This window comes from Arachis hypogaea, chromosome 20 (genome assembly GCF_003086295.3).
Source record: "Arachis hypogaea cultivar Tifrunner chromosome 20, arahy.Tifrunner.gnm2.J5K5, whole genome shotgun sequence".
NCBI lineage: Eukaryota > Viridiplantae > Streptophyta > Magnoliopsida > Fabales > Fabaceae > Arachis > Arachis hypogaea.
The window spans coordinates 52071602-52143690 of record NC_092055.1 but is presented as its reverse complement, the minus strand read 5'-3'; the positions used below and the strand labels follow the sequence as shown (position 1 = coordinate 52143690).

General features: G+C 37.2%; 1 non-coding gene across 1 annotated transcript; it reads right to left on the bottom strand.

Annotated features, from left to right (window-relative positions):
- Window positions 1-30108: 30108 nt before the first annotated feature.
- On the bottom strand, window positions 30109-30216 carry LOC112788236 (small nucleolar RNA R71). Its single transcript, XR_003195609.1, has one exon. It is a non-coding gene; the product is annotated as a small nucleolar RNA R71 (small nucleolar RNA).
- Window positions 30217-72089: the final 41873 nt, after the last annotated feature.

The following is a 72089-nucleotide window of genomic DNA, read 5'->3' as shown; positions in this document are numbered from 1 at the left end:
AGATGAAAATGAACTTGATCCGGAGAATGCAACATCTCCTGAGCCCAATGAACTCCCATTTCTGATCTTACCCATTCTCTTTAATTTCTGCCATTTACTTTTATGAGCAATTACCCCATTTCCGTTTAAGATTCTGCAATTTACTTTCTGCCATTTACATTTAGCTCTTTATTTCTAGCATTTACCATTTCTGCTATTTACTTTCCCGCCATTTAATTTTCTGCAAATCTCAAATCAAATTCTGGTTCGCTCAACTAGAACATCCCTCTAATTAAAGTTGCTTGATCAATCAATCTCTGTGGGATTCGACCTCACTTTATTGTGAGTTTTTACTTGACGACAAATTCGGTACACTTGCCGAAGAAAATTTGTTGAGAGACAAGTTTTGTGCGTATCAGCGGCTAAATCCAGCCATGAAGGAAGTGGTGCAGAAAGAGGTCACCAAATTACTGGAGGCTGGGATTATTTATCCTATTTATGATAGCCCCTGGGTGAGCCCTGTTCAAATTGTTCCCAAGAAGGGAGGCATGACAGTGGTTCATAATGAAAAAAATGAACTGGTTCCTACAAGAACAGTTACAGGGTGGCGCATGTGTATTGACTACAGAAGGCTCAATACAGCCACCAGAAAGGATCATTTTCCTTTACCAGATGCTAGAGAGACTAGCAGGTCATGAATATTACTGCTTTTTGGATGGCTATTCAGGTTACAACCAAATTATAGTAGATCCTTAGGACCAAGAGAAAATAGCATTCACATGTCCTTCTGGAGTATTTGCTTACAGAAGAATGCCTTTTGGTCTGTGTAATGCACCTGCAACCTTTCAGAGGTGCATGCTCTCTATCTTCTCTGATATGGTAGAGAAGTTTATGGAAGTCTTCATGGATGACTTTTCAGTATTTGGAGACTCATTCAGCTCCTGTCTTGGCCATTTAACACTTGTTCTGAAAAGATGCCAAGAGACCAACCTAGTTTTAAACTGGGAAAAATGTCACTTTATGGTGACTGAAGGAATTGTCCTTGGGCATAAAATTTCAAACAAGGGAATAGAGGTGGATCAAGCTAAAGTGGAAGTAATTGAAAAATTACCACCACCTGCTAATGTTAAGGCAATCAAAAGCTTTCTGGGGCATGCAGGATGCTACAGGAGGTTTATAAAGGATTTTTCAAAAATTGCAAAACTCCTGAGCAATCTGCTAGCTGTTGACACGTCATTCGTGTTTGACACAGAGTGTCTACAGGTGTTTGAGACTCTGAAAGCTAAGCTGGTCACAGCACCAGTTATTTCTGCACTAGATTGGACTTTACCATTTGAACTCATGTGTGATGCCAGTGACCATGCCATTGGTGCAGTATTGGGGAAGAGGAATGACAAGCTTCTACATGTCATTTATTATGCTAGCCGTGTTTTAAATGATGCCCAAAAAAATTACACAACCACAGAAAAAGAATTGCTTGCAGTGGTTTATGCCATTGACAAGTTTAGATCATACTTAGTAGGATCAAAAGTGATCGTGTACACTGACCATGCTGCTCTTAAATATCTACTCACAAAGCAGGATTCAAAACCCAGGCTCATAAGATGGGTGTTGCTTCTGCAAGAGTTTGATATAGAAATAAGAGACAGAAAAGGGACGGAGAACCAAGTAGCTGATCATCTGTCCCGGATAGAACCAGCAGAAGGGGAGTTTCCCCCCTCTATTGAGATCTCTGAAACCTTTCCAGATGAGCATTTGTTTGCCATTCAGGAAACACCATGGTTTGCAGACATTGCAAACCATAAAGCTGCAAGGTTCATACCCAAGGAGTACAGCAGGCAACAAAAGAAAAAATTAATTAATGATGCAAAGTACTACTTGTGGGATGAACCCTATCTCTTTAAGAGATGTGCAGACGGAATAATCCGTAGGTGTGTGCCTAGAGAAGAAGCACAGAGGATCTTATAGCATTGCCATGGATCACAATATGGAGGCCATTTCGGAGGTGAGCGAACAGCCACCAAGGTCCTCCAATGTGGCTTCTACTGGCCTACACTCTATAGGGATTCCCGAGAGTTTGTACGTAACTGTGACAGTTGCCAAAGAGCTGGTAATCTGCCTCATGGTTACGCCATGCCTCAACAAGGAATCTTGGAGATTGAGTTGTTTGATGTATGGGGAATTGACTTCATGGGACCTTTCCCACCATCATACTCAAACACTTATATTCTGGTGGCAGTCGACTATGTATCAAAATGGGTAGAGGCTGTTGCCACACCCACCAATGATACTAAAACAGTGCTGAAGTTCCTCCAAAAACATATCTTCAGCAGGTTTGGTGTCCCTAGAGTACTAATCAGTGATGGGGGCACTCACTTCTGCAACAAAAAACTTTACTCTACGATGGTCCGGTATGGGATTCGCCACAAGGTGGCGACTCCATATCATCCACAGACAAATGGGCAAGCTGAAGTTTCAAACAGAGAACTAAAACGAATCCTGGAACGGACTGTGAGTACCTGTAGAAAGGATTGGGCAAGAAACTTGGATGATGCTCTGTGGGCTTATAGAACAGCATTCAAGACTCCTATAGGGACCTCTCCATACAAGCTTGTGTATGGTAAGGCCTGTCATCTGCCTGTGGAACTGGAACATAAGGCCTACTGGGCAACCAGATTCCTAAACTTTGATGCCAAATTAGCAGGAGAAAAAAGACTGCTCAAGCTGAATGAGCTAGAGGAATTCAGATTCACTGCTTTTGAAAATGCCAAGCTTTATAAAGAGAAATAAAAAAGGTGGCATGACAGAAAGCTGTCATCTAGAGTCTTTGAACCAGGACAAAAGGTTCTGTTGTTTAACTATAGGCTCACGCTATTCCCCGGGAAACTGAAATCCCAGTAGAGGGGACCATATGTGATTACAAATGTATCACCATATGGTTATGTGGAGCTTCAAGACATTGATTCTAATAAGAAGTTCATTGTTAATAGACAGAGAATCAAGCACTATCTTGAAGGCAATGTTGAGCAAGAGTGCTCAAGGCTGAGGCTAGATTAAAAGCTCAGCAAGGTCCAGCTAAAGACAATAAAGAAGCGCTTGCTGGGAGGCAACCCAGCCATTAGCAAAACTTTTTCTGTTATTTTATTATATTTTATTCTTCATATTATTTATTTTTAAAATATATGAGCTTAATATTAACAAGGTAAAGAATCAATTGCATAAGTCCACAGGGTTACAGAAGAATTTAGAGCACAAAATAGGAAAAAGGAGCTCACTAGCAAGAAAACGCCAGTAAGAGGCACAATTGGGCGTTAAACGCCCAAAAGGAGCATCTACTGGGCGTTTAACACTAGTAAAGATAGCCATCTGGGCGTTAAACGCCAGAAAGAAGCAGCTTTTGGGTGTTTAACGCCAGATTTACAGCATCCTGGGCGTTCAGAAACACGCCCAGTGACAAAGGGGTTTCTGGCGTTTAACGCCAGCTAGAAGCAACAGCTGGGCGTTAAATGCCCTAAACAAGCACCAACTGGGCGTTAAACGCCCAAAACATGCAGCAGTTGGGCGTTTAACGCCAGGATTGTGGGGAGTAGGCAATTTCGTTTTCAATTCAAATTTTTTTCCATTTTTTATGTTTCAATTCATGATTTCTTGTACAAACATGTTACAAATCCTAATTTTTCAAATCCTTTTTCAAAAGATATCAAATGTATCTTAATTCATAAACCCTTTTTCTTAATCCTCTTCAAATTATTTTCAAATCCTTTTCAAAACAAATAGTATCTCTTTTCCTTCTAAACTCTTTTCAACTCATCAATATCTTTTCAAAACTTCACATCATCTTTTTCAAAATCCAGATTTATCTTTTTCAAATATCTTTCATATCTTTTCAATTTTAAATCACATCTTTTGCTATCATACTTATCTTTTCCAAATCACTTTTTCTATCATATCTTTTTCAAATAATTTTCGAAACCCACCCCCCTTCCCTTTAAATATTGGTTCGGCCTCTCCCCCTCTCCTCCACAAGTTGCGCTTGGCTCTCCCTCTTTCCCTTTCCTTTCCTTTCTTTTGCTTGAGGACAAGCAAACCTCTAAGTTTGGTGTGTTTATCCGTGATCACTAAACCAATACCCACTGAGATCATGGCTCCTAAGGGAAAACAAACCGACTCCAGAGGCAAGAAAGAGAATATTCCAAAACCACTTTGGAATCAAGGGAAGTTCATAACCAAAGAACATTCAGACCATTTATACAAAATAATGAGTCTAAGGTCAGTGATCCTGGAAGTTAAATTCGATCTGAAAGAAGATGAATATCCGGAGATCCAAGAGCAAATCCGATACAGGAGCTGGGAAGTCCTAGCTAATCCTGAAACAAAGGTGGGAAGAAACATGGTTCAGGAATTCTACGCTAATCTATGGCAGATGGACAGGCAGAGAATAGCTAGAACCGCATTCTATGACTATAGAACTCTGGTCAGAGGGAAGATTGTTCACACTTACCCTGACAAAATAAGGGAGATCTTCAAGCTACCTCAACTGCAAGATGACCCAGATTCCTTCAATAGGAGAATGCTGAGATCAAACCTGAGCTTGGACAAAATCCTAGAGGACATATGCCTCCCTGGAGCTAAATGGACAACCAACACAAAGGGTGCCCCAAACTAACTCAAAAGAGGAGATCTCAAACCAGTTGCCAGAGGCTAGCTGGACTTCATTGGGCACTTTATACTGCCCACTAGAAACCGCTCTGAAGTCACCATCAGAAGAGCAGTGATGATTCATTACATTATGCTGGAAAAAGAAGTGAAAGTTCATCAGTTGATTGCTTGTGAGCTTTACAAAATTGCAAACAAGAACTCCAAAGATGCCAAATTGGCCTATCCAAGCTTAGTTTCTCTGTTATGTAAAGATGTTGGGATAAAGATGGGAGTAGATAAGTATATCTCAGTTGAGCAACCAATCACCAAAAAGTCTATGGAAGGACAACAAGTGCAGGACGACCCCATCAAGAGAAAAGTAGAAGAGTTCCTCCCGGAAATCTCTCAAATTGAATATTGGGAGCGCCTAGAAGCATTTGTCACCAAGTTGCAAGAAGCTGTGGATCAACTGAAGGAAGAACAGCAAAATCAAAACAGCATGCTCTGCAAATTGCTTAGAGAACAAGAAGAGCAAGGGCGTGAACTGAAGGAATTAAAGCGTCAGAAACTATCTCTTGAATGGCCAAGCACTCCACAGACTAAAGAGGCATCCACCTCCCAAATTCAAGGTTGTTGAGTTCTAATCTTAGTCTTAACTCTGTGATAATTGTTCTATTTTGAGTTTTACCTTAGAAGTTATATATGAGTAGTAGTAATTAGTATCTATATTTTGATTTTATCTCCAATTAAGCTATAATTTATTTTTCTCATCATCATTAAACATGAATAAAATAGCAGATTTTCTTTAGAATAAGGAGGCAATATTTTTCGAGTTTTTAATAAGAAAAATTCTAATTATTTACATGTGGTGGCAATGCTTTTTGTCTTCTGAATGAATGCTTGAACAGTGCATATGTCTTCTGAATTTGATGTTTATGAATGTTAAATATGTTGGCTCTTGAAAGAATGATGAAAAAGGAGAAATGTTATTTGATAATCTGAAAAATCATAAAAAAATGATTCTTGAAGCAAGAAAAAGCAGTGAATACAAAAGCTTGTAGAAAAAAAAAAAGAAGTGGCAAAAATAAAAGAAAAAGAAAAAGAAAAAGCAAGTAGAAAAAGCCAATAGCCCTTAAAACCAAAAGGCAAGGGTAATAAAAAGGATCCAAGGCTTTGAGCATCAGTGGATAGGAGGGCCTAAAGGAATCAAATCCTGGCCTAAGCGGCTAAACCAAGCTGTCCCTAACCATGTGCTTGTGGCGTGAAGGTGTCAAATGAAAACTTGAGACTGAGCAGTTAAAGTCAAGGTCCAAAGCAAAAAGAAGAGTGTGCTTGGACACCTCTAACTGGGGACTTTAGCAAAGCTGAGTCACAATCTGAAAAGGTTCACCCAATTATGTGTCTGTGGCATTTATGTATCCGGTGGTAATACTGGAAAACAAAGTGCTTAGGGCCACGACCAAGACTCATAAAGTAGCTGTGTTCAAGAATCAACATACTGAACTAGGAGAATCAATAACACTATCTGAATTCTAAGTTCCTATGGATGCCAATCATTCTGAGCTTCAATGGATAAAGTGAGATGCCAAAACTGTTCGGAAGCAAAAAGCTACTAGTCCCGCTCATCTAATTAGAATCTGAGCTTCACTCAAAAAACTCTGAGATATTATTGCTTCTTGACTTATTTGTATTCTATTTGATTTTTCTAGTTACTTGGGGACAAGGAACAGTTTAAGTTTGGTGTTGTGATGAGCGGATATTTTATACGCTTTTTGGGGTTAATTTCATGTAGTTTTTAGTATATTTTAGTTAGTTTTTGGTATATTTTCATTAGTTTCTAGGCAAAATTCATATTTCTGGACTTTACTATGAGTTTGTGTGTTTTTCTATAATTTCAGGTATTTTCTGGCTGAAATTGAGGGAGCTGAGCAAAAATCTGATTCAGGCTGAAAAAGGACTGCTGATGCTGTTGGATTCTGACCTCTCTGTACTCGGAATGGATTTTCTGGAGCTACAGAAGTCCAATTGGCGCGCTCCTAATTGCGTTGGAAAGTAGACATCCAGGGCTTTCCAGCAATATATAATAGTCTATACTTTGCTCAAGGATAGATGACGTAAACTGGCGTTCAACGCCAGTTCCATGTTGCAGTCTGGCGTTAAACGCCAGAAACAGGTTACAAGTTGGAGTTAAACGCCCAAAACAGGTTAAAACCTGGCGTTTAACTCCAGAAATAGCCTAAGCACGTGTAAAGCTTAAGTCTCAGCCCCAGCACACACCAAGTGGGCCCCAGAAGTGGATTTCTGCACTATCTATCATAGTTTACTCATTCTCTGCAAACCTAGATTACTAGCTTACTAATTAAACAACTTTTAGAGGATTATTTTGTACCTCATGACATTTTTTAGATCTGAACTTTGTACTCTTTGACGGAATGAGTCTCTAAACTCCATTGTTGGGGGTGAGGAGCTCTGCTGTGTCTCGATGAATTAATGCAATTATTTCTATTTTCTATTCAAACACGCTTATTTCTATCTAAGATGTTCATTCGCACTTCAATATGATGAATGTGATGATCCATGACACTCATCACCATTCTCAATCTATGAACGCGTGCCTGACAACCACTCCCGTTCTACCTTCGATTGAATGAATATCTCTTGGATTCCTTAATCAGAATCTTCGTGGTATAAGCTAGAATCCATTGGCAGCATTCTTGAGAATCCAGAAAGTCTAAACTTTGTCTGTGGTATTCCGAGTAGGATTCAGGGATTGAATGACTGTGACGAGCTTCAAACTCACAAGGGTTGGGCGTAGTGACAGACACAAAAGGATCAATGGATCCTATTCCAGCAGGAGCGAGAACCGACAGATGATTAGTCGTGCGGTGACAGTGCACCTGGACCATTTTCACTGAGAGGACGGATGGTAGCCATTGACAACGGTGATCCACCAACACACAGCTTGCCATAGGAGGAACCTTGCGTGCGTGAAGAAGAAGATAGGGGGAAAGCAGAGATTCAGAAGACAAAGCATCTCTAAAACTCCAACATATTCTCCATTACTGCATAACAAGTATTTATTTCATGCTCTTTTATTTTTCGCAATTCAAACTGATAATCATAATTGATTTCCTGACTAAGATTTACAAGATAACCATAGATTGCTTCAAGCCAACAATCTCCGTGGGATCGACCCTTACTCACATACGGTATTACTTGGACGACCCAGTGCACTTGCTGGTTAGTTGTGAAAAGTGTGAATCACAATTTCGTGCACCAAAAACCAAGAAGAGATGTATGGGAAATTAGGTTGGTTAGGATTGAAAAAGAGGTTAGAGTAAGTGGCATGATGAACAGTTTCTAAGTAACAAGAATTCACAATTATAAGCAACAGTCAACTCATATGCAAACAAGGAAATCAAGTTGATGATGCTTCATATAGATAAAGAAATAGCAAAACTGGAATTGAATCATCAAAAATGCAATTAATTAACCAGGAAATCGAAAAGAATAAGAAAGCCTACCCTTGGATTCATGAATTGGTTTGGTAAAAGCTGAGTAAAGCAGAATGCAAATTGCCAAAACCAAAATATGAAGGAAAATCAGAACAGTTTACAGAAATTTGGGCAGCACTCCGGCTAAAATTGGAAGTTTCTGGGAAATAAACCGCAAGCAGAACAGTTCATATGAATTAAAATAGAGCTTCAAATACAGATACGGAATATGAACATGAAAAAGCAGTGTAAAAAGCAGTATGCAACAGTAAAGAACAGCATATGAACAGTAACAACATAAGAATTGCGAAATTAAGAAAACAAGAAGCATGAACAGTGCAATTTATCAGGCCTAAATCCACTGACCACATCCTAGTCTACCTAACAACCTAGAATCCACTACAAGCATGCATATCTAACTAGCCTAATGTTGAACGTAAACGGAAAAAATAAATATGCAATTAACTACGAATTTAAAGAGCGGCATTTGGCGGAACCTGGTAGGCGTATGAATGAAAGTAGGGCAGAGAGATGGCAGGGGGTGGTGGTGGTGACTGACGCGGCGGTGCAGGCGGTTGGCATGGCGGTGGTGGCTGTCCAGTGGTAGGGGGTTCGGATAGGGGTAATGGGAGGGGTAGGGGTTAAGGGGGAAGGATGGGAGGGGGTGTAGGTGGTGGTGGAAGGCGCGGCTGTGATGGAGCGGTGGCGGTGGTTGTGCGGCGGAGGGAGCAGCGGTGGTGGAGGGAAGAAGAGAAGAGAAGAAGAAGAAAGAGAGGGAAGGAAGAAGGGGGTGGCGTCGCGGCTGGGTGGTCGACGGTGGTGCGGCCGGTGGTGGCTGTTGTGGGTGGCGAGCGGTGGAGAGGGGGGTTGCAGAGAAGATAGAGAAGAAAGGGGTTGAGGGGCGCGACAGGGTAGGGTTTTGCGTGACTGGGGTGGTTAATGAATTTGAATCCACGCGGTCGCGTGCGGCACGGGGTCGCGTGGCTGGGGTGGAATGGGGGTTGACGCGATCGCGTGGGTGGTGCGATCGCATGGAATGGGTAAAAGGATGAATGACGCGATCGCGTGAGGCATGCGATCGCGTCGCTGTAAATTGTGCTAAACGCACAATTCCAGCGTCGTTTCAGTGCAACTCTCTGTCTCCACTGGGGTGTCATGATATCCGCGCGACGCGAACACGTCGCTCACGCTATCGCGTGGGATGGGTGTTGTGCAAGTGACGCGATCGCGTCAGGGACGCGACCGCGTGGGTCGTTTTGTGCGAAACGCACAACAGCCGCACGATTCCAGCCCAACTTTTTGGGCATTGGATCTTTACGCCGATCGCATGAGTAATGCGGTCGCGTCACACGCCCTCTTTTTTTTTTATATGCAATTATGCAATTATGCAGTATGCAATGCTAATGAATAATATTCAGGTTCAATTGAAAAAGAATAAATAACACGAAATAAAACTGAAAAAGAAACGACCATACCATGGTGGGTTGTCTCCCACCTAGCACTTTTATTTAAAGTCCTTAAGTTGGATATTGGATGAGCTTCCTGTTATGGTGGCTTATGCTTAAATTCATCCAGAAATTTCCACCAATGTTTGGAATGCCAACAGCCTCCGGGGTCCCAAACTAGGCATGTAAAGCTTCTGAGCAGCTTCAAACAGATTCTCAGGCTCCCGGGGTGACAAATGTCAGAATAGATTCCAGGATCCCAAACTTTGCTTTTAAATTCGCCTGCGTCTTGATCTATATTTTTCCATCTGGGCGGTTTAGAGATTAGATTCTCACCAAGATAACCAAACATTTTTCGAGATCCATTCAATTGAACATGATGCCAATCCGTGCACTTCGAGTTGGAGCGTGGAACCTTATTAAACCTTGTGCACCAGCTCTGAGTGCGAGCTATTTCCCTCTTACTCTTAAAGCCGCAGAGAGCTCTAAGCTGGCCATCTATTTCAAGCAAACCATATTCAAGTGGAAAAGTAAAGATAAAGGTTAAGGATTGTACCCACTTGAAGCTTGTATTAGGTGGTAATGGCCTTGGGGTAGGTGTTTCCAGTGGTTCTGTAAGCTCTACTCCCTTGTGATCTTCTGTGAATTCCTCCACTTCTTTGCAAACTTCTTCGCATGCATCTGTGTCCTGATCAAAGTCTTCAAAGTCTTCCACATCACTCAAGTCATAAGCTGGAGGTTGAGAGAAATCTACCTCCGCATCTTCTTCGTATTCACTTGGATAAGGTTCTTCAATCTCAGAGAATTCACTTGCGGATGCAAGTTCATTACTAGGAGAACTTGACTTGTGACTATCATCATCAAGGAAACTTGCTTCTTGGATTATTCCGTCTAGTTCTTCATAAAAGACTTGCCTTGGGGGTTGTGCACTATCCTCCTTAGCATCAATTGTAACATCCTTGACAGAATTCTCCACAATTCTGGATTCCCATGGAAGTTCAGCGTCTCCTAAGTCTTCAACCAACTCTTCTTCTTCTATAATGACTGCTTCCTCTACTTGTTCCAGTATGAAGTCATGCTCTGTTCTGTCCACTGGAGTTTCTAGTATCTCCTTCATGCTACGCTCTTCATTAGATTGTCCACATGGGGTTGTGAAAGGTTTTTGAATGTTCGAACGTCTAGAAGATAATTGACTTATTGCTTGCTCCAGTTGATGAAGGGTTATTTGAAGTTGATCTACTGTTTTCTTGAGGCGAACTTGTGATTCTGGAGGTGATGGATTTGGACATGGTACATAGGGAAGTGGTGGTGTTTGGGAGTAATCAGATTGGGATTGGGGTAAATAAGGATCATATGGTAGTGAATGGTGAAAAGGCGCTTGTGAGTGTGGCGGTTCAAAGCTACGTTGAGAGGGTGGTCTATAGGCAAAGGGTGGGGCTTGTTGGTAGTTACAAGGTTATCCACCATATCTATCAGCTTGGTATGCATTGTAGAATGGTCTTTGTCCATGATATCTTGGAGGGTGTTGTTGCCTAAAGGGTTGATCAAATCCTCTTGGCTCCATCCATCTTTGATCTCTCTGACCTTGATGCATATTCCTGTTATAACTTTCACTCCTTTCAACAATATTAAAACCAAACTCAAAGCGAGAGGGGTGAGAATGCATAGTATCTAATAAAAATTAAAAAGCAAAAATAAAAATAGATAAACAGGCAAAATAAAATATTTACAATAACCAATAATAAGGCACACGTTTGCAGCTCCCCGGCAATGGTGCCATTTTGAAGAACTGAAGATTGATGGTTTAGAAGTTATAGTAAACACTCGTTGCAAGTATAGTTACTAAACCAAGCAATCAACCTTTCTTACAAACGTTTTGGTTGTCACAAGTAACAAACCCCTAAATAAATTGATAACCGAAGTATTTAAACATCGGGTCGTCTTCTCAAGGAACTGCAGGGAAGTATGTTCTTATTATTGGTTATGAAGATTGTAAATTGGGGTTTTGAAAGTAGGGAGCAAGTAATTTAAATTGCAATTAAAATAAGTAAATGACTGTAAAATAAACTCTTGGCAAGGTATGAGAAATTGGAAGTCCTATCCTAGTTATCCTTATCAATGGAGATGAGAATTGAATCTTAACCCCACTTAGTTAGCCTTTACTAAAGCAAAGGAAGATCAAGTGGATTAATTAGTCTGATCTTCAGGTCCTAGTCAATTCCTAAGAAAGGACTGGAATTATTGATGTTCAATTCAATTAGCAAAGATAACAATTATCAATCACGTTGAGTTTGATAACTCCTGAGTTTCTGATTTCTTAACCAAGACCAAAAGGGGAAAAGTAAATCTACTGGAATAAAAATGTCTTCAGATTTGGAAGCAACAGTAACATAAATAAAAGAGAGCAATAATAAACTGAAATATTTCAAATAACATTAATTAAGAGAATTATCTGTAACATAGGAAAGTTCATAAATTAAATTGAGAAAACAAATAATTAAAAGGAATGTTGAACCTGATGACAAGGGACAATCATGAAAGCAAGAAAAATCCTAAATCCTAATCCTAAGAGAGAGAGGAGAGAACCTCTCTCTAAAAACTACATCTAAATCATGAAAAGTGAATAATTGGAGACTCCCCCTTGAATGGATGCATTCCCCCACTTCATAACCTCTGATCTGTGCCTTCTGGACTTGGATTTGGGCCAAAAAGGGCTTCAGAAATCGCTGAGAGCGTTTTCTGTAATTTCCGGTGTGTGGCCTCTATCACGCGGTCGTGTCATCTGGAGTTTTCCTTATCACGCGTCCGCTTCGGTCATGCGTCCGCATCATCTGCGTTTTGCTCGTGGCGCGCGATCGCGTTAGTCACGCGTTCGCGTCGCTGTCTTTTTGCGCTAGGCATGCGGCCGCGTCGCCCACGCGTTCGCGTCGCTACCAGTTTCTTCAAAAACTCCATTTTGTGCTTTCCTTCCATTTTTGTATGTTTCCTTTCCATCCTTTAAGTCATTCCTGCCTTAGAAGATCTGAAACTACTCAACACATAAATCACGGTATCGAATGGTAATAAAGGGTAATTAAAATAATTAATCTTAAAGCATAGGAAACATGTTTTTCACATATATCACATAATAAGGAAGGGAAAATAAAACCATGCAATTAACATGAATAAGTGAGTGAAGGATTGAATAAATCACTTAAATTAGGCACAAAATATATCATAAAATATGGGTTTATCAGCAGGCTCTGCTAGAAAGCATTAGGAGTAGGGTAGAAGGCTCTGGTAGAGAGCTTAGCTTCCTTTTCCTTTTCTGCAATTTTACATTTCTGTTATAATTGAATTCAATTTGGCTTATGCAAATTTTCAATTTCTGCAATTCTCTGCTACACTTTTCTTTCCTGCAAATTTACTTTCTACAACTTTACATTTGAAATTGTTGAGATCCAAATTTACTTTTCTTGCAAATCTGCAATTCTGTTCTTCTGCAATTTCACTTTTCCATTCACACTGAGCTTGATTTACTTTTCCTTCAAGTTTAAATTTTCTGCAATTGCTCTAAGTCATGATTTACTGCTTTCTTTACTTTCTAGCACCCAGCCCCCTTTACGTTTGCTGCAATCTACATTTCTTATTCTTTAAGATTCTGTCAATTTATTTCTTGCAAGTTAGATCTGCTGCGATTTACTTCCCTTGTCATTTAAGCTTCACTGCCATTTACATTCTGCACTTTCTATTTTCTGCAATTTACATTCTGTTGCTTCAATTTCATCCAATTCACCAATGTTAGCTTGACTAAACTAATCACTCACTAAAGTTGCTTGATCCATCAATCTTGTGGGATCGACCTCACTCTTGTGAGTTATTACTACTTGATGTGACCCGGTACACTTGCCGGTGAGTTTGTGTGGAAATCTAATTTTCACCCATCAGTTACCTAGGGTTGCATGTGCCTTAAGTTTTGCTTAATGTTTACTTGCAACCTTGGCTACTTAATTGAGGAACACATGCTATATTTTGTGCTTATGTGGTTTCTATTTTTACCCGGCCAATGTGTTATGTTCTAAACCGTGCACACTTAGAATATGCACATTGTCTTTTATCATACCACATGGCTATGACTTTCTCCTCAATTCTTGTTTATTGGTTTTCTACAGCAACCTGAGCTCCGGTGCCTACCAGCTGAAGGTGGAGCCTCATATTTCTTCATCCCCCGGATTGTGTGCATGCACAGAGGACCGTGCAATGTTTAAGTGTGGGGGAGGATCCGCAATTTTTGGGGCGTAACTTTCTCTTTCTCAACACTTTGCATTATTCTTTAGTTTTTAGTTGTTATGCTTTCTTGTGAATATTTGTTGATATTTCATTATATTGCATTTTGCTTAGTTTGCTTGTATATATCTTAGCTTGCATATATATATATATATATATATATATATATATATATGGATCATATTGCACTAATCCCTTGTTTTAGCCCTAAGTTTTTACTTTGGATTGATTGAGATTCTATTGTTTGTTTTTGCCAAACGCCGTAGGAACCATATTATAGATATAGGTAGTTGGCATTTAGCATAGTTCCATGCATATAAGTAGTTGCATTTGAATAAATTGCTTACCCTTTGATCATTCTCCTTTGATTGTGATTAGCATGAGGACATGTGTTGAACGAATTTTTGCTAGTAAAGAATTCACAATAGATTCTCATTGCTAGTATAGTTTTTAAACCAACAAGAATCCTTTCATACAAAAATTTGGTTGTCACTGAAGCAAACCCAATAAAAATAACCGTAGTACTTAAACCTCCGGTCGTCTCTCAAGGAATTGCAGGGAGGTGTGTTACTTATAATTGGTTATGAGATTGTATCTTTTTGGGATTTTGAAAGGTTGAACAAGGAATATAAATGATAAGAAAATAAACTAATAATTAAGAAAGCTCTTGGCAAGGTATGAGAATTAGAAGTCCTATCATAGCTATCCTTATCAATTATGACATCAATTGTCCATTGCTCCCACTTAGTTAACCTCTAACTATGAAGCAAAGTCAAGTGGATGAATCAATTTGATTCCTCAAATCCTAGTCAACTCCTAAGGAAAGACTAGCATTAGAGGGATTCAAATCAACTAGCAACATTCAATTATTAATCAACAAAGGAGTTTGATAACTCAAGAGACTCCAATTACTCAACCAAAGCCAAGAATATAAAAATATAACTTAAAACTCTCCCAAGCATTTTATCAAACACTTGGAAGGCACAACATAAAAGCATAGGAAAGCAACAAGAGATAATAAAATCCAAACAACCAATTGAAAGCATCAATAACATAAATTGAAGAAAGCAATCATAAATATAAAATACCTCAAATTGCATTAAATAGAAAATCAAATTTAACATGGAGTTCATAAACTAAATTGGGAAAATAAACAAATCAACAAGAGAAATAAGTAAACTAAAGTGCTAGACTAAATAAGAGTAGAAGAAAAACTAAATTAAAGTAAAGTAGAAATCTAAAATTGAAAATAGCTAAACCTAAGAATCCTAAAACCTAGAGAGAGGAGAGAGCCTCTCTCTCTCTAGAAATCTACATCTAAAAACTAAAATTATGTGAATGAATGTTGTATGAATCCATGAATGAATGATTCTCCCACTCTCGGGCTTGGAATTGGGCCAAAAAGGAGCCCAGAAATCGCTCCCAGCGCTTTCTGCAATTTCTGCATGTGGCGCATGTCACGCGTACGCGTCGCTTGGCAAAATTCCTTGTCATGCGTGCACGTCAGTCATGCATACGCGTCGCTTGTCTTCTGCGCTAGTATGCGTATGCGTCGCCCGCGCGTACGCATCGCTGCTAGCTTCTCAAAACTTTATTTTCTTGTGTTCTTTCCACTTTTGCATGTGTCCTTTCCACCCTCTAAGCCATTCCTGCCCTGTAAAGCCTGAAAACACTTAACACACAGATCACGACATCGAATGGTACTAAAGGGTAGTTAAAATTGACAGTTTAAAGGCTTAGGAAACATGTTTTCAACTATATCACAGAATTAGGAAGGATCTGTAAAATCATGCAAATTATATGAATAAGTGAGCAAAGAATTGATAAAAACCACCCAATTTAGCACAAGATAAACCATAAAATAGTGGTTTATCAACATGCCATTGTTTAAGTGTGGAGAAATTAATGAATCCATATTTGATGATAAATTTTGGATTGATTTGAGTAGATTTCATCATATAAACCCACATTTATTAATCAAAATAGCATACTTTTGTGTTCTCTCCCTAAATTCAGCATAATTGTGAAAACATGCTATTTGGTGCTTAATGTAATCACTTTTATCCCACTTTTATCCCATTCGATGTCTTGATGGTTTTGATGAGTGATTTCAGGTGTAATAGGTTGGAATGGCTTGATCAGAGTGGAAGAAAAGCATGGAATTTGGAGAAAACATGAAGAAATCAAAGGAGAAAAGCATTTCAGCCTGTGCCTATATACAAGTTCTGTGCCCACGCACAAGGGTCAAAATCAGCACTTGTGCCCATGCACAGGTCTGTACCCACGCACAGGAGGAAAATTAGCATGTGTGCGTATGCACACATCTGTGCATACGCACAAGTCTCAGCGCGTGACTCATTTATTGCAAATCGCTAGGGGCGATTTCTAGGCCTCCAGAGCCTAGTTTTGGACTTTCTGAAGCTGATTAAGTGCTATATCAAAGAGGGCCTCTTTCCATGTGAAAGGGGGGAGCAATTAGGGTTAGTTTAGCATCATGTAGGTCATTTTCTAGAGAGAGAAGCTCCCCCTTCTCTCTAGAGATAGGGTTCCTTAGTTTAATTTCATTGCAATTTCTCTTTTTAATTCTTGTTTTCATCTAGTTTCTTCTACCTTTCCTTGTTCTATTGTCTTAATTTTCTTAGTTTATCTTGTCATTTTCTCAATTTTGCTACTTTTATGTATTTGTACTCTTTGTTAATTTTAATTTCAATTAATGCCAATTTATGTTTTATGTTCCTTTAGTGTTTAATTGAGTTGTTATTCTTACTTTCCTTGTTTGGTAGTTATAGGATTATTATTTCTTGTTATTTTACCATTCTTTATTTTCATGCCCACCAAGTGTTTGATAAAATACTTGGTTGGGTTTTTGCCTAGTTTTTCATACACTTGGTTGGGAAATTGGATGTTTGGGTGAACTTGAGTGGTGGATGTTCATTCCACATTGTATGAGAATTGTTAATTAATTTGGTTCCCACTAACTCTAAGCCTTCCATTAATAGAGTTGGCTAGGACTTGTGGATTGGAACCAATTATGCCCTTTTGACTAATTCTCGATGTTAGAATTGACTAATTGGGATTAATTCTACACAATTACCATGTTTGTAGTTGGTGCACAAAATTACAGTCACACTTTTGCAACTCCGCGCAACTAACCAGCAAGTGCACTGGGTCGTCCAAGTAATACCTTACGTGAGTAAGGGTCGATCCCACGGAGATTGTCGGCTTGAAGCAAGCTATGGTTATCTTGTAACTCTTAGTCAGGATATCAATAATTCTCAGATTTAATTGTAAAAAGTAAAAGAACATGAAATAAATACGTGTTATGCAGTAATGAAGAACATGTTGAGGCTTTGGAGATGCTTTGTCTTCTGAATCTCTACTTTCCTACTATCTTCTTCTTCATGCACGCAAGGCTCCTTCCATGGCAAGCTTTATGTTGGGCATCACCGTTGTCAATGGCTACTTCCCGTCATCTCAGTGAAAACGTTCCAAATGCGCTGTCACCGCACGGCTAATCATCTGTCGGTTCTCGATCATGTCGGAATAGGATCCATTGATCCTTTTGCGTCTGTCACTACGCCCAACACTCGCGAGTTTGAAGCTCGTCACAGTCATCCCTTCCCAGATCCTACTCAGAATACCACAGACAAGGTTTAGACGTTCCGGATCTCAGGAATGGCCGCCAATAATTTTAGCTTATACCACAAAGACTCTGATCTGAATCATGAGGCTAAGAGATATGCATTCAATCTAAGATAGAACGGAGGTGGTTGTCAGGCACACGTTCATATGTGAGAATGATGATGAGTGTCACGGATCATCACATTCATCAGGTTGAAGTGCGAATGAATATCTTAGAATAGAAGCAAGCGTGATAGAATGGAAAATAGTAGTAATTGCATTAATTCATGAAGAACAGCAGAGCTCCTCACCCCCCAACAATGGGGTTTAGAGACTCATGCCGTAGAGAATACAATATGAAACGTGTAAAGTGTCATGAGGTACCAGATGAATCACTAAAAGTAGTTTTTATAGTAAACTAGTGACCTAGGGTTACAGAAAATGAGTAAGCTAGGGTGTTTAGTGTAAAAATCCACTTCCGGGACCCACTTGGTGTGTGCTTGGGCTGAGCATTGAAGCTTTCATGTGTAGAGACTTTTCTTGGAGTTAAACGCCAGCTTTTGTGCTAGTTTGGGCGTTTAACTCCAGTTTTTATGCCACTTCTGGCGTTAAACGCTAGAATTCTTGAGCTGACTTGGAATGCCTATTTGGGCCATCAAATCTCCGGAAAAGTATGGACTATTATATATTGCTAAAAAGCCCAGGATGTCTACTTTCCAACGCAATTAAGAGCGCGCCAATTAGGCTTCTGTAGCTCCAGAAAATCCACTTTGAGTGCAGGAAGGTCAGAATCCAACAGCATCTGCAGTCCTATTTCAGCCTCTGAATCAGATTTTTGCTCAGGTCCCTCAATTTCAGCCAGAAAATACCTGAAATCATAGAAAAATACAAAAACTCATAGTAAAGTCCAGAAAAGTGAATTTTAAATAAAAACTATTAAAAATATAATAAAAACTAATTAAAATATACTAAAAACATACTAAAAACAGTGCCAAAAAGCGTATAAATTATCCGCTCATCACAACACCAAAATTAAATTGTTGCTTGTCCCCAAGCAACTGAAAATCAAATAGGATAAAAAGAAGAGAATATACAATGAATTCCAAAAACATCTATGAAGATTAGTATTAATTAGATGAGCGGGGCTTTTGGCTTTTTGCTTTTGAACAGTTTTTGCATCTCACTTTATCCTTTGAAGTTCAGAATGATTGGCTTCTATAGGAACTCAGAATCCAGATAGTGTTATTGATTCTCCTAGTTAAGTATGTTGATTCTTGAACACAGCTACTTTATGAGTCTTGGCCGTGACCCTAAGCATTTTGTTTTCCAGTATTACCACTGGATACATAAATGCCACAGACACATAACTGGGTGAACCTTTTCAGATTGTGACTCAGCTTTGCTAGAGTCCCCAATTAGAAGTGTCCAGAGCTCTTAAGCACACTCTTTTTGCTTTGGACCACGACTTTAACCGCTCAGTCTCAAGTTTTCACTTGACACCTTCATGCCACAAGCACATGGTTAGGGACAGCTTGGTTTAGCCGCTTAGGCCAGGATTTTATTCCTGTGGGCCCTCCTATCCACTGATGCTCAAAGCCTTGGATCTTTTTTATCACCCTTGCCTTTTGGTTTAAAGGGGTATTGGCTTTTTCTGCTTGCTTTTATTTTTCTTTCTCTTTCTTTTATTATTATTATTTTTTTTCGCTTCTTTTTTTTTCTTCTTTTTTTTTCTGCAAGCTTTTTGCTACTTTTTCTTGCTTCAAGAATCAATTTTATGATTTTTTAGATTATCAAATAACATTTCTCCTTTTTCTATCATTCTTTCAAGAGCCAACAATTTTAACATTCATAAACAATCAAATTCAAAAATATGCACTGTTCAAGCATTCATTCAGAAAACAAGAGTATTGCCACCACATCAAAATAATTAAACTGTTTTAAAATTCGAAATTCATGTATTTCTTTTTCTTTTTCAATTAAAAACATTTTTCATTTAAGAAAGGTGATGGATTCATTTTCATTGCTTTAAGGATCATGTAATAAAGACACAAACATAAATAAACATAAAGCATAAAAATTCGAAAAACAGAAAATAAAGAACAAGGAAATTAAGGAACGGGTCCACCTTAGTGATGGCGGCTTGTTCTCCCTCTTGAAGATCTTATGGAGTGTTTGAGCTCCTCAGTGTCTCTTCCTTGCCTTTGTTGCTCCTCTCTCATGACTCTGAGTTGGAGTCCACTGCCTTCTCTTTCCTCTTCCTAGAGGTTTCTCCGGCCTTAGGTGCCATAAATGGTTATGGAAGAACAAAAAGCAATGCTTTTACCACATCAAACTTAGAAGATTTGCTCGTCCTCGAGCAAAAGAAGAGAGAAAAGAGTAGAAGAAGAAGAAATGGAGGAGATGGAGGTGGGTTGGTGTTTCGGCCAAGGAGGAGAAGTAGCATGGATGAAGTATGAAAATGAGGGGGTGAAGAAGGGTTTATGGTTTGGTAATTATGGGTGGGTTTTGGGAGGGAAAAGTGGTTCGAATTCGAATGGTGAGGTAGGTGGGGTTTTATGAAGGATGGATGTGAGTGGTGAAGAGAATGGTGGGATTTGATAGGTGCGGGGTTTTTGGAGAAGAGGTATTGAGGTGATTGGTGAATGGGTGAAGAAGAGAGAGAGAGGTGGGGTAGGTGGGGATCCTGTGGGGTCCACAGATCCTGAGGTGTCAAGGATTTCTCATTCCTGCACCAAGTGGCGTGCAAAACGCCCTTTTCTGCCAATCCTGGCGTTAAACGCCAGGCTGCTGCCCATTTCTGGCGTTTAACGCCAACTTCTTGCCCTTTTCTGGCATTAAACGCCAGTCTGGTACCCATTTCTAGCGTTAAACGCCCAGAATGGTGCCAGACTGGGCGTTTAATGCCCATTCTGCTACCCTCACTGGCGTTTAAACGCCAGCAAGTTTCTCCTCCAGGGTGTGCTATTTTTCATTCTGTTTTTGCTTTTTCTATTGTTTTTGTGACTTCACATGATCATCAACCTACAGAAAACATAAATTAACAATGGAAGATAGAAATTAGCATAGATAAGTAAAATTGGGTTGCCTCCCAACTAGCGCTTCTTTAATGTCGGTAGCTTGACAGTGGGCTCTCATAGAGCCTCACAAATACTCAGAGCATGATGATGGCCTCTTAACACCAAACTTAGAGTTTGAATGTGGGGGTCTTATTTGACTCTGTATTGAGAGAATCCTTCCATGCTTCTTCCCTTTCCTGTCTGCAACCCATGGTGCTTCCTGAATGGCGAAGAGTTGCTCATCTGGAAAGGTTTCAGAGATCTCAGTAGGAAGGTGGGACGCCCCTGCTACTAGTTCTATCCGGGACAGGTGATCAGCTACCTGGTTCTCTGTCCCTTTTCTGTCTCTTATTTCTATATCAAACTCTTACAGAAGCAACATCCATTTTATGAGCCTGGGTTTTGAATCCTGCTTTGTGAGTAGGTATTTAAGAGCAGCATGGTCAGTATACACAATCACTTTTGAACCTACTAAATAGGATCTAAACTTGTCAATGGCATAAACCACTGCAGTTAACTCTTTTTCTGTGGTTGTGTAATTCTTCTGTGCATCATTTAAAACACGGCTAGCATAGTAAATGACGTGCAGAAGCTTGTTATGCCTCTGTCCTAACACTGCACCAATGGCATGGTCACTGGCATCACACATTAGTTCAAATGGTAATGTCCAGTCTGGTGCAGAGATGACTGGTGCTGTGACCAGCTTAGCTTTCAGGGTTTCAAATGCTTGCAGACACTCTGTGTCAAATACAAATGCCGTGTTAGCAGCTAGCAGATTGCTCAGAGAATTTGCAATTTTTGAAAAATCCTTTATAAACCTCCTGTAGAATCCTGCATGTCCCAGAAAAGCTTCTGATTGCCTTTACATTGGCAGGTGGTGGTAATTTTTCAATTACTTCCACTTTAGCTTGATCCACCTCTATTCCCTTGTTTGAAATTTTATGCCCAAGGACAATTCCTTCAGTCACCATGAAGTGACATTTTTTCCAGTTTAAAACTAGGTTGGTCTCTTGGCATCTTTTCAGAACAAGTGCTAAATGGTCAAGACAGGAGCTGAATGAGTCTCCAAATACTGAAAAGTCATCCATGAAGACTTCCAGAAACTTTTCCACCATATCAGAGAAAATAGAGAACATGCATCTCTGAAAGTTTGCAGGTGCATTGCACAGACCAAAAGGCATCCTTCTGTAGGCAAATACTCTAGAAGGACATGTGAATGCTGTTTTCTCTTGGTCTTGAGGATCCACTGCAATTTGGTTGTAACCTGAATAGCCATCCAAAAAGCAGTAATATTCATGACCTGCTAGTCTCTCTAGCATCTGGTCTATGAATGGTAAAGGAAAGTGATCCTTTCGGGTGGCTGTATTGAGCCTTCTATAGTCAATACACATACGCCACCCTGTAACTGTTCTTGTAGGAACCAGTTCATTCTTTTCATTATGAACCACTGTCATGCCTCCCTTCTTGGGGACAACGTGGACAGGGCTCACCCAGGGGCTATCAGAAATAGGATAAATAATCCCAGCCTCTAGTAACTTAGTGACCTCTTTCTGCACCACTTCCTTCATGGCTGGATTTAGCCGCCTCTATGGTTGAACCACTGGCTTAGCATCATCCTCCAATAGGATCTTGTGCATGCATCTTGCTGGGCTAATGCCCTTAAGGTCACTTATGGACCACCCAAGAGCTGTCTTGTGTGTCCTTAGCACTTGAATTAGTGCTTTCTCTTCCTGTGGATTTAAAGCAGAGCTTATGATCACTAGAAAAGTATCACCCTCTCCCAGAAATGCATATTTCAGGGATGGTGGTAGTGGTTTGAGCTCGGGTTTATGAGGTTTCTCCTCTTCCTGAGGGATTTTCAGAGGTTCTTTTATTTCCTCTGATTCCTCCAGATCAGGCTGAAAATCTTTAAAGATGTCCTCTAGCTCTGATTCAAGATTTTCAGTCATATTAACCTCTTCTACCAGGGAGTCAATAATATCAATGCTCATGCAGTCATTTGACGTGTCTGGATGCTGCATAGCTTTGACAACATTTAACTTGAACTCATCCTCATTGACTCTCAGGGTCACTTCCCCTTTTTGGACATCAATGAGAGTTCGTCCAGTTGCTAGGAAAGGTCTTCCTAGAATCAGAGTTGTACTCTTGTGCTCCTCCATTTCCAGCACTACAAAGTCAGTGGGAAAGGCAAATGGCCCAACCTTGATAATCATGTCCTCAATTATGCCTGATGGGTATTTAATGGAGCCATCAGCAAGTTGAAGACATATCCGGGTTGGTTTGACCTCTTCAGTCAAGCCAAGCTTTCTGATGGTGGATGCAGGTATTAGGTTGATACTTGCTCCAAGGTCACATAGAACTGTCTTGGTGCAAGCACCCTCTAGTGTACATGGTATCATAAAGCTTCCTGGATCTTGAAGATTTTCTGGTAAGCTTTTTAGAATGACTGCACTGTATTCTTCAGTGAGAAACACTCTTTCAGTTTCTCTCCAATCCTTCTTATGACTTAAGATCTCTTTCATGAACTTAGCATAAGAGGGTATTTGCTTAAGTGCCTCTGCAAACGGGATCTTTATTTCAAGAGTCCTGAGATAGTCTGCAAAGCAGGCAAATTGTTTATCCTATTCCGCTTGGCGGAGCTTCTGAGGATAAGGCATCTTGGCTTTATATTCTTCAACCTTAGTTGCTGCAGGTTTATTCCCTACAGAAGTGGTTGGAGAAGCCTTCTTAGAGGGGTTACTATCAGCACTTGCAGGTGTCTGATTCCTCATTGGCGTTTGAACGCCAGGATTGGGTGCTGGATGGGCGTTTAACGCCAGCTTCCCACCCTTTTCTGGCATTTGAACGCCGGAATTATTCCTCTCTGGGCTCTTACTGTCCTCAGAGGGATTTTGGGCAGTGGTTTGGTCATCCTCTGTCAATTGTTCCTTTCTTGGCTTTCTGCTACTTTGAGCTGATTTATTCAATGTCTTCCTGCTCCTTAATTGGACAGCTTGGCATTCTTCTGTTATCTGTTTAGATAGCTGCTGTCTTGTCTGATTCAATTGTGCTTCCATATTCTTGTTAGCATTTTTAGTGTCCTGGAGTATCTCTTTAAATTCTGCTAATTGTTTTGTCACAAGGAGTAATTGCTGATTAAGTTCAACAATTTGTTCTTGAGGATTAGGATCAGTAGTTACTGTCCTAGCCTCTTCTTTTATGGAGGACTCATTGCTTGAGTATAGATGTTGATTTCTAGCAACCGTATCTATGAGTTCTTGAGCCTCTTCAATCCTCTTCCTCATGTGTATAGATCCACCAGCTGAGTTGTCTAGAGACATCTGAACTTTTTCTGTAAGCCCATAGTAGAAGATGTCTAACTGTACCCACTCTGAAAATATTTCAGAGGGGCATTTCCTTAGCATCCCTTTGTACCTCTCCCAGGCATTATAAAGGGATTCATGATCCTCTTGTTTAAAGCCTTGGATGTCCAGCCTTAGCTGTGTCATCCTTTTTGGAGGGTAGAATTGATTCAGAAATTTGTCTGTTAACTGTCACCATGTTTTCATGCTTGCTGTGGGTTGGTTATTTAACCACCTCTTAGCTTGATCTTTTACAGCAAATAGAAACAGTAATAATCTGTAGACATCCTGATCCACTTCTTTATCACGTACTGTGTCAGCAATTTGTAAGAACTGTGCTAGAAACTCAGTAGGTTCTTCCTGTGGAAGACCGGAATACTGGCAATTTTGCTACACCATGATAATGAGCTGAGAATTTAGCTCAAAACTGTTTGCTTTGATGGGAGGTATACAGATGCTACTCCCATATGCAGCTGTAATGGGATTAGCATATGACCCCAGAGTCCTTCTGGACTGTTCATTTACACTTATGTCCATGATGGAGAAAAGGGAATTGATATGAATTGCAAATAAATTATATTTTTAATTTTTTATTTATTTAATTAAAAGTGGCCGAAATTAAAATAGAATAAAATAAAATAAATAGAAAATAAAATAAAATAAAATTTTGAAAAAAAGAAAATAAAAGCAAATTGGAGACTAAATTAATTAATTAATTAAAAAGATTTTGAAATTAGCAATAAAAAAGATATGATTGAAAATTATTTTGAAAAAGATTTGATTGAGAAGATATGATTGCAATTTATTAAAAAAAATATGATTGAAAATAATCTTGAAAAAGATATGATTGAGAAGATATGATTGTAGAAATTAAAAAAATTTGATTTTTGAAAAAGATTTGAAAAGATCAATTTTTGAAATTAGAATTTTGACTTGACTAAAAAGAAAAGATATGATTTTGAAAATATTTGACTACTTTAATGCCAAATTTCAAAAATTATGAGTAAAATAAAAAAAAGATATTTTTTTGATTTTTGAATTTTAATTAGGAAAGAGAAAAACAACAAAATGACACTAAACTTTGAATTTTAGATCAAAACACAGAGAACAAACAAGAAAACTTTGAATGTCAAGATGAACACCAAGAACACTTTGAAGATCAAGATGAACACCAAGAACAAATTTTTGAAAAATTTTTAAGTAAATAAAAGCACAAAAACACCAAACATAAAATTTTTAGAGAATCAAACATAAATTTTCGAAAATTTAAAGGAAAACACAAAGAAGACACCAAACTTAGAATTTTTAAAAATCAAGAAAGAACCAAGGACATGCAATTTCGAAAAAAATTAAAAGAAAATAAAAGCATGCAATTGACACAAAACTTAAAATATGAAACTAAACTCAAATAAAAGACTCTAAACCAACAAAATAAAATATTCCTAATCTAAGCAACAAGATAAACCGTCAGTTGTCCAAACTCAAACAATCCCCGGCAACAGCGCCAAAAACTTGGTGCACAAAATTACAATCACACTTTTGCAACTCCGCACAACTAACCAGCAAGTGCACTGGGTCGTCCAAATAATACCTTACGTGAGTAAGGGTCGATCCCACAGAGATTGTCGGCTTGAAGAAAGCTATGGTTATCTTGTAACTCTTAGTCAGGATATCAATAATTCTCAGATTTAATTGTAAAAAGTAAAAGAACATGAAATAAATACTTGTTAAGCAGTAATGAAGAACATGTTGAGGCGTTGGAGATGCTTTGTCTTCTGAATCTCTGCTTTTCTACTATCTTCTTCTTCATGCACGCAAGGCTCCTTCCATGGCAAGCTTTATGTTGGGTATCACCGTTGTCAATGGATACTTCCCGTTCTCTCAGTGAAAATGTTCCAAATGCGCTGTCACCGCACGGCTAATCATCTGTCGGTTCTCGATCATGTCGGAATAGGATCCATTGATCCTTTTGCTTCTATCACTATGCCCAACACTCGCGAGTTTGAAGCTCGTTGATGAGCGGATAATTTATACGCTTTTTGGCATTGTTTTTAGTATGTTTTTAGTAGGATCTAGTCACTTTTAGGGATGTTTTCATTAGTTTTTATGTTAAATTCACATTTCTGGACTTTACTATGAGTTTGTGTGTTTTTCTGTGATTTCAGGTATATTCTGGCTGAAATTGAGGGACTTGAGCAGAAATCAGATTCAGAGGTTGAAAAAGGACTGCTGATGCTGTTGGATTCTGACCTCCCTGCACTCAAAGTGGATTTCCTGGAGCTACAGAACTCGAAATGGCGCGCTTCCAATTGCTTTGGAAAGTAGACATCCAGGGCTTTCCAGAAATATATAATAGTCCATACTTTGGCCAAGAATTGACGACGTAAACTGGCGTTCAACGCAAGCCTTCTGCCCAAATCTGGCGTCCAGCGCCAGAAAAGGATCCAAAACCAGAGTTGAACGCCCAAACTGGCACAGAAACTGGCGTTCAACTCCACAAATGGCCTCTGCACGTGTAACACTCAAGTCCAAGCCCAAGCACACACCAAGTGGGCCCCGGAAGTGGATTTGTACATCAATTACTTACTCATGTGAACCCTAGTGACTAGTTTATTATAAATAGGACCTTTTACTATTGTATTTGGCATCTTTGGATTACCTTATGATCCTTTGATCACGCTTTAGGGGGCTGGCCATCTCGGCCATGCCTGGACCTTTCACTTATGTATTTTCAACGGTAGAGTTTCTACACTCCATAGATTAAGGTGTGGAGCTCTGCTGTTCCTCAAAGATTAATGCAAAGTACTACTGTTTTCTATTCAATTCTTCTTATTTCATTCTAAGATATCCATTCGCACCCAAGAACGCGATGAAGGTGATGATTATGTGTGACGCTCATCACCATCTCCCCTATGAACACGTGCCTGACAAACACTCCCGTTCTACATGAAATAAATTAGAATGAATATCTCTTAGATCTCCTAACAGGAATCTTCGTGGCGTAAGCTAGAATGATGGCGGCATTCAAGAGAATCCGGAAGGTCTAAACCTTGTCTGTGGTATTCTGAGTAGGATTCAATGATTGAGTGACTGTGACGAGCTTCAAACTCGCGAGTGCTGGGCGTTAGTGACAGACGCAAAAGGAGGGTGAATCCTATTCCAGCATGATCGAGAACCGACAGATGAATAGCCGTGCCGTGACAGGGTGCGTGAGCATATGATTCACTGAGAGGAGGGGATGTAGCCACTGACAACGGTGATGCCCTTGCATACAGCCAGCCATGGAAAGGAGTAAGACTGATTGGATGAAGATAGCAGGAAAGCAGAGGTTCAGAGGAACGAAGAGCATCTCCATTCGCTTATCTGAAATCCCTGCCAATGAATCTACATAAGTATCTCTATCCCTTTTATTGTTTATTTTAATCTAATAAAGTATCATGTTTAAATCCGCCTGACTGAGATTTGCAAGGTGACCATAGCTTGCTTCATACCAACAATCTCCGTGGGATTCGACCCTTACTCACGTAAGGTATTACTTGGACGACCCAGTGCACTTGCTGGTTAGTTGTATCGAAGTTGTGTCAACTATAAATTAAGATCAAAGCACCAAGCTTTGGAGCCATTACCAGGGATTGTTCGAGCCTGGACAACACAATTTCGTGCACCAAGTTTTTGGCGCCGTTGCCGGGGATTGTTTGTGTATGAACAACTGACGGTTCATCTTGTTGCTCAGATTAGGTAATTTTCTTTTTATTTTCTTTTCAAAAATTTTTCAAAAATATTTTCAAAATTTTGAAATCTATTTTCGAAAAAATAAATAAATAAATAAAAATGTTTTCAAAAATAAATTATTCTATGGCTTCAAAAATTTTTAAGAATGAATTCTAGTGTTTCATGAAATATGTTGAATCATATCTGGCTGTAAAGCCATACCCAAACTGCTTTGGGATTGGTATTCAACTAATCACATCAGCCCATGTAATTATATGTTGCAGCCTGGCTGGCTGTAAAGCCATGTCTAAATTTATTTGGACTGAGGCTTGCAATTGGTTATCAAGAGCAAGCTAGTTGGAGCTAATCCACCTGCTACTGTTCCTGATCTACCCGCTGTTGATCCACGATCACCTGCTGAAGCTTGGCTGGCCATTGGCCATGTCTAGTGTTTTGGACTGAAGCTTTCATTGAAAGCTTGGCTGGCTAGTGAGCCATGTCTAATTCCTGGACTGAAGCTTTAGACTAACATGGCAAGATTCCTGGAATTCATATTAAAAATTTTGGAATCCTTATTTTTCTTTTAAATTTTCGAAAAATATAAATAAAAATCCAAAAAAATTTAGAAAATCATAAAAATCAAAAATATTTTCTGTTTCTTGTTTGAGTCTTGAGTCACATTATAAGTTTGGTGTCACTTGCATATGCATCTTGCATTTTTTCGAAAATATCATGCATTCATAGTGTTCTTCATGATCTTCAAGTTGTTCTTGGTATGTCTTCTTGTTTGATCTTGATGATTTTTTGTTTTGTGTCTTTTCATGTTTATCATATGCATTCTTGAATTCTTAGTGCATAAGCATTAAAGAATTCTAAGTTTGGTGTCTTACATGTTTTCTTTGCATCAAAAATTTTTCAAAAATATGTTCTTGATGTTCATCATATTCTTCATAGTGTTCTTGGTGTTCATCTTGACATTCATAGCATTCATGCATGCATTCATTGTTTTGATCTAAAAATTTCATGCATTGCATCTTTTAAGTGTTTTTCTCTTGCATCATAAAAATTCAAAAATAAAAAAAAAATATCTTTCCCTTTTTCTCTCATCAAATTCGAAAATTTGGATTGACTTTTTCAAAAATTTTTAAAATCAAATTGTTTCTCATAAGTCAAATCAAATTTTCAATTTGAAAATCTTATCTTTTTCAAAATCTTTTTCAAAAATCAAATCTTTTTCAAAATTCTTAGTTATTTTCGAAAATTTCAAAAATATTTTTCAAAAATCTTTTTCTTATTTTTAGACCAAATTTTCGAAAATAACATGATCAATTTATATTTTGATTCAAAAATTTGAAGTGTGTTACTTACTTGTTAAGAAAGATTCAAACTTTAAGTTCTAGAATCATATCTTGTGATTTCTTATGAATCAAGTCATTAATTGTGATTTTAAAAAAAAATCAAATCTTTTTCAAAACTAATTTCTATCATATCTTTTCAAAAATATCTTCTCATCTTATCTTTTTCAAAAATATCTTTTCAAAATATCTTTTCTAACTTCCTAACTTCTTATCTTTTCAAAATTTGTTTCAACTAACTAACTAACTTTTTGTTTGTTTCTTAACTTTTTCAAAACCACCTAACTAACTCTCTCTCTCTCAATTTTCGAAAATATCTTCCCTCTTTTTCAAAAATTTCTTTTTAATTAACTAATTATTTTTATTTTTTATTTTTGAATTCAAAAATTTTCGAAAAATACTAACTAATTTTCAAAAACCAATTTTCAAAAATCACTAACTCTTTTTCAAAATAATTTTCGAAAATTATTCCTCCCCCGTCTCATTCTATTTATTCATTCATATCCTAACATCTCATCTCACATTCCAATCCTCACAGTAGTGTTTCTTCCTTTACATCACATTCTTTATCTCCACCTCTTTTCTTCCACTCACAAAGGGATCCCTATACTGTGGTATAAAGGATCTCTATTATTATTATTATTTTTCTGTGCCTTCTTCTTTGTCATATGAGCAGGAGCAAGGACAAGAACATTCTTGTGGAAGCAGATCCAGAACCTGAAAGGACTCTGAAGAGAAAATTAAGAGAAGCTAAAATACAACAATCCAGAGATAACCTTTCAGAAATTTTTGAACAAGCAGAGGAGATGGCAGCCGAAAATAATAATAATGAAAGGAGGATGCTTGGTGACTTTACTGCACCTAATTCCAATTTACATGGAAGATGCATCTCCATTCCTGCCATTGGAGCAAACAACTTTGAGCTGAAACCTCAATTAGTTTCTCTGATGCAGCAGAACTGCAAGTTTCATGGACTTCCATCTGAAGATCCTTTTCAGTTCTTAACTGAATTCTTGCAGATATGTGATACTGTTAAGACTAATGGAGTAGATCCTGAAGTCTACAGGCTCATGCTTTTCCCTTTTGCTGTAAGAGACAGAGCTAGATTATGGTTGGATTCTCAACCTAAAGACAGCCTGAACTCTTGGGATAAGCTGGTCACGGCTTTCTTAGCCAAGTACTTTCCTCCTCAAAAGCTGAGCAAGCTTAGAGCTGATGTTCAAACCTTCAGACAGAAAGAAGGTGAATCTCTCTATGAAGCTTGGGAAAGATACAAACAGTTGACCAAAAAGTGTCCTTCTGACATGCTTTCAGAATGGACCATCCTGGATATATTCTATGATGGTCTGTCTGAGCTATCAAAGATGTCACTGGACACTTCTGCAGGTGGATCCATTCACCTAAAGAAAACGCCTGCAGAAGCTCAAGAACTCATTGACATGGTTGCTAATAACCAGTTCATGTACACTTCTGAAAGGAATCCTGTAATCAATGGGACGCCTATGAAGAAGGGAGTTCTTGAAGTTGATACTCTGAATGCCATATTGGCTCAGAATAAAATATTGACTCAGCAAGTCAATATGATCTCTCAGAGTCTGAATGGAATGCAAGCTGCATCCAACAGTACTCAAGAGGCATCTTCTGAAGAAGAAGCCTATGATCCTGAGAACCCTGCAAGAGCAGAGGTAAATTACTTAGGTGAACCTTATGGAAACACCTATAACTCAACATGGAGAAATCATCCAAATTTCTCATGGAAGGATCAAAAGCCCCAACAAGGCTTTAATAATGGTGGAAGAAACAGGTTTAGCAATAGCAAGCCTTTTCCATCATCAACTCAGCAACAGACAGAGAACTCTGAACAAAATGCTTCTAATTTAGCAAATCTAGTCTCTGATCTATCTAAGGCCACTGTAAGTTTCATGAATGAAACAAGGTCTTCCATTAGAAATTTGGAAGCACAAGTGGGCCAGCTGAGTAAAAGGATCACTGAAATCCCTCCTAGTACTCTCCCAAGAAATGCAGAAGAGAACCCAAAAGGAGAGTGCAAGGCCATTGACATAAGTGCCATGGCCGAACCTGTGAGGAAAGGAGAGGACGTGAATCCCAAGGAGGAAGACCTCCTGGGACGTCCAGTGATCAATAAGGAGCTTCTCTCTGGGGAATCAAAGGACTCTGAGGCTCATCTAGAGACTATAGAGATCCCATTGAACCTCCTTATGCCCTTCATGAGCTCTGATGAGTATTCCTCTTCTGAAGAGAATGAGGATGTCACTGAAGAGCAAACTGCCAAGTTTCTTGGTGCAATCATGAAGCTGAATGCCAAATTGTTTGGCATTGATGCTTGGGAAGTTGAACCTCCCTTGTTCATCAATGAACTAAGTGATCTGGATCAACTGACATTGCCTTAGAAGAGACAGGATCCTGGAAAGTTCATAATACCCTGCACCATAGGCACCATGATCTTTAAAGCTCTGTGTGACCTTGGTTCAGGAATAAACCTCATGCCCCTCTCTGTAATAGAGAAACTGGGAATCTATGGGGTGCAAGCTGCTAAAATCTCATTAGAGATGGCAGACAGCTCAAGAAAACAGGCATATGGACAAGTAGAGGACGTTTTAGTAAAGGTTGAGGGCCTTTACATCCCTGCTGATTTCATAGTCCTGGATACTGGAAAGGAAGAGGATGAATCCATCATCCTAGGAAGACCTTTCCTGGCCACAGCAAGAGCTGTGATTGATGTTGACAGAGGTGAAATATTCCTTCAATGGAATGAGAACTCCCTTGTATTCAAAACTCAAGGATCTCCCTCTGCAACCATGGAGAGGAAGCAACAAAAGCTTCTCTCCAAGCAGAGTCAACCAGAGCCCCCACAGTCAAACTCTAAGTTTGGTGTTGGGAGGCCACAACCAAACTCTAAGTTTGGTGTTGAACTCCCATATCCAAACTCTAAGTTTGGTGTTGGAGAGTCTCAACAAAGCTCTGCACATCTGTGAGGCTCCATGAGAGCCCACTGTCAAGCTATTGACATTAAAGAAGCGCTTGTTGGGAGGCAACCCAATGTTTATCTAATTCTTATTTTTCATGTTTTCTTAGGTTCATGATCATGTGGAGTCACAAAATAAATAGAAAAATTGAAAACGGAATCAAAAACAGCAGAAGAAAAATCACACCCTGGAGGAGCATCTGTCTGGCGTTCAAATGCCAGAACAGAGCATAGTTCTGGCACTGAACGCCCAGAATGGGAGCATCCTAGCATTGAACGCCCAAAACAAGCATGGTTCTGGCGTTCAACGCCAGAAATGGCAGCAAAGGGGCGTTGAACGCCCAAAATGGGCACCAACCTGGCGCTGAACGCCCAGAGTTGTGTGCAAAGGCATTTTACATGCCTAATTTGGTGCAGGGATGTAAATGCCTTGACACCTCAGGATCTGTGGACCCCACAGGATCATCCCAGGATCTGTGGACCCCACAGGATCCCCACCTACCTCATCATCTCTCTTTTCATTCATGATCATCCCTTCTGTTTTCCATTTACCACTCACACCCATACACCCACTACCTTCAAAATTCAACATCTCTCTCCCACCCAATCCCACCCATACGGCCGAATACACACTCCCATTCATCTCCTCCATATCTTCTTCTTATTCTTCTATTCTTTCTTCTTTTGCTCGAGGGTGAGCACCATTCTAAGTTTGGTGTGGTAAAAGCATAGCTTTTTTGTTTTTTCCATAACCATTGATGGCACCTAAGGCCAGAGAAGCCTCTAGAAAGAGGAAAGGGAAGACAAAAGCTTCCATCAAGGGTCTATAGCTCAGTGGTAGAACATTTGACTGCAAATCAAGAGATCCCTGAGATACCTCAGGGGATACATTTTCTTCCACACAATTATTGGAAGCAACTAAGGGTGGAACATCAAGAGCACTCCATCATCCTTCATGAAATCAGAGAAGATCTAAAAGCAATGAAGAAGGAGCAGCAAAGACAAGGAAGAGACATAGAAGAGCTCAAGGACATCACTAAGGTGGACTCATTCCTTGTTCTTACTTTCTCTGTTTTTCGTTTTTATATGTTATGTGCTTATCTATGTTTGTGTCTTCATTACATGATCATTAGTAGTTAGTAACTCTGTCTTAAAGTTATGAATGTCCTATGAATCCATCACCTCTCTTAAAATAAAAACTGTTTTAATTTAAAAGAACAAGAAGAACATGAGTTTTGAATTTATCCTTGAACTTAGTTTAATTATATTGATGTGGTGACAGTGCTTCTTATTTTCTGAATGTATGATTGAACAGTGCATATGTCTTTTGAAGTTGTTGTTTAAGAATGTTAAATATGTTGGCTCTTGAAAGAATGATGACTAGGAGACATGTTATTTGATAATCTGAAAAATCATAAAAATGATTCTTGAAGCAAGAAAAAGCAGCAAAGAACAAAGCTTGCAGAAAAAAAAATAGAAAAAAAAATAGGCGAAAAAAAAAATTAGAAAAAAAATAGAAAGAAAAAGAAAAAGCAAGCAGAAAAAGCCAATAACCCTTAAAACCAAAAGGCAAGGGCAAATAAAAAGGATCCCAAGGCTTTGAGCATCAGTGGATAGGAGGGCCTAAAGGAATAAAATCCTGGTCTAAGCGGCTAAACCAAGCTGTCCCTAACCATGTGCTTGTGGCGTGTAGGTGTCAAGTGAAAACTTGAGACGGAGCGGTTAAAGTCAAGGTCCAAAGCAAAAGAAGAGTGTGCTTAAGAACCCTGGACACCTCTAATTGGGGACTTTAGCAAAGCTGAGTCACAATCTGAAAAGGTTCACCCAATTATGTGTCTGTGGCATTTATGTATCCGGTAGTAATACTGGAAAACAAAGTGCTTAGGGCCACGGCCAAGACTCATAAAATAGCTGTGTTCAGGAATCATCATACTGAACTAGGAGAATCAATAACACTATCTGAACTCTGAGTTCCTATAGATGCCAATCATTCTGAACCTCAATGGATAAAGTGAGATGCCAAAACTATTCAAGAGGCAAAAAGCTATAAGTCCCGCTCATTTGATTGAAGCTATGTTTCATTGATAGTTTGGAATTTATAGTATATTCTCTTCTTTTTATCCTATTTGATTTTCAGTTGCTTGGGGACAAGCAACAATTTAAGTTTGGTGTTGTGATGAGCGGATAATTTATACGCTTTTTGGCATTGTTTTTAGTATGTTTTTAGTAGGATCTAGTCACTTTTAGGGATGTTTTCATTAGTTTTTATGTTAAATTCACATTTCTGGACTTTACTATGAGTTTGTGTGTTTTTCTGTGATTTCAGGTATTTTCTGGCTGAAATTGAGGGACTTGAGCAGAAATCAGATTCAGAGGTTGAAAAAGGACTGCTGATGCTGTTGGATTCTGACCTCCCTGCACTCAAAGTGGATTTTCTGGAGCTACAGAACTCGAAATGGCGCGCTTCCAATTGCTTTGGAAAGTAGACATCCAGGGCTTGCCAGCAATATATAATAGTCCATACTTTGGCCAAGAATTGACGACGTAAACTGGCGTTCAACGCCAGCCTTCTGCCCAAATCTGGCATCCAGCGCCAGAAAAGGATCCAAAACCAGAGTTGAACGCCCAAACTGGCACAGAAACTGGCGTTCAACTCCACAAATGGCCTCTGCACGTGTAACACTCAAGTCCAAGCCCAAGCACACACCAAGTGGGCCCCGGAAGTGGATTTGTACATCAATTACTTACTCATGTAAACCCTAGTGACTAGTTTATTATAAATAGGACCTTTTACTATTGTATTTGGCATCTTTGGATTACCTTATGATCCTTTGATCACGCTTTAGGGGGCTGGCCATCTCGGCCATGCCTGGACCTTTCACTTATGTATTTTCAACGGTAGAGTTTCTACACTCCATAGATTAAGGTGTGGAGCTCTGCTGTTCCTCAAAGATTAATGCAAAGTACTACTGTTTTCTATTCAATTCTTCTTATTTCGTTCTAAGATATCCATTCGCACCCAAGAACGCGATGAAGGTGATGATTATGTGTGACGCTCATCACCATCTCCCCTATGAACACGTGCCTGACAAACACTCCCGTTCTACATGAAATAAGCTAGAATGAATATCTCTTAGATCTCCTAACAGGAATCTTCGTGGCGTAAGCTAGAATGATGGCGGCATTCAAGAGAATCCGGAAGGTCTAAACCTTGTCTGTGGTATTCTGAGTAGGATTCAATGATTGAGTGACTGTGACGAGCTTCAAACTCGCGAGTGCTGGGCGTTAGTGACAGACGCAAAAGGAGGGTGAATCCTATTCCAGCATGATCGAGAACCGACAGATGAATAGCCGTGCCGTGACAGGGTGCGTGAGCATATGATTCACTGAGAGAAGGGGATGTAGCCACTGACAACGGTGATGCCCTTGCATACAGCCAGCCATGGAAAGGAGTAAGACTGATTGGATGAAGATAGCAGGAAAGCAGAGGTTCAGAGGAATGAAGAGCATCTCCATTCGCTTATCTGAAATCCCTGCCAATGAATCTACATAAGTATCTCTATCCCTTTTATTGTTTATTTTAATCTAATAAAGTATCATGTTTAAATCCGCCTGACTGAGATTTGCAAGGTGACCATAGCTTGCTTCATACCAACAATCTCCGTGGGATTCGACCCTTACTCACGTAAGGTATTACTTGGACGACCCAGTGCACTTGCTGGTTAGTTGTATTGAAGTTGTGTCAACTATAAATTAAGATCAAAGCACCAAGCTTTGGAGCCATTACCAGGGATTGTTCGAGCCTGGACAACACAATTTCGTGCACCACTCGTCACAGTCATCCCTTCCCAGATCCTACTCAGAACACCACAGACAAGGTTTAGATGTTCCGGATCTCAGGAATGGCCGCCAATAATTTTAACTTATACCACGAAGACTCTGATCTGAATCATGAGGCTAAGAGATATGCATTCAATCTAAGATAGAACGGAGGTGGTTATCGGGCACGCGTTCATAGGTGAGAATGATGATGAGTGTCACGGATCATCACATTCATCAGGTTGAAGTGCGAATGAATATCTTAGAATAGAAGCAAGCGTGATAGAATGGAAAACAGTAGTAATTGCATTAATTCATAAGGAACAGCAGAGCTCCTCACCCCCAACAATGGGGTTTAGAGACTCATGCCGTAGAGAATATAATATAAAACGTGTAAGGTGTCATGAGGTACCAAATGAATTAGTAAAAGTAGTTTTTATAGTAAACTAGTGACCTAGGGTTACAGAAAATGAGTAAGTTAGGGTGTTTAGTGTGAAAATCCACTTCCAGGGCCCACTTGGTGTGTGCTTGGGCTGAGCATTGAAGCTTTCATGTGTAGAGACTTTTCTTGGAGTTAAACGCCAGCTTTTGTGCCAGTTTGGGCGTTTAACTCCAGTTTTTATGCCAGTTCTGGCGTTAAACGCCAGAATTCTTGAGCTGACTTGGAACGCCTGTTTGGGCCATCAAATCTAGGGAAAAGTATGAACTATTATATATTGCTGGAAAGCCCAGGATATCTACTTTCCAACGCAATTGAAAGCGTGCCAGTTGGGCTTCTGTAGCTCCAGAAAATCTACTTTGAGTGCAGGGAGGTCAGAATCCAACAACATCTGCAGTCCTTTTTCAGCCTCTGAATCAGATTTTTGCTCAAGTCCCTCAATTTTAGCCAGAAAATACCTGAAATCACAGAAAAACACACAAACTCATAGTAAAGTCCAGACAAGTGAATTTTAAATAAAAACTAATAAAAATATAATAAAAACTAATTAAAATATACTAAAAACATAATAAAAACAGTGCCAAAAAGCGTATAAATTATCCGCTCATCAGTAGTCCATAGTTAGGATAGGAATCCATAGTTCCCCAATTCTTTCCAATAGTCTCTTTCTTGTCATTTAATTTCCAATGTTGTTGCTTTTATTTGCTTTCCATTTAATTCCTTGCATGCTTGTTTATTTTATTGTCAATTACATTTCTTGCCTCTTACAATCAATCAAATCCCCCTTGTTTCCTCCATAGCCAATAATAGAACATTTTATTGCAACTCCTAGGGAAGACGACTCGGGAGTCTAAATACTCTCGGTTTAATTTGATTTGAATTGTGACACCTTTTGATTTAAAATTTGAATGAGCATTACTTGTTGGCTTAGAACTATACTTGCAACGCCAATCTTACATTTGTGGAAAAATTCTAAGCCGACGGTTTTGCTCTTTCACAGTGCTTCTGCCATAAAAGAAGAGAGAGAATAAGGAGAGATGTTTTCAAAAATTAAGAAGAGAAGAGAGTTAGTTAGGTAGTTTTGAAAACGAAGAGAGAGAAGAAGATATTATTTTCGAAAATTAAGGAGGGAAAAGTTAGTTAGGAGGTTTTGAAAAGTAAGAGAGAGAAGAAAAGATTTGAAATTTAAAATAAAATAGAAGATAAGATAAGAAAAGATTTGAAATTGAATTTTGAAATTAGAAAAAGATAAGATAAGAAATTTAATTTTGAAAAAGAAAATTTTGAAATTTAAAAAAGATAAGATAAGATTTTTGAATTTTGAAAAAGATATGATGAGATTTTGAAAAAGATAAGGTTTTTTTGAAAAAGATACGATTTTTATGAAAAATATATGATTTTTATTTTTGAAAACTTGAAAACTAAGATATGATAAGATAAAATATTAATAATTAAAATCTGAATTTTATATGTAATTTTCGAAAATTATGTTTAGAAATTAGTTAGAAAAGATATTTTTTATTTTTTTGAATTTTATGATGAAAGAGAAAAACACAAAAAAGACACAAGACTTAAAATTTTTAGATCTAACACCCCTTTATTTTCGAAAATTTGGAGGGAAACACAAGGGGACACCAAACTTAAAAATTTTAAGATCTAAACACATACAAGACTCAAGAACACGTTGAAGAAATACAAGAACACAAAGAAGAAGAATTAAAGACTCAAAGAACTCAAGAATTTAAAAAGAACACCAAACTTAAAATTTTTTAGAAAACCAAACAAAATTTTTGAAAAATAAAAGGAAAATAACAAGAAAACACCAAACTTAGAAATTGAAACAAGATTTAAGCAAAGAAAAATTATTTTTGAAAATTTTTAGAAAATAGGACTCAAAGAAAATGCAAGACTCAACAAGAACATTAACTCTGTGACTCAAACTAAGAACAAGGATTAAACAAAGAAAATAAAAAAATATTTTTGAAAAGATTTTTAAAATTTTCGAAAATTTAGAAGAAGAAAACAAAAATAAAAGACTCAAATAAAAATAAAAATTACCTAATCTAGGGAGCAAGACAATCCGATAGTTTGTCCAAACTCAACAATCGACGGCAACGGCGCCAAAAATTTGGTGCGTGCGTACGCAATCCCCTACACTTTATGTACAGCAGCAGTACCATCAAGTGCACTAGGTCGTCCAAGTAATACCTGAGCGAGTCAGGGTCGATCCCACGAGGATTGTGGCTTGAAGCAAACTATGGTTGTCTTGCAGGTCTTAGTCAGGCGGAATCAGAAGGTTGTTGAACAATTAATAGTAATGTTGTACATGAAAGGAATAAAGCAAAAGAGGTAGAAAATACTAATATGAATAGGGTTAAGGATTGGAGTTGCTTTGTCTTTCTGAATGAACTCTGGTACTACTGTCTTCTTTGCTTGTAAATGATCTTCTTCTATGGCAGGCTGTATGTCATCAACGCCATGGGCCATGGTCATTGATCTCCTCTGCTACAGATTGAACGCCATTGGCCGTGGTCATCCAATCTGACGAAGGGTGAAGCGCTTAGCAAGTCATTCTCCTGGTGATCCTACTTGAAGCACCACTGACGTTAGGATTTTTGCCAGTAAAGAATGTCATAAAAACAGTCGCGTTGTAGATATAGTTTCTAAACCGACAGAAATCCCTTCGTACAAACGTTTTTAGTTGTCACAAGTAACAAACCCCTTTAAAATTGATAACCGAGTATTTAAACCTCGGGTCGTCTTCTCAAGGAATTGCAGGGAAGTATGTTCTTATTATTTGTTATGAGTTTATAAATTGGGGTTTAGGAAGTAAGGTGGGAATATGTTATATGACAAATAAAATAAAATAATAATAATAAAATAAAATCTCTTGGCAAGGTATAAGAACTGGAGGTCCTATCCTAGTTATCCTTATCAATTGTGATGAGAATTGGATTCTTCCCCCACCTTATTAACCTCTAACTATGAAGTTAAGTTAAGTGGACAAATTAATTCCAATTTTCAATCAACAATGAGTTTGATAACTCAAGAGTTACCAATGTCTCAACCAAAGCCAAAAGAGAAAAATCCAAATTATTTATATAATAAAAAGGAGCAATCATAAGTCTGAAATACCTCAAGAAATATATTAAATAGAAAATCAATCTAAACATAGAGAGTCATAAACAAAATTGAGAAAAGCAATAAAAGAACATTGAACCTGAGATTGAGAGTCACTCTAAAACTAAGAGAAATCCTAAATCCTAATCCTAAGAGAGAAGAGAGAACCTCTCTCTCTAAAAACTACATCTACTCCTAAAAAATTGTAAATATGAGAGCCTCCTTATGAATGGATGCATTCCCCCACTTTATAGCCTCTAATCTGTATTTTCTGGGCCGCAAACTGGGTCAAAAACAGTCCAGAATTCGCTGGGTTCGAATTTTGCCACGCTGGATTTCCGTCATTGCGACGCGGCCGCATGAATCACGCGGTTGCGTTGCCTAGCTTCAGGGAAACTATAACATATTATATATCAAATCGAAGCCCCGGACGTTAGCTTTCCAACGCAACTGGAACCGCGTCATTTGGACCTATGTAGCCGTTTGAGTGCGAAGAGGTCAGGCTGGACAGCTTAGCAATTTCTCCAACTTCTTGTATTCCTTCCACTTTTGCATGCTTCCATTTCATCCTCTGAGCCATTCCTGCCCTGTAATCTCTGAAATCACTTAACACACATATCAAGGCATCTAATGGTAATAAGAGAGGATTAATAATAGGCAAATATAAGATCAAAGAAGCATGTTTTCAATCAAAGCACATAATTAGGAAGGTAAATGTAAAACCATGCAAATAATATGAATAAGTGGGTAAAGAGTTAATAAAAACCACTCAATTGAGTACAAGATAAACCATAAAATAGTGGTTTATTAGCCACAGACAAAGTCGAATCCTCCGGATCAGAGAACACTGCTTCTTTGGATTCTAGCCTATACCATGGAGACCCTAATCTCCTCGAAAATCGGCTGAACCGGTGTCCCGAGAAGTTCCCAACGAAGTCATGGATTAACCGTCTGAGAGATGTATAAACATAGCTGTTCGCTCGTGCTTTTCCTTCCGAGTATTCACACGAACCTAAATAGACGCGGGTGTTTGTCAGGCACGTTCGTCTTAATGTGATGAACAGAGCTAATTTGTTAGATTATCCTATTTACCACGATGAAGATGGGGATACACATCTTAGAGATAGATCAAACAGGATCGAAGAAGAAACAGTAATACTTTTATTAATTCATAGGACTCAGCAGGGCTCCTCCCCTCAACCTAGGAGGTTTAAAAACTCAAACTGAAAGTAAAAAGAATTGTAAAACAAAAATAGGGCTGAATGATCTATGATGTCTCCTGTAAAATACACTTTAAATACTAAACAGATGACTAGTAAGGGTAAAGTGGTCTATTTAATGCTAAAATTCACTTCTAGGGCCTAGTTGGTGAGTGTTTGGGCTGAGCTTTGATGAGATCCATGTGCTATGAGGCTCCTTGGGCGTGGAACGCCAGCTAGAGGGTCCTCTCTGGGCCTTTGAACGCTGGGCTCTGCTCTTTGGGCGCTGGACGCCTGGAAGGGGGAAGGAAGCTGGCGTTGGATGCCAGTTTTGGGCCTTCTAATCCGAAGCAAAGTATGGACTATTATATATTTCTAGAAATCTCTGGAAGTCAGCTTTCCATAGCCATTGAGAGCGCTCCATTTGAATTTCTGTAGCTCCAGAAAAGCTCTTCCGAATGTAGGCAGGTCAGATCTGTACAGCATCTGCAGTGCTTTCTCTGTCTCTGAATCAGACTTCTGCTCCAACTCCTCAATTTTAGCCAGAAAATACCTGAAATTGTACGAAGACACAAAAACTCATACTAGAATCCAAAAATATGATTTTAATACTAAAACCTAATAAAACTCAATAAAAACTAACAAAAACTACTAAAAACTATATGAAAGTGATGCCAAAAAGCGTATATAATATCCACTCATCAGAAGGTCGCCTCCAGGTCAGTTCCAGCGTTGTTGTTGCCTGTTAGATTTGAAATCTCTATCCCGAGGGGCTAGTGTCCGATCGAAACCTTGTTGTGCAGCCTCTCGACGATTTGCTCGTACAACTGCCAACTTCTTTAAACATTCCTCCGCCAGATGACTCTTATTGACTAATTCAGCAAAGTTCCTAATCTCCATTGGACCCACTAAGGCTAACAACTCCTCTCTGAGGCCTCCCTCATACTTAATACACTTCCACTCCTCATATTCTGCAAGATTTCCCTGGAACACCTTCAAAAATTGGCACAAGTCCTCGAATATCCAGGTGTACTCAGCCACCGTCATGCTTTCTTGGCTCAATTGCAGCAATTCCAACTCCTTGGCAGTGTGAGCGGATGAAGGAAAATACTTCTTGTAGAACTCAGTGCAGAAGTTAGCCCAAGTGATATCAGCGCATTCTTGTTCCAACAGCTGGCTCACTCCCTGCCACCAATGTTGTGCATTCCCCTTTAGTATATAAGTGTCAAACTTCACTTGTTATCCTTTAGGAACATGTTGCACTTACAGAGCCCGTTCCATGGTACAAAACCAATCATCTATCCCGGTCGGATTGGAAGTTCCAGAGAAATTAGGCAGATTAACTTTAAGGAAAAATGCCAAAGTCATTAGCCTTTCCCCCTTGAGTGAATTATTTTCCGACCGTTTCCATTTCCATGGCCGTTCCCATTACCGTTCCTCTGCTATCATTCCATTCTTTCCACTGCTCTATTGGTTGCAGCGATGAAATCACTCACAACTACAACCATTGGGTTCATAGATTTTAACAAGGCTGCCAGATCAAATGCCGGCTTGAAACTCGGACTCGCTTGACGTGGGCTACGATTGTTTGCAAACATCGAGGTTCTGTTAACACCAAATGATCAACGTTAAGGTGATCAGTCTTAACAGATCCAGTTTAAGTGCTAACATTTTCAAAATAAATGCTCACAGTCCATCATGCAAAATGTATCATTAGAGATATCCTAGCAGCATGGAAATACACAAGCAGAGCATGCAGTGAAACATGGTTAGTCCATCCCTAGGCTCTACCAACGATAAACTGCTCTAATACCATTTGTAACGACCCAGCTCCTAGCACGTCATGACCAATGCTAGCCGCCAGGCACTACTACACGGCTTTTCCTAAAGACTTTAGACCTTATATTAAATACATACATATGAGCCTGTAGCGCTAGTCGAGATCTCGTGTCAGACATATAGATATAAAAAAATAGGTAATTGTTAAATAGATAATATATACATGAAGCATAAAAAATACAGAAAACATAGTAATATCATACATATATGCCCGAAAGCTCATTTAGTACATTATAGTTCACACCGGGTTGTTTCGCTTATTCATGAAAATATTTATAGAGTCCATATTTAAACTAACAGGCCTCGACTCAAAAGAGTCACTCTAGTCTAGTACCTATTCTAACTTGTTTACATAGGTATTTACAAAAACACCTAACCCTCTAAAAGTCTATATAGAGTGAGGGAAAAGACTACTACTACTACTTGCTACTACTATAACTATTGCTGGACATCGATCTCTGGTAGCTGAAGAAACACAAAAGTGTTGTGTGGAAGTAAAAGAAGTCGCTCTGACCCTCCAGTAATGCTATTGCTACTCGCTAGTCCCAAGGCTAGAGACTCAAAGAAGATCTTGCCGGTTTGCATCTGCGGAATGGGGAAGTAAAGGGTGAGAATCTAGGGTTCCTAGCAGGATACTACATAGGAATCCTAAGGGGTTTCATAATTTAAGTCTAAGACTTTCTAGGTCGGTAAGTCACACAAACAAGTACAAGCACAAGTATATAGCAGAATAGTAAACAAACACGAAGTACAGGAAGTAGAGATAAATCACAATCACAGATAAATGCAGAAACCAAGTATGATGCGTGCCTGGTCCTATGCAGGCCATGAACTCATACGTCGGTTGACTATCCGCAACCCGACGTTACCTAGGAACTAGTCCTAGATATGGTTTTCCGATTGCGTCCATCCGTACATATGCGTTAATGTAGTTAAAAATACCACCAGTGCGTGACAACACGCAATCATCGCAAACTTGACATCATAATATACGCACAAAAGGGAAACAAAGTTTTAGCAGTCAGTGGATAATACCCGCCTCTAAACAACCTCAAGCATATTAAGGTTTACATTTTTTTTTCGCAGCATATCTCAATAAAATTCATCCCTAAGGGACTTCTCTACCCTTCTTTTTAAATAACTTGTGCCCGATCTTTTTTTAAAATTTCTCAGCCTTGTCATGTATTTTACCATTTTGCTCTTGGTATTTTTGTACATTTTCAATTTTATCCTTTTTGTACATAACTTCGTTTTTCTAGTTTTCTTTAGGCTTTTAGTGATGCTTTCACCATTAGCGTTATTACTTCAATATTTTACCCTCATATTTTTTTTGTAAAAGACCTTCTTACCCTTCAGTAAATTAATTATTAATTTTTAATTTTAACTTTATGCCTAAAATTACTAACATGCCCCTAAGTACTCTAGTTTTACCGTTTAACTTGATTTACCGTCAAAATGTTACCGGGTTAATACTAATATTTTTATATGACCAAATTATCTATAATAATTTTAGTTAATGCCAATTCTACCCTTAGGAACCTAAAAGATAATTTTATCCTTTATTAATTTATTTACTTATTCTAGTTACCGCTTTTTACCATTTTACTTCTAATTTTTACTAAAACTTTTATTTAGGCCCGAAACTTTATTATAAATATAATTTTGGATCACAAGTAAGAAGATTTGGGATCTCTAGGAGTCGTTTGCGGAATACTAGTCAGAAATTCGATTCGGAGTAAATTTTATCGTGTGGTAAAATAATTAATGGCTAAAATTTATACTTAAAGAAATAAATTATGAATGGATGGCTAATATTAATCTTGGGATACAATTACCAAGGTAGAAATCATTTTTACCACTGGTTTCAAAGTTTTCAGTTACAAGAGTTTTTTCTCGGCGCACGCATAACCGTCACTAAAAGTGAATTTCAGGCTCAAAAGTCTCTAATGAGAAAAATAAACCAATGGTAAGCAAATATTTATTATTTACTAGTCAAACTTGACTTAGGGGATTAATTACCCTCATAAAGTCAATTTTGACCTTATTAATTATCTTTTTCTATTTAATTTTTCATTTTTTTCTTTAATTTTGTTTTTTTATCATTGTGCTAGCCTCACTATTTCTTATTGGCTGTGGTTTAGAATTTTGAAAAATAAATTTTAAAATAGCCAGAAAAATCTGTTTACTGAAAATCGGGTTCTTACATAATTTGTAAGCCTCATAAAACTATAAGAGTCAAACTATGCTTGCGAAGAAAGTAAAAAAGTGTGCCGTCTGATATATAGAGTTAAAAAATAGAAATGAGATATATATATTATTATAAAAAAATTACTATTAAAATATTATCAATTTATTTTTTATTTTTAAATTAATCTAATTTTTAAAAATTATATTTTTAAGTTTATAAATACTCATTTCTCATTATTATTTAGATCGAATGGCATATTAACAAATGTTTTAGTTGAAAGGTTGGATTAAAAAATTCAAATACAAAGAGCAACTCTTAATATATTGAAAACTTGCTAATTTGTAAAAATTTGTGTAAACTCCCTTCCTAATATCTTAAAACTATTACACTACGTGTTTTAATACAATTTAATGTTATACAAAATATTAATTTGAATTTTTTTCATCCAATTATCTAAATAAAACATTTATTATTACAATTTAATTGTATTTTTATACCCATAAAAAAGATAATTTTATATTTATAAATACCCATATCTCTAGAGATAGACTCAAGTTTAAAGGAGAGTGTAAGAACCGCGATTAATCGGACCGGTTAATTAAGTGGTTATATTGTCCAAATTTGATTCCGGAAAGTTAGAGTAAGAATTTGAGGTTTTAAACATCATTTTAAGACTCAGTGAGTCTTTCTAAGTCAGAAAATGTATTTTCTACGAAAAACCGTGAAAAATTGTAAACCGGCAGTTGAACCGGTTGAGCCGGTTCAAGTCTACCCGGTGCTGCGTAGGAAAAAGTGGAAATAGTCAAAAACCTTAGAAAAAAATTAGAAATGGAAAACCGGGCGTTAATTTTAAAGGTTTGGCTCGAAGTTAGGCCAAACGGGCTAAAAACGCTAACGAGTTGAACCGGACCCAAGTTGGGCCCAAACCCAACATATATAAAGGTTCATTTAATGAACCCTAACCTCATAAACACACACACACTTCAGAAATTGTGAAAGGGAGGAGAGGAAGAAGAAAACCCTATTCACCTCAATCTTCCCAAGCTCATATCTTGAGCTATAGAGCTCCGATTTGTGTGCCGTCAGCGGCTACGTGTTCCTTGTGAAGTGCTCTACAAAATCCATCCAAGAAACTCTAGAGGTAAGCTCAAAATCCTTCAAGTTATTCTCTTCAAAATTTCGGGTATCTAGGGCTTGAGGGCGCTGGCACAGGTTGTGCAAGTGAACAGATCTTTTTATGTTTTGACACCTGTGCATATGCACACCCCTGTGCATACGCACACTTTAAAAAATTTTCTGGGCGTGCGGACGCACACGCCTTGTTTCTCAAATTTTGCTTTGTTTTCAACTATTTCACCTTCCCGACGAGGTTGTAAGCTTCTATAATACCTTTTTAAGACTTTTTGGTATATTTTTGGGTGCTCAAACATGGGAAATGGTTTAAGGGTTTTAGACACTATTATTTGGAAAAAGTTAGCAAATGGAGTACTAGGTTTCTGTTGTACTGGGGAAGGTTTGATGATGTGTGATGAATGGTTGATGAATGAGATGTGGAAGCAAGGAACTGAAATGTGAAAGAACAGTGGTTGAAAAGAGTCGAAGACTCTGAATGAAGTGATGGATTCATCTTGTACTAAAAATGTCTTGAAAATCACTGTACCACTTTTCATTGAGATTATGAGACGCTATGCGCCCGGCAGGGGCCGAGGTTGGATCCCGCCTGTCGAGGTAGCGGCGGCGGCGTAAGGGCGGTGGTTTGTCCCGCTTGCGCTTAGATGTGAGGTCGGTGGCAATAGATCCCGTTCGCATCCCTTTGGATCATCAGAGCGTACAGGCGCAAAACCCTGGATAGTGATCCGAGCACTATATCTCGGGGGTTCCCACACCATGAATCCGAAGGGCAACGTCTCCATGGAGATGTGACGGGTTGGCAGTTGAACCGACAATGTGATATCACAGCTAGTAGGGTAGGCATTTATCATATGTATTTTCTACCTGTTTGTATGCTTTGCCGACTTGATATTGTTTTCCTTATCTATTTAACATGTCTAATTGCTAATTGTATTAATTTCTATATATGCCTCTACTTGTATTTTACTTGTATTGTATATACTTGTACTTTTTACTGGAGTTGAGGAGGTTCAAAAGGCGGTGGCAATGGGATCGCACGGCGGATTGGTTGGTGAAGGCTGTGGGACAGCGGTGTTTGATTAGAGTAGAAATTCCCTAAGATAGATTATCCTTTTATGGTACTACGGCTTAAGTTGTGTTAAGGAATTACATATTATGCTAATTTGGTTTAGAATGCTTTAAGTTTAATTCTTGTGATGGATATGGAATCTAGGATTGCCTTTGGCGTCCTGGGGTCTTATATCCTACATCACTGGGCATTGTTACCATACTGAGAACTTCCGGTTCTCATACCATATTTCTGTTGTGTTTTTTAGATGCAGGTCACAACCCACCTCAGTGAGTTGTCTGGTTGGTGACAGAAGTGGAGGATCCGAATACTTCTTTTGAGTCTTTGATGTATTTTGAATATGTCTCTCACCTTTGTATTTTGTTTCGCCTAGAGGCTTGTATTTGAGAGAACAAAACTTGTATAAGCTGCTTTTACTGTCTGGTCTCATATATGGTCTGTATATGGCTAGCCGGCTTAAACTCCACGAGTCGTGGCTAGCGTCTTATGATATTATACTATTATACTATGATGTTTTGTTATTCTATACCTGTTTCTTATGCTTTAAGTCAGTAGCTTTGTTAGTACGTTTTGCGCTTTTGAAATCCTGTTTTTGAGCTATATTCTTCATCGGGCTTCTAGATATTATTAATTCCTTCTATATACTATATGTAAAAGCTTAGAACTGTCGTAACCTTTGATTAACGTTTGCTTTACGACGCGAGGTAAGGCTTAGGCTAATTAGGGTATTACAGAGAGAGACACTTCCCCCGCTAAGTTTAAAAATAAAGTAATAATTCTATATATTTGTCCCTAATGTAATTATATTTTTCTCCCTACAAAAAATTTACAAAATTTTATTTTAAAATTTATGTTAAAAATAACTTTTTATTAAATTTAACAAGTAATATTTATTTTATTAACTTTTATTTAATATCAAAATTGAAAATAAATAAATAAATTAACTCAATAAAAAATTAATGACCAGTAATAATATAATTTTTAAAATTAATTAATTAGTTAATTATCAAACTAAATCTTAGTTTTTTAAATATAAATAAAATTATCAGTATTTTTTTTTGTCAATTAGTTAAGATGAGAAAGAATAGTATGTATCTATTAACTAATATTCTTTATTTTAAATTTATATAATATTTTTTTCTTTTATCTCTTAAATAATATTGGTTGTAACAACTATTTTGAATTAAAAAATTATTTTATGTCCTAAATATTATAACAAATAAACTTCCTAATTGATTGGAAGGTAATTAATATTTGTAAATTATATTGTGTAGTAGAATAATGGTTTAAAAGCATAGAAGTTAATTTTAATATATTAAAATATGTATATTTTTTTACATAGTCATTTAATTACATTTATTCTTTAAATAACTATTTACGTTATGAATGTAAAAAGTAGTTTTTTAATTATAATACATAATTAAATATATGCATAAAATCTTTAATTTGACAGTATATCAAAATCAAATTAAAAATATATAAAAATTTAATTATTTAAAAAAAAGAAAAATATTTGTAAATTAAGTTTCTATTATTTTATATAAACATATTTTTATATACAGGTTTAGTTTTTCTCGTATTTATATATAATTCTAGTTTCAAAATATAAATACACTACAAGAAAAACATTGAGTACCATCGGATTTATCGGCGGATTTATCAAAAAGATCTGCCGATAATATGTTTACCGTCAGAATATATCCGACGGTATAAACCTCGTCGGTAATTGTTTACCGGCGAAATTTTTCGTTCGCCGCTAATTATTGTCGGAAAATTTTTGCTGATAATTTTTACCGTCGGATTATATATATTATTAATTAATAATTAAATTAATAGTTACGAGTGGATTGATCCGACGATAAATCCGACAGTAAACTTAAATTTTAAATTATTTTTTTTAAAATTAATTTTTAAATATTTAAATTCAATAATTTCTAAACTAATAAATCAGAAAATACAACACTAATTAACTCAAAAAATAATTAACGTAGATAATAACAAACTTAGAAAATTGACAACAATAAACAATAAGTCAATAAAATATTTAAAGGCCTCAATAATAAATCAAACAATTAACAATAATTAACTAATTAACTCAGAAAAATCTAGAAGGTATATTAACATTTAACCATCAAGTGATAAGAATAATACAACTACCAAGCCTTATTCCACTAAGAGAGATCAGCTATATATATCAAATACCATCATAATATCCTATCATAAACCATGTCTAAAGTTAAAAAATACTAAAATCTCAAGCTACAAAGACAATACTAATAATTAAGTTCAATATTTTAAGAAATAAACAAGGACTGCAAATTAGATGGATAAATTGAAAGTTGTTACTAACTCGATTACCAATGTTACATTGATTATGCTCGTCGTCTGCCGATGTCAAATGATATGAAGGTTGACTCAAGGTAATGTTGCTTAAGAAGTTATCTCCGTCCATCTCTTTTACTGATGGTCTTTATCTCTGTCCATCTTATCAAATTCCATACAAAAGTTATTATAACATAGTTATTGATCATGTGAATTCATTAACATAAATTCCGTGGTGTGATTTGGTCAAGAAATCAATTAGCAGAAATTTCGCTAGCTCAATGACCTTAGCTTGCAGAGCTGGTATAACTTTTAAGTTGAATTTCTTGAGAAGACATGATTCTTGGATACTTTTTTTAATTTCACCAAGTATATCACATATAATCCTAAATAAACATAAATAACAACTGCATATCATTTTTTTTAGAACTTAGAAGTAGGAAAAAATAAGGAACTCCACAAAATCCTAAGATAAGATTACATATAACAGTACTTGAAGTTGCGAGCTTATCTCAAAAAGATAGTCCATATTTTACCTATTCTCCAGATTTCTCACAACAAGAATCTCAAAAACATACTTCAGTGACTCGTAGCACTCTCGTATAGCATAAAATATGCACTTGTCTTTTGTAATTTTTTAGCAAGAATATCGTCCTTTCCCACAAAATATTTAGCAATGGTCAAAGCTGTAGAAACTAGTATATGTTGGAAAAAAAATTTTCAATGAAAAATGATGTAAAGGTGATATTTGCCGCATTAGTATCATAACATTTAAGTTAGAAGCATTACCTTATTTGCTAACAAGAAAATAGACTCAGCAAACCTTACGTGAAAAATGATATTAGAACAATAAACAAAAATCATAATAATAAACACAAAATCATCAAAAGAAAATTCAAAATCAGAATTATAAACAAAGTTCAAACATTCAATACATCAGCAATGTTTTTAACGCAAACTCAAGTAATAAACCCTTAACAATATAAAAACAATCACTTTCATTCTTTATGATATCAAAATGATAAACAGAAATCATAATAATAAATACAAAATCATCAAAACAAAATTCTAAATCAGAATTATAAACAAATTTTAAACACAGAATCATCAAAATAGAATTAAAAAAATTCCTAAATCAAAACATAATTAAAACCCCCTAAATCTAAACAAATACATGAACTAAATCTGAAAAACAAATAATAGGAAGGGAGAGGACAACATACCTAGAGGGAGGAAGAAGGCAGCTCTGGCAAAGTGGTGGCGACGGTGACCAACCGGCAGGGTTGCATTATTAGGATTTTTTAAAAATAAATTAAAAAAATAATGGGAAGAAGGAGAAGATACCTGGAGGAAGGTAGGAGGCAGCTCCGGCGACACAATAGGGAGTAGCGGTGACAACGGTGCAGCAGTGGTGGCGGCAACAATGGCGGGAGGTGGTAGCCGATGATAGAGTGACCAACGCAGTCTTTGAACATTGTTGGTGGCGGCCGACGCCGGTGGAGGGGCTGCCAAAGGTGGTTTGTGGGGGAGAGAGAGAGAGGGAGAGAAAGAGAGAGCAGAAGGTTAGAGAGAGAGAGAGTAGTTCATAAATAAGGGGGAGAAGGTTCGTGGTCTGAATTTAAGGCAAGATTACCGTCAGATTTACTGACGAAAAAATCCGATGGTAATGTTTTGCGAAAGACCAAAACCAGTGTTGCACAAATCCGCCGGTAATGATCGCGCCATTTTTTCTTTTTTTTCTCTAATTATTACCAGTGAATTTACCATCGGAAAACCGAATCCGACGGTAATCTTTTTATCCGACGAATTTATTGCCAAATTTGTCGGTAAATCCACTGCTAATGTTTGGCGCTAAATCCGACGGTAAATTAGTTAGAATAACAAGTTATTTATAATTTAATTAAAAGGTTCTAAGTTCAAGTTTTATAAAAAACAAAAATATCTTTTTATAAATTATATATAATGAAAAATATTTTAAGAATGAAAGTGTTCACTAACACTTTTTAATTTTCATATTTCCATTATATTTTTAGTATAATTAACAATGTTTAATAAAATTTATTTTAGTATATATATTTTTTCCTGACTCTTAAAATTATCTGGGTCTATCACTCCATACTTCTGATATCTCATTTACATTGTAAATGAATTAATTATGAGTATGTCAATTTTCATGAATCACAGTGCACCCGTGTTATTTACTTAAAATTTATGTCTATAAATGCGATAAGTAATAGGATACAAAAATGAAAATGATGTCCATACCTATACCGATAAATAAAATATTTATTTAAAAAAATTTCTTTTGTTCCAGCATAGAAAAAGCTCAACCATAATTGAAATAACAGTCTTTGTTCACACTGAGTTATACGACCTGCACCAAGCAAGCCCATTAGCTGCAACCTAGTCAAAGCCAACTTTAACATGGTCGATGATCTCTCTCATCATTTAGCCACATGGCTACTGCTCATTCACTACCCCTCGTGTCATTCTATTAAATTACAAAGATGTTTTCAGAATTACGTGTCACACGTGAAGGCAAAGGTTTTAATTATTTTAAAACTTTTTCAACATCATTCAAGGCCATATCAATTAGAAATTGAAAATCTTAATTAAAAACCCAAAAGCATATATCCTCAGTTCGTAGTTGCATTAGTCGAAACTTCTCCTGTCACCAGTGCTGAGATTCACCAATCAACTGATATACCACAAACTCCACGAACTGGTTTACCGGAACATGTTGAGCTCGTAACGCATTGGCTAGGTTAATCATCCTCACTATCTCTCCACGAGTTACCATTTGGGTCCTGTCTACACTAAACAATCGATATTGAGGTGATCAGTCTCAATATCTCATGCCTAGTGCTTTAATTATCCCCAAAGGCACTCACAAACAAGCATGTTATGCATATCAAGCAGATAATCTAAAAAGCATGAAAGAAAAATGACCTAAAGTGTGCAATGAAACACAATCGGTCCATCTCTCAGGCTCACGAGGACAAACCGCTCTGATACCAAAAATCTAACACCCTGTTACTTTAAGCTTAACTTTAACTGTAAAGCAAAGGATAACAAAGTGCTATGACAGTTCTAAAGATTATTATATATATATATATATATATATATATATATATATATATATATATATATCCAAGAATTTATATAACTAGAAGCCTGGTGAAGGAGTAAAGCTCAAAGTCGCATAAAACAGAATTATGAAACGCAAAGCGTTCACACACGATAACTAAACGCGTAGGTACGAATAGAATAAGACATAATACATATAAAACCTTGTAGATAGCTTCAGGATACATAAGGTAATAATTAAATAAATAATATATATATATATATATATATATATATATATATATATATATATATATATATATATATATATATATATACCAAAAGGAAGACTAGTCCCAGCCTGCGGAGTTTAGGCCAACTAGTCAAACTAAAATGCAAAAGAGTTTTGGAAGTTTAAAACCGCTTATACAACTTATCTCTCAAGGTGGGTTGCGACCCGCATTTGGAAAACAATAACATATGGTATGAGAACCGGAGGTTCTCAGTATAGTAACAGTGCCCAATATATAAGATGTAAGGTTTCGGGACTCCAAAGGCAATCCTTGAACTTCACACCGATACAGATATTTTAGCTTAACATAAATAATTAACTTAAATCGTAAACATGGTGTTCTCACTGAAGGGGTTTCTAATTAACCTAGCACCGCTGTCCCACAGCCTTCGCTAGCCTAACCTTCTTATGATCCCATCGCCACCACCTATCGAACCTCCTCAATCCCAGCAGAAAACACAAGTAATGCAGACAAGTAAAGCACAAGTAAAGTACATGTACAACAAGTAGAACAATTAGCAAGTAAACATGTGGTTCATTTAGGCATAATAGAAATTAGGCAAAGCAAAAAAATAGGTAGAAGATGCATATGATGAATGCCTTTTTTTATTGGCTTGTGATATCACTTGTCGGTCTATCAATGCCAACCTGACACATCCTCCCAGACGTAGCCTTTCTGCTACACCAGGGATATACTGTCCTGCACACACTCATACTTAACCCAAGGATATAGTGCCTGGCACACTTGCATGCTTAACTCAAGGATATAGTGCCTATCACACTCTTGCAGCAGAAAAGATTATCAATCATCATTCAACCCAGGGATATAGTGCCCTGCACACTATCGTACTTAACCCAAGGATATAGTGCTTGTCACACTCTCAATATTCAACAGGTTCATGATTCCTTTCTGAGTTCTCAACTCATCTTAACCATGATCAGTTTCCATTTTCTTGAATTTACCTTCAAATATCATCACCTTTTAAGTCCTCTTAGTCACCCCCAATATAGTATTCCGCCCGCTTACCTACAACTTTAGAAACCTAAGTCTCCGTCTTCTAAACTCATGACCAAAAGAAATACCCCTTTTTAATTTGCTTATTGTATTCTCCCTTGATTCAAAGTCTAAAATACTAGCAAAAGATTTTAAACAAATGTTACAGAAGTTTGCAAGCTTGCCGGGAAGAAAAACAATTAAAAATAGGGTTTTAGATGAAAAACAGGGCTTGTGCATATGCATAGGGGTGTGCATATGCACGCCTAGAAGAGTTTTCTCAACTTGCGCATACGCATAGAGGGGTACGTACACACACAAAGTAAAAATTTCTATTTTGTGTGTACGCATAAATACGTGTGGACGCACTCAACAGAAGGCTCTTCCCAGCTTGTGCGTACGCATGATGTTGTGTGTACGCACAACTTGCAAATTTCACAGGGTGTGCATGCGCACACCCCTTGTGCGTATGCACGAGTCACAACATGCGTTCTATTCGTAGCGTAGCCACAAGTGTGTGCGTGGGCATACAAATCAGAACTTACAATTTCCTGCAACATCACAGAATTCAGATTTTTGACACCAACTTCCAATGATCATATATTTTTCTACAAAATTCCGATTTCCACGAATTCTATACCCTTTTAAACCTCTTTGAATTATCTTTAATTTGATACAAAATTCAATCAATTTCAAAAATCGAGAGTTAAGATATGATCCGCCAAAGTTGGCCAAAAATCCGTTGTTACCAAAAACTTTTAAAACTCAATTTTACCAACACTCTCAATTCAAAACCAAATATTCACAACCCAATGATACCCAAATCACTCAAGAATCCATACCAAACATTCCTCAATTATATCAGTTATTCAATCATCTAAACCATTTAACACTCACCTCATCTAACTCTAAATTCAACCTAAAATCACATCAAAATTCCTCAATACCACCATTCAATATTTCCAACCATCATCAATGCTACATATATCAAATCTTTCATCCAATTAGTCCCATTAACATCAATCAATTCATTCAAACCTCCTCAATAATTTGTTTTTAACATGAAACATAATAACTAATAATTAATATCATAATCAACATTCATCTTCAAATATCAACACCCACCATCATCAAAGTCATCATTGTCATCAATAATAATCATTTTACCAACATATATATATATATATATATATATATATATATATATATATCATCACATGCAAACTTATTCAACTTATTCCATCCAAACCACCATCAAGCATAACATGTACATAGAAAAAATCATACAACCACATCATTCAAACCTATCTTAAAGGCCACTAGCCTAAGTGTCCGAAAATATTACATATTACATAAAAGAAACCGAAACCATACCTTGGCCTATTCCCAAGATACACCAAACAACAAAATGAAGCCACCAAGCTCGATCCGAAAGCCTCAAACCAACTCCAACAAACACCGAAAATCAATCTAACATCATACAGCATACGAACATCAAATTTGGGGTTCACAAAAACAACTAAACACAAGGGTTTGAAGAGACCTTACCTTACCCAACGAGATTAGAGGCAAAACCTAACAATATTCCAATGCTAGATCACCCGTAAATAACCAAAATCACAAAATATACTCAAAAATCAAACGAAAAAAATGCAAAATTACTTAGGGAAGAAAACTGGAGCAGGAGACGTGAGTTCTTACTAGCAAAGCTTTGTTAAAAATGACGGGCTCGACAAGAGCAACGCGTGGCCTTAAATGGCTCATCAATCAGAAATTTGTAGCTCAAGTTATGGCCAAATGAAGGAGGAGATGAATAATGAAATCCCATTCTCTCTTCCTCTCTTCACTTCAGCGCCCCTTTCTTTGTTTCTAGGGTAAAATGAGCTGAATGCTCATTGATTGGTACTTATATATGTTGGGCTTGGGCCCTACTTGGACCCGGTCCAACCCGTTAGCGTTTTAGGTCCGTTTGGCCCACTTTGGGCAAAAACCTTTAAGATTAGTGTCCGGTTTTCAATTCTAAATTATTTTTTTGTCCTTTCAAAACAATAAATTCAATTTTTAAAATCCTATTTTTTTCTCCGTATGCGGTTCCGGTCAGACTAGGGCCGATATGCATTTTTACAAAAATTTTCTGTAAAGGATACATTTTCCTACGTAGAAAAATTCATTGAATTCAAATTTCACCTTTTCATTTTCAAAATATCATTTCTATATTTTTGAACCTATTCTAGATAATTAAATTATTATTTTATTAAAATAGTTATTCCGGTTCCTACATTCTCCCCTCCTAATTAGAAATTTTGTCCCTAAAATTCTATTTGCTTGATATATCCTCCACGAAGCATTCTACTACCAACGTTGTCAACCCAAACAAGTCGTCAAAGCCTCTCGTCCATCATAGTTCTACCGTGTCAATGTTTCCTCTCACATTTCGCTACGTCACCTTGATTATTCGTCACTAATAACTCAAATTACTCCACTACATCGAACGGAAAATTTCATTTAAACCAAATATCACTTTTATAATATTTTCCAAAACCTTCAAAACAAGTTCAATCTAAACCAGTTCAATGTCAAAGCTTTTTCAAAAACACTCAAATTATTTATTCTTAAATAATTACTTTAAATTCATTAAAATCCTTAGATAATAGCTTTTCAATTTGAATCCCTTTCGATAAGTTAAATTACAACCCAAATTCACAATTTAATAAAATCATAGAACTCACTTTTCTTTTAAACCAAGAGTTCCAACCTAGTTTTAAAACCAAATCATTTAAATGAAAAGTTCCAAACTAAATTTTAAAATTATTCTAGACTTTAAAAATTTTTCAACATGATTGAAGCCCATATCGATTAAAAATTGAAAATCTTAATTAAAAACCCAAAAGCATATATCCTTAGTCCGTAGCTGTATCAGTCGAAACTTCTCCTGCCACCAGTGCTGAGCCTCACCAATCAACTAATATGCCATAAACTCCATGAACTGGTTTTTCGAAACATGTTGAACTCGTAACGCATTGGCTAGGTCAATCATCCTCACTATCTCTCTATTAACGTGATTGACCTTATCCGCTAGGTACCATTTAGGGTCCTGTCTACATTAAACAATTGATATCGAGGTGATCAATCTCAATATCTAAAGCCTAGTGCTTCAATTATCCCCAAAGGCACTCACAAATAAGTATGCTATGCATATCAAACAGATAATATAAGAACTCACGTTTTCACGTAAAATTGTTTTAATAAAGCAATTTTAGTGGCCGAAGTAGATTCAAAATTTAGAAGTTTTAATTTGAAAATAAAAATGTGAAATTTGATTTCAGTGAATTTTTCTGAGTGGGAAAATGTTTTTTTTTCTTGAAAAGTTTTTGTAAAAATGCGTACTAGCACTTAAGCTGGCAGTACCGGCTCTAGTCTGTCCAGTACCGCGTATTTTAGAAAATAAGATTTTGAAAAATTGACTTACTGTTTTGAAAGGGGTAAAAATAATTTAGAATCGAAAATCGGACACTAATCTTAAAGGATTTGGCCCAAAGTGAGCCAAAATGGACTAAAAACGCTAACGAGTTAGACCGGGCCCATTTTTAATGAGTTTCAGCTCATTTTTACCCTTTTGAGAGAGGAGAGGCACTGAATAGAGAAGAGAGGGGAGGGGGATATGTTACTATTCATCCTCCACTTCCGGGAGCCATAACTTGAGCTATGGACCTCCGATTGATGAGCCGTTTGTGACCACGCGAAGCTCTCAATGAGTTCTTCCTTTCTATATAAAGAAACTGGGTAAGAAATTGCTGTTCAATCCCCAGTTTCCAGCCCAAGATTTTGCGCATTTTTATGTTTGGGTTTTGAGTAGATTTTGTGGTTTTGGTTGTTTAGGTGATCTCCAGTAGCAAGTAATTGTTGGATTTTACCCCTACTCTCATTGGATAAGGTAATGTTTCACTAAACACTTGTGTTTAGTTGTTTTGTGTATCTTAGATTTTGAATTTGGTGATATATGTGTTGTTAGTTTGAGCTTCGATGTTTATTAGAGTTGGTTGAGGCTTTGGATCAAGCTTGGTAGATTCGTTTTGGTGTTTGGTACGTTTGGGAATCGGCCAAGGTATGGTTTCGGTTTTCTTTATGTAATATGTAATGTTTCTGGACACTTAGGCTAGTTGACCCTAAGATAGGATTGAATATGTTAATGTTTGTGATATATGTTTGATGATGAGATTGAAAGAAATGTATGTGTTGGAGCATGATGTGTGATGAATATGCATGAGAATTATTGTTGATGTTGCTAAATAATATGGATTGTTGATGAATGTGTGAATTATTATTTTTGAGGAGTGTTGTTGTTATTGTGGACAAATAATGATGGATATTAATGTGGTAGTGGTGTTGTGTAGAAAGAATTGGAATAATAATGATAATGATTATATAATTTGATGATGATTGTTGGTATTTTAGTGATTATGAAGGTTGATAATGAATGTTGAGATTTGTTATAGTTGTTGAGAGTTGTTGGTATTATTAATGATTATTGATGAGTTGTGTCGGTGGGTGTTGAGATTGGAAGATGGATGTTGATGATGATTTTGGTTGTTGGTTATTGTGGTTGATGAGTTTTATGATAGATTTGGTTAACATTATATATTGTTTGGTGATAAATTGCTGGAATTAATGATGATTTATAGTGGTTGTTGGTGTCAGTTGGTTGAGGATGCTTGATGAATTGATTTTGTAAATGTTGTTAAATAATGATGTTGAGGTTGATGTATATTGAATTTGAATGAATGTATATTGTTGATTATTGGTATGGAGCATGAATGAGTTGTTGATGGAAATGGATAGTGAAAGAATGATGATTGGTGAAGGTGTTGGTGGGGATTGATTATTGTGTTTTATATTTGATGTCTGGATTGATGAGTGTTGAAGCATTTGATAATTTGAGATATTAAATGTTGGATTTGGTATAGTTGAATAATAATGGAAATGGTGAGAAGTCATGTTGATGTTAATAAGGTTAATGAAAATTTGAAAAATATGAACTAGGTTGGGTTTAGACTTGTTGATTGGTTTAGAAGGTTGTGTGATTGAGAAAATGGTTGAAGTAGTGTTTGGTTTGAATTTTGGTCTGTTTTGGTATTCTTCGAAAAGTTAGCGGACGGAGGCTTAGGTTCCTGGCATTTTGGGGATGAGTTTGGTTGAGAGAGAGGAAGACTAGTGAACTTGATAAGTACTGACAGTGAAAGTGAGAAAGTGATGGACTAACGAGTTCAGAATGGAATCAAGAACTGACGATGGTACTATGAGCTTGATGGATATGGAAGGAAAGTATGCAGGGCCTATATCCCTAGCATAGCAGATTTCTCTACTGCATGAGTAGATGTTGTTGAAAGTGATTCGAGATGGAAAATGGTGCTATCTGGTGATGATTTGAGGACGAAGAAGTTATTGGATTGTTGTTAAGAGTGGGCGGGGCCTATATCCCGGCGTAGCAGATTTCTCTGCTGCATGACCAGTTGTTGTTGAGAGTGTGCGGTGCCTATATCCCCGGCGTAGCAGATAGTTCTGCTGCATGATTTGTTGTGGTTACTTCCTTCTCTGCTGCATGAAGTGTGCGGGGTCTATATCCCTGGCGTAGTAGACTCCCTACAACATGAGTGTGACGGGCACTATATCCCTGGCGTAGCAGAAGAGTTGCTGTATGAGTGTGCAGGGCATTATATCCCTGGCGTGGCAGAAAAGGCTACATCCGGGAGGATGTGTCGGGTTGGCATTCACGGACTGACAGGTGATATCACGAGTTAATAGGATAGACATTCATCATATGCGTCTCTTATGTACTTGGGTTTGCCTAATTGTATAATATGCCTACTTGCTTCCTGAATTAATTGTTATATATGATTATTACCTGTGTATTACTTGCTTGCATTAAATGTGTTTGTCTGGTGTTGAAGAGGTTAGGTAGGCGGTGGCGATGGAATCGCACGGAGGTTAGGGTGGTGAACGCTGTGGGATACAACTGTGTGATTAGTATTAGTTAGAATTCCCCTAAGTTTAGATAACCCGGTTTATGGTTTAAGTTTCATATTTATTTATTTTATTCTAAACTTGAATATCGGTTTAGTGTGAAGTTCTAGGATTGCCTTCGGCGTCCCGAGGCCTTACATCTTACATCATTGGGCACTGTTACCATACTGAGAACCTCCAGTTCTCATTCCATACCTTGTTGTTGTTTTTCAGATGCAGGTCATAATTCACCTCGGTGAAACTGCAGATATGGTGACAGAGCGGAATATGGTTTCTTCCTGGTTTATTTCTGTTTTATTCTGTTGTATTAGTTTCTTCACCTTTTCTGTTTTATACTTTATAGCCTTAGAGGCTTACTTGAGAGATAAGTTGTATAAGCTATTTTAACTCCAAAATTGTATATGTCTGTATATAACTAGTCGGCTTAAACCCTGCAAGCTGTGGCTAGTTCCATATGATTATTATATTCTTATATTGTATCTACATATATATGTTTCATTCTTTTACATCTAAACCTTGTGTCTTGTGCGTTAGCTTCGTGTGAACGTTTCGCGCTTTTGTAAATCTGTCTTTGAACTTATTCCTACATCAGGCTTCTAGAATATATTATTTCCTTCTATATAAATATGTATAAGCCTTAGAACTGTCATAACCTCAGATTAACCTTTGCTTTATGGCTAGAGGTAAAGTTTAGGGTAATTGGGGTGTTACATTTCGTAGTATCAGAGCGGTTCGTCCTCGTGAGCCTGAGGGATGGACCGATTGTGCTTCGTTGCACACTCTGGGTCATTTTTCTTTCATGCTATTTTGGATATCTGCTTGATATGCATAGCATGCTTATTTGTGAGTGCCTTTGGGTATAATTGAAGCACTCAGCTTGAGGTATTGAGACTGATCACCTCAATATCGATTGTTTGGCGTAGAAAGGAAACCCGAATGGCAACTCGCGGATGAGGTCGATCACATTAACGGAGAGGTAGTGAGGATGACCAGCCTAGTTAATGTGTTTCAAGCTCAACATGTTCAAGAGGGCTAGTTCGTGGAGTTTGCAGCATATCGGTTGATGGGTACGGCTCAGCACTAGGGGCAACGGAAGTAACGACGGATGCTTTTGCGGTTTTTAATCATGATTTTCCATTTCTAGCCAGTATGGTTTTGAACCTTATTGAAAACGTTTTTGAGGTTTCAAATGATTTTCAAAGTTGGTTTGGAACCTTGGTTTAAATGATTTAGTTTTGAAAGTTAGTCGGGGCTCTTGGTTTAAATGACATGGTTTAAAAAGAAAAGTGAGTTCTTCGAATTATGTTCATTTGTGAATTTGGTTTCCAAATTATCTTATCGAAAGGAATTCCAACTGAAAATTTTTTATTTAAGAAAATCGTGATTTCAAGTGTTTGACTTACGAAGAAATAATTTTGACTCCTTTGAAAAAGCGTTACCAAGGAATACGTTTAGATTGAATTTGTTTTAAAGGTTTTAAAAAGTATTACAAAATTGGTATTTGTTTTAAGAAAAACTTTGGATGCGTAATGACGATAATCAGAGTGAAGCAGCGGAAGGAGAAAGGGAACATCGCCACGGTAGGACGATTTGATGGGGATATATCGCGTAACTCGGATTTTCGAGGAAGAAAATCTTTTTAAGGAGGGGAGGATGTAAGAACCCGCGTTTTCACGTAAAATCGTTTTAATAAAGTAATTTTAGTGCTCGGAGTAGATTCAGAATTTAGAATTTTTAATTTGAAAATAAAAATGTGAAATTTGATTTCAGTGAATTTTTCTGAGTGGGAAAATATTTTTTTCAAAAATTTTTTGTAAAAATGCGTACTGACACTTAAGTGGCAGTACCGGCTCTAGTCTTTTCAGTACTACGTATTTTGGAAAATAAGATTTTGGAAAATTGACTTATTGTTTTGAAAGGGGTAAAAATAATTTAGAATTGAAAATCGAACACTAATCTTAAAGGATTTGGCCCAAAGTGGGCCAAATGGACTAAAAACGCTAACAGGTTAGACTGGGCCCAAACCGGGCCCAAGGCCTTCATTTTTACCCTTTTGAGAGAGGAGAGGCGCTGAATAGAGAAGTGAGGGGAGGGGGATAATGTTACTATTCATCCTCCACTTCCGGGAGCTATAACTTGAGCTACGGACGTATGATTGACGAGTCATTTGCGGCCACGCGAAGCTCTCGACAAGCTCTTCCTTTTTATTTAAAGAAACCTGGTAAGAAATTGCTGTTCACACCCCAGTTCCAGCCCTAGATTCTGCGCATTTTTATGTTTGGGTTTTTGAGTAGATTTTGTGGTTTTGGTTGTATAGGTGATCTCTAGTAGCGGGTAATTATTGGATTTTACCCTTACTCTCGTTGGATAAGGTAAGGTTTCACTAAATCCTTGTGTTTAGTTGTTTTGTGTATCTTAGGTTTTGATTTTGCTGATATATGTGTTGTTAGTTTGGGCTTTGGTGTTTGTTGGAGTTGGTTGAGGCTTTGGATCAAGCTTGGTGGCTTCATTTTGGTGTTTTGTGCTTTTGGAAATCGGCCAAGGTATGGTTTTGGTTTTCTTTATGTAATGTGTAATGTTTCTGAATACTTAGACAAGTTGACCCTAAGATAGGATTGAATATGTTGATGTTTGTGATATATGTTTGATGATGAGATTGAAAGAAATGTATGTGTTGGAGCATGATGTGTGATGAATATGGATGAGTATTATTATTGATGTTGCTAACTAATATGGATTGTTGATGAATGTGTGAATTATTGTTTTTGATGAGTGTTGTTGTTATTGTGGACAAATAATGATGGATATTAATATGGTAGTGGTGTTGTGTAGAAAGAATTGGAATAATAATGATAATGATTATTTGATTTGATGATGATTGTTGGTATTTTAGTGATTATGAAGGTTGACGATGAATGTTGAGATTTGTTATGGTTGTTGAGAGTTATTGGTATTGTTAATGATTATTGATGAGTTGTGTCGGTGGGTGTTGAGATTGGAAGATGGATGTTGATGATGATTTTGATTGTTGGTTATTGTGGTTGATGAGTTTTATGATGGATTTGGTTAACATTATATATTGTTTGGTGATAAATTGTTGGAATTGATGAGGATTTGTAGTGTTGTTGGTGTTGGTTGGTTGAGGATGCTTGATGAATTGATTTTGTTAATGTTATTAAATAATGATGTTGAGGTATGATGTATATTGAATTTGAATGAATGTATATTGTTGATTATTGGTATGAAGCATGAATGAGTTGTTGATGAAAATGGATAGTGAAAGAATGATGATTGGTGAAGGTGTTGGTGGGTGATTATTATGTTTTATATTTGATGTTTGGATTGATGAATGTTGAAGGGGTTGATAATTTGAGATATTAAATGTTGGATGTGGTATAGTTGAATAATGATGGAAATGGTGAGAAGTCGTGTTGATGTTAATAAGGTTAATGGAAATTTGAAAAATATGAACTAGGTTGGGTTGACACTTACTGATTGGTTTAGAAGGTTGTGTGATTGAGAAAATGGTTGAAGTAGTGTTTGGTATGAATTTTGGGCTGTTTTGGTATTCTTTGAAAAGTTAGCGAACGGAGGCTTAGGTTCCTGGCGTTTTGGGGATGAGTTTGGTTGAGAGAGAGGAAGAGTAGTGAACTTGATGAGTATTGACAGTGAAAGTGAGAAAGTGATGGACTAACGAGTTCGGAAAGGAATCAAGAACTGACGATGGTACTATGAGCTTGATAGATATGGAAGGAAAGTGTGTAGGGCCTATATCCCTGGCGTAGAAGATTTCTCTGCTGCATGAGTAGATGTTGTTGAAAGTGATTTGAGATAGAACATGGTGATATCTGGTGATGATTTGAGGACAAAGAAGTTATTGGATTGTTGTTGAGAGTGTGCGGGGCCTATATCCCGGCGTAGCAGATTCTCTGTTGCATGATAAGTTATTGTTGAGAGTGTGCGGGGCCTATATCCCCAGCGTAGCAGATTTCTCTGCTGCATGACCAGTTATTGTTGAGAGTGTGCGGGGCTTTTATCCCCGGCGTTGCAGATATTTCTGCTGCATGATTTGTTGTGGTTACTTCCTTCTCTACTGCATGAAGTGTGCGGGGTCTATATCCCTGGCGTAGTAGACTCCGTACTACATGAGTTTGCAGGGCACTATATCCCTGGCGTAGCAGAAGAACTGTTGTATGAGTGTGCAGGGCACTCTATTCCTGGTGTGGCAGAAAAGGCTACATCCGGCACGATATATCGGGTTGGCATTGACGGACCGACAAGTGATATCACGAGCCAATAGGATAGACATTCATCATAGGCATCTCTTATGTGCTTGCTTGCTTTGACTACTTGGGTTTTCTTAATTGTAAAATATGCCTACTTACTTCCTGAATTAATTGTTATATATGATTATTACATGTGTATTACTTGCTTGCATTAAATGTGTTTGTCTGGTGCTGAGGAGGTTAGGTAGGCGGTGGTAATGGGATCGCACGGAGGTTAGGGTGGTGAAGGCTGTGGGATACAGCGGTGTGATTAGTATTAGTTGGAATTCCCCTAAGTTTAGATAACCCGGTTTATGGTTTAAGTTTCATATTTATTTATTTTATTCTAAGCTTGAATATCGGTTTGTTTTGAAGTTCTAGAATTGCCTTTGGCGTCCCGGGGCCTTATATCTTACATCATTGGGCACTGTTACCATACTGAGAACCTCCGGTTCTCATTCCATAGCTTGTTGTTATTTTTCAGATGCAAGTCATAATTCATCTCGGTGAAACTGCGGATATGGTGACAGAGCAGAGTATGGTTTCTTCCTGGTTTATTTCTGTTTTATTCTGTTGTATTAATTTCTCTCACTTTTTTATGTTTTAGACTTTATAGCCTTAGAGGCTTACTTGAGAGATAAGTTGTATAAGCTGTATTAACTCCAAAATTCTGTATGTCTGTATATAACTAGTCGGATTAAACTCCGCAAGCTGCGGCTAGTTTCATATGATTATTATATTCTTATATTGTATCTACATATATATGTTTCATTCTTTTACATCTAAACCTTGTGTTTTATGCATTAACTTCGTGTGAATGTTTCGCGCTTTTGTAAATCTGTCTTTGAACTTATTCTTACATCAGGCTTCTAGAATATATTATTTCATTCTATATAAATATGTATAAGCCTTAGAACGATCATAACCTCTGATTAACCTTTGCTTTACGGCTAGAGGTAAAGTTTAGGGTAATTGGGGTGTTACAGATAACCTAAATATCATGAAAGAAAAATGACCCAGAGTGTGCAATGAAACACAATCGGTCCATCCCTTAGGCTTATGAGGACGAACCACTCTGATACCATAATGTAACACCCTGTTACCCTAAGCCTTACTTCTAGCTGTAAAACAAAGGATAACAAAGTGTCACGACAGTTCTAAAGTATATAATATATATATTTATCCAAGAATTTATATAACTAGGAGGCCGATGAAGGAGTAAAGCACAAAGTCGCATAAAACAGAATTACAAAACGCGAAGTGTTAACACACAATAACTAAATGCGTAGATACGAACAGAATAAGATATAATACATATAATGTAAGAACCGCAGCTAATTAACTGCCTAATTAGTTAGCTAATATTGCCCAAAATAGGATCCAAAAATTTAGAATGAGAATTTGAGGATTTAAATATGATTTTTGGATTTAAGACTCTTCGACTTATTTTCGGGCATTGAAACATGGGAAAGGTCTTAGGAGAAATTATTTGGTATTTCTTTGAAAAGCTAGAGAATGGAGGCTAGGTTTCTGGTGTACTGAGGATGGATTTGGTGGACCGAGAAGGACAAAAGATGTATGAATTGAGAAAGTGACGAACTAATGAGTTCGGAATGGAAATGTTGAATTGACAGTGGTTGAGATGAGTCGAGGACTCGAAAAGAGATGATGGATCCATGATATACTAAAAATGTTTTCTGAAAAATCACTGATATATCATTTTATACTGAGATTGTTGAGATGCCACGCACCCGGTAGGGACGGTGATTAATCTCGCCTGTCGAGGTAGCGGCGGTGGCGTAAGGACGGTGGTTAATCCCGCTTACATTGAGATGTGAAGTCTGTGGCAAGAGTATCCCGCTCGCATCCCTTCGGATCAATAGAGTGTGTAGGCACAAAATCCTGGACGGTGATCCGAGCACCATATCTCGGGGGTTCCCAATGATGATTCCGAAGGGCAACATCTCCATAGAGATGTATCGGGTTGGCAGTTGAACCGACAATGTAATATCACAGCCAATAGGACAGGCATTCATCATATGCATCTTCTATCTGTTTGTTTGCTTTGCTGACTTGTAATTGTATGCCTAATTGTATAACATGCCTAATTGCTTTCTTGAATCACTTGCCTTATATGCTTCTACTTGTGTATTACTTACATTGTAATTACTTGTGTTTTCTACTGGGATTGAGGAGGTTCGAAAGGCGATGGCAATGGGATCGCATGGAGGATAGGTTGGTGAAGGCTATGGAACAGCAGAGAACTATTAGCCTAGAAAATTTCTTAAGTTAGATTGCCCCTTAAGGTATGTTAAGTTTTTAAGTTATGTTAAGGATTTATATATGCTTTACTGTTTTAGTTATGCCTTAAGATGAATCTTGTGATGGATATGAAGTTCTAGGATTGCCTCTAGCATCCCGGGGTCTTGTATCCTACATCACTGGGCACTGTTACCATGCTGAGAACCTCCGGTTCTCATACCATATTCTGTTGTTGTTTTTCAGATATGTCGCAACCCACTTCGGTGAGTTGATTTGGTGGTGACAGAGCGGAGGATCCCTATCCGTTTGGGAGTCTTTTGATTTCTTTTGTATATCTCTCACTTTTGTCTTTTGCTTTTGCCTAGAGGCTTGTATTGAGAGAGAAAAATTTGTATAAGCTACTTTAAACTTTAGATTCTATTTTGTCTGTATATATGGCTACCTGGCTTAAACTCCGCGAGCTGTGGCTAGGTTCTTACACTATTATACTCCTATCTTTTGCTATATTATATCTATATCTTGTGCTTTAAGTTAGTAGCTACGTTAGTACATTTTGCGCCTTTTAAATCCTATTTTTGGAGCTATATTCTTCATCGGGCTTCTAGATTATATTAAATCTTTCTATATATGATATGTATAAGCTTAGAACTATCGTAACCTTTTGATTGACCTTTGCTTTACGATGCGAGGTAAGGCTTAGGCTAATTAGGGTGTTACATATAAAACCTTGTAGATAGCTCCAGGATACACAAGGTAATAATTAAAATAAACAATATATATATATATATATATATATATATATATATATATAAGTATGATATATCAAAAAGAGGACTAGTCCCAGCCTGCAGAGTTTAAACCGACTAGTCAAAATGAAATACAAAAGAGTTTTGGAAGTTTAAATAGCTTATACAACTTATCTCTCAAATCAAGCCTCTAAGGCCATAAAGAATAGAAAATAAAAGGTGAGAGAATAACTACAACAAAAGTAAAGTAAAATAAAGCATAAAAAGATCACCCTCCGCTCTGTCACCATAATCGCAAACTCACCAAGGTGGGTTGAGACCTGTATCTAAAAAGCAACAACAACATATGGTATGAGAACCAGAGGTTTTCAGTATGGTAACAGTGCCCAATATATAAGATGTAAGGTTCTAGGATGCCAAAGGCAATCCTAGAACTTCACACCGATACAGATATTCAAGCTTAACATAAATAATTAACTTAAACTGTAAGCAGGGTGTTCTGACTTAAGGAATTTATAACTAACATAGCACCATTTTCCCACAGCCTTCACCAGCCTAACCTCCATGCGATCCCATCTCCACCGCTTACCAAACCTCCTCAATCCCAGCAAAAAACACAAGTAATGCAGACAAGTAAAGCATAAGTAAAGTACATGTACAACAAGTAGAACAATTAGCAAGTAAACATGTGATTCATTTAGGCATAACAGAAATTAAGCAAATCAAGCAAACAGGTAGAAGATGCATATGATGAATGCCTTTCCTATTGGCTCGTGATATCACTTTTTCGTCTATAAATGCCGACCCGACACATCCTCCGGGATGTAGACTTTTTGCCACACCTCGGATATAGTGCCCTGCACACTCTCATACTTAAACCCAAGAATATAGTGCCTGGCACACTTGCATGCTTAACCCAAGAATATAGTGCCTGACACACTCTTGCAGCAGAAAAGGTTATCAATCATCATTCAACTCAGGGATATAGTGCCCTATACACTATCGTACTTAACCCAAGGATATAGTGCTTGGCACACTCTCAATATTAAACAAGTTAATCATTCCTTTCTGAGTTCTCAACTCATCATAACCATCATTAGTTTCCATTTTCTTGAATTTACCATCAACTATCATCACCTCTTAAGTCCTCTTAGTCATCCGCAATATAGTATTCCGCCCGCTCACCCACAACTTCAGAAACCTAAGTCTCCGTCTTCTAACTCATGACCAAAAGAAATACCCCTTCTTAATTCACTTATTGTGTTCTCCCTTAATTCAAAGTCTGAAATACAAGCAAAAGATTTCAAACAAGTGTAACGAAAGTTGGCAAGCTTGTCGGGAAGATAAAACAGTCAAAACAGGGTTTTAGATGAAAAATAGGGCTTGTGCGTACGCATAGAGGTGTGCGTACGTACACAAAATAAAATTTTCTATTTTGTGTGTATGCATGAATACGTGCAGACGCACTCAACAGAAGGCTATTCCCAGCTTGTACGTATGCATGATGTTGTGTGTACGCACAACTTGAAAATTTCATAGGGTGTGCATGTGCACACCCCTTATGTGTATGCACGAGTCACAACACTCGTTCTGCTCGTAGAGTAGCCACAGGTGTGTGCGTGGGCACACAAACCATAACTTACAATTTTCTGCAACATCACAGAATTCATATTTTTGACACAAACTTCCAACGATCATATATTTTTCTATTAAATTTTGATTTCCATGGAATCTATACCATTTTGAAGCTCTTTGAATTCTCCTTAATTTAATACAAAATTCAATCAATTTCAAAAACCAAGAGTTAAGATATGATTCGCCAAAGTTGGCCAAAAATCTATTGTTACCAAAAACCTTTAAAACTCAATTCTACCAATACTCTCAATTCAAAACCAATTATTCACAACCCCACAATACCAAAATCACTCAGAATCCATACCAAATATTCCTCAACCATGGCAATCTTCAATCATCTAAACCATTTAATACTCACTTCATCTAACTTTAAATTCAACCAAAAATCACATCCAAATTCCTCAATACCACCATTCAATATTTCCAACCATCATCAATGCTACATATATCAAATCTTTCATCCAATTAGTCCCATTAACATCAATCAATTCATTCAAACCTCCTCAATAATTTGTTTTCAACATGAAACATAATAATCAATAATCAATATCATAATTAACATTCATCTTCAAATATCAATACCCACCATTATAACTCATCAAAGTCATCATACTCATCAATAATCATCATCTACTAACATATATATCATCACATATAAACTAATTCAACCTCCATCTAAACCACCATCAAGCATAACATGTACATACAAATAATCATACAACCACATCATTCAAACCTATCCTAAAGGCCACTAGCCTAGGTGTCCAAAAATATTACATATTACATGAAGAAAACTGAAATCATACCTTGGCCGATTCCCAAAATGCACCAAACACCAAAAGAAAGTCACAAAGTGATGGAGGAAAAATGTCGGTAAAGAATTTCTCCAAATAACTTCGTTGCAAGTATAGATCTAAACCGACAATTAACCCTCAATTACGTTTAATTAGGTTGTCACAATTACAAACCCCAATAAAAATAAACCGAAGTATTCAATCCTCGGGTCGTCTCTCAAGGAATTGCAGGGAAGCATGTTTATTATTGGTTATAATGTACTTCTTTTTGGGTTTTTGAAATAAGGAACAAGAAAATATAAATGGCGAGAAAAATAAACTAATAACTAAGAAAGGTCCTTGCAAGGATTGAGAATTGGAATTCATATCCTCATTATCATTATCAATTATGATGGTAAGTGCAAATCGCTTTCACATAGTTATCCTCTAACAAATGAAGGAAAGTCTAGTGAGAAAAATCGACATAAGTTCACAAGTCCTAATCAAAGACTAGATTTAGTGAGGCTCAAGCCAACTAGCGACTTTCAATCACCAATCAACAAAAGAATTTTGATAACTCAAGAGTCTCTAATTAATCAATCTAAGTCAAGAACATAAAAATCTAAATTAAAATTCACCCAAGCATTTTATCAAACACTTGGAAGGCACAAAATAAAAGGATAGAAAAGTAATAAGAGAATGTAAAAGCTAAGACTAACAATTGCACGAAATCATTAACAACAAATGAAGAAAGAAGCAATAAATATGAAATACCTCAAATTGTATTAAAAGAAAATTGAATCTAACAAGAAGAGTTCATAAACTAAATTAGAAAAATAAAGAAATCAACAAGAGAAGATAAACTAAGATACTAGAATAATAAAAGGTAGAAAAAAACTAAATTAAAGCAAGATAAAATTCTGAAGTTAAGAAGAAATAAGATTAAAAACCCTAAAACCTAGAGAGAGGAGAGATCCTCTCTCTCTAGAAACCTACATCTAAACTGAATGTGTGTGAATGAATGATGAATTACTGAGTGCCCCCTTTTTTCCAGCTCCACTCCGCAGCCTCTAATATGCATTTTTGGGCTTGAAACTAGGCCAAAAGCAGCCCAGAAATTGCCCCTGGTGAATTTTGTTAATTGCAGCACATGACGCTCGTCATGTATACACGTCAGCCACACGTACGCGTCGCTGAACGAATTTCTGGTCACGTGTACGTGTCATCCACGCGTACGCGTCATGTGTCTGCTGCACCAATCATGCGTACGCGACATCCATGCGTGCGTGTCGAGGCCAGCTTCCCAAAACTTCGATTTCTTGTGTTCCTTCCACTTTTGAATGCTTCCTGTCCATCCTCTAAGCCATTCATGCCTTATAAAACCTGAAGAAGCATTACAAATTAGCAATTTTAAGGGCAAAGAAGCATGTTTTCAATCATAGCACAAAATTAGGAAAGAAACTTAAAAACATGCAATTTACATGCATAAGTGGGAGAATAATTGACAAAATCCACTCAATTCAATACAAAATATACCATAAAATAGTGGTTTATCACTAAGCTCGATCCAAAATCTTCAAACTAACTCCAACAAACACCAAAACTCAATCTAACATCATACAACATACCAACATCAAATCTAGGGTTCAAAAAAATAACTAAACACAAGGGTTTCAAGAGACCTTACCTTACCCAATGAAATTAGGAAGAAAACCCAACAATATTCCAATGCTAGACCACTCCTAAAAAACCAAAATCACAAAATCTACTAAAAAACCAAACATAAAAATGTGAAATTACTTAGGGCAGAAAACTAAAGAAAGAGATGCAAGTTCTTACCAGAAAATCTTCTTAGAAATGATGGGCTCGGTGAGAGCAACATGTGGCCACAAACGGATCGTCAATCGGAACTCCGTAGCTCAAGATATGGCCTAATGATGGACGAGATGAATAGTGAGATCTCATTCTTTCTTCCTCTCTTCACTTCAGCGCCCCCTTTCTTTGTTTCTAGGATAAAATGAGCTGAATGCTCATTAATTGGCACTTATATATGTTGGGCGTGGGCCCAACTTGGGCCCGGTCTAATCCGTTAGTGTTTTAGGTTCGTTTGGCCCACTTTGGGCCAAAAGCTTTAAGATTAGTGCCTGGTCTTCAATTCTACATTATTTTTTTTGTCCTTTCAAAACAATAAATTCAATTTTCAAAATCTTATTTTTTTCTCAGTACGTGGTTCCGGTTAGACTAGAGCCGGTACGCATTTTTGCAAATATTCTCCATAAAAAATACATTTTCCCACTTAGAAAAAATTCATTGAATTCAAATTTCACCTTTTTATTTTCAAAATATTATTTCTATATTTTTAAACCTATTCTAGGTAATTAAATTATTATTTTATTAAAATGATTATTTCAATTCTTACATCGAGCTCTTGCTTTTGTGCTTGGGTATTGACCCCTTCATTGTAGAATATATGTCTTGAAAATTCTTCAGCGATCTCTACAAGAATCATGGCTTCCATTCCGTAAGCAAGTCGGAAAGGTGACTCCCCTGTTGTGGAATGAGAAGTTGTCTAATACGCCCATAAGACTTGAGAAAGCTCATCTGTTCATGCTGCCTTTGTGTCTTGTAGTCGGTGCTTCAACCCGGCCAAAACACTACTAGAAAATTAGTTATTACAGACGGATATTTCCGACGGATTTTATCCCACGGAAATACAGACAGAATTTCAGAGGGATTTTTTGTCAGAAAAAAAATGAATTAGCATAAATTACAGACAGAAAAGAGAATCCGTCTATAATTCTATCGGAAAAATTAAATTTTTTTCCGTTAAAAATAATTACAGACGGAAAATCCATCTGTAATTAAATAGACAAAATGCTGCATTTTATTAAATTATTACAGACGGATTTTCTGTCTGTAATTTAAAATTTTTGTCGTAAATGTTGATATTTTAGGTCTATGATAGTTGGGGTTAAGTTTATGCCCGAGCTGCATTCATTCACAGCACACAAATCAAA